Below are 72089 nucleotides of genomic sequence, written 5' to 3' on the forward strand. Positions count from 1 at the left end.
AACAGAGTAGAATAAAGTATTGTATATTTTTTCTGACAGATTATATTCAGAGCAATTTTGTTTTTAACCTTGGGGTGCATAGATAATATTGAGATTCTTTCGATACTGGTAAAATTAAAATTTCTGTATTTTACATGAGAGAGCACACTGAGTTGGTGTATATACTCCAAAACAGAGTAGAATAAGGCATTGTATATTTTTTCTAACAGACTATATTTAGAGCCAGTTTCTTTTAACTGTGGGGCGCCTATATATTATTTAGATTTATTTCGATTTGCGTCAAGTTAGAATTTCAATATTTTACATGAGAAAGAATATTGAGTTGGTGTATATACTACAAAACAGAGTAGAATAGGGCGTTGTATATTTTTTCTGACAGATTATATTCAGAGCAATTTTGTTTTTAACATTGGGGTGCCTAGCTAATATTTAGATTTCTTTCGTTTCGCTTAAATGTAGAATTTCTCTATTTTACATGAGAGAGCATACAGAGTTGGTGTATACACTCCAAAACAGAGTAGAATATGGAATTGTATATTCTTTCAGATAGATTATTTTCAGAGCAATTTTGTTTTTAACATTGGAATGCATAGATAATATTTAGATATTTTCGATTCGGGTAAAATTATAATTTCTGTATTTTAAATCAGAGAGCATAGTGAGTTGGTGTATATACTCCAAAACAAAGTAGAATAAGGCATTGTATATTTTTTCTAACACAGTACATACAGAGCCATTTTCTTTTAACTATAGGGCGCCTAGATAACATTTAGATTTTTTGCGATTCGCGTAAAATTACAATTTCGCTATTTTACATGAGAGAGCATATTGAGTTCGTGTATATAGTATAGAACAGAGTAGAAAAGCGCATTGTATATTTTTTCTGAGAGATTATATTCAGAGTAATTTTGCTTTTAACATTGGTGTGCCTAGATAATATTTTGATTTTTTTTAATTCGCTTAAATATAGAATTTCTGTATTTTAAATGAGAGAGTATATTGAGTTGGTTTATATACTCCAAAACAGAGCAGAATAGGGCATTGTATATTTTTATTGACAGATTATACTCAGAGGAAGTTTCTTTTTAACATAAAGGTTTCTAGACAATATTTAGATTTTTTTGATTCACTTAAATATAGAATTTTTGTATTTTACATGAGAGAGCATATGGAGTCTGTGTATATACTCCAAAACAGAGTAGAATAGGGCATTGTATATTTTTTATTACAGATTATATTCAGAGCAATTTTGTTTTTAATATTGGGGTGCCTAGGTAATATTTAGATCTTTTCGATTCGGGTAAAATTAGAATTTTCTTATTTTACATGAGAGAGCATACTTAGTTGGTGTATATACTCCAAAACAGAGTAAAATAAAACATTGTATATTTTTTCTAACAGACTATATTCAGAGTCATTTTCTTTTAAATTTGGGGTGCCTAGATATTATTAAGATATTTTTGATTCGCGTGAAATTTGAATTTCGGTATTTTACATGAGAGTGCATATTGAGTTGGTGTATATACTCCAAAACAGAGTAGAATAAGGCATTGTATATTTTTTCTAACAGACTATATTCAGAGCCATTTTCTTTTAACATTGGGGCGTCTAGATATTATTTAGAATTTTTTCGATTCACGTAAAATTAGAATTTCTGTATTTTACATGAGAGGCGATATTGGGTTGGTGTATATACTACAAAACAGAGTAGAAAAGGGCATTGTATATTTTCTCGGACAGATTATATTCAGAGCAATTTTGCTTTTAACATTGGGGTGCCTAGATAATATTAAATTTTTTCGCTTCGCTTCATTATAGAATTTCTGTATTTTACATGAGAGAGCATATGGACTTGGTGTATATACTCCAAAACAGAGTAGAATTGGGCATTTTATATTTTTTCTGACATACTATGATCAGAGAAATTTTGCTTATAACAGCCTAGATAATATTTAGATTTTTCTCAATTCGCTTAAATAAAGAATTTCTGTATTTTACATGAGAGAACATACTGAGTTAGTGTATATACTACAAAACAGAGTAGAAAAGGGCATTGTATATTTTTTATGACAGATTATATTTAGAGTAATTTTGTTTTTAATATTGGGGTGACTAGGTAATATTCAGATCTTTTCAATTCGAGTAAAATTAGAATTTTGTTATTTTACATGAGAGAGCATACTTAGTTGGTCTATACGCTCCAAAACAGAGTAGAATAAAACATAGTATATTTTCTCTAACAGACTATATTCAGAGTCATTTTTTTTTATATTTGGGGCGCCTAGATATTATTAAGATATTTTTGATTCGTGGTAAATTTGAATTTCGATATTTTACATGAGAGTGCATATTGAGTTGGTGTATATACTCCAAAACAGAGTAGAATAAGGCATTGTATATTTTTTCTTACAGAGTATATTCAGAGCCATTTTCTTTTAACATTGGGGATTCTAGATATTATTTAGATATTTTTCGATACGTGTAAAATTAGAATTTCTGTATTTTACATGAGAGAGAATATGGTGTTGGTGTATATACTTCAAAACAGAGCAGAAAAAAGCATTGTGTATTTTTTCTGACAGATTATATTCAGAGCAATTTTTCTTTTTAGATTGGGGTGCCTAGATAATATTTAGATTTTTTCCGATTCACGTAAAATTAGAATTTTATTATTTTACATGAGAGACCATACTGCGTTGTTGTATATACTCCAAAACAGAGTAGAACAAGGCATTGTATATTTTTTCTAACAGGCTACATTCAGAGTCATTTTCTTTTAATTTGGGGCGCCTAGATATTATTTAGATTAGTTTTGATTCGCGTAAAATTCGAATTTCGGTATTTAACAGGAGATAGCATATTGAGTTTGTGTATATACTACAAAACAGAGTAAAAAAGGGCATTGTATATTTTTTCTGACAGATTATATTCAGAGCAATTTTGCTTTTAACATTGGGGTGCCTAGATAATATTTAGATTTTTTTCGATTCGCTTAAATACAGAATTTCTGTATTTTACATGAAAGAGCATATGGAGTTGGTTTATATACTCCAAAACAGAGTAGAATAGGGCATTGTATGTTTATTTCTGACAGATTATATTCAGAGAAATTTTTCTTTTAACATTGGGGTGCCTAGATAATATTTATATTTTTTTCGATTCAAGTAAAATTAGAATGTATATATTTTACATGAGTCAGCATACTGAGTTCGTGTATATACTTCAAAACACAGTAGAATAGGGCATTGTATATTTTTTCTAACAGACTATATTTAGAGCGATTTTCTTTTAACTTCTGGGTGCCTACATATTATTTAGATTTTTTTCGATACGTGTAAAATTGAAAATTCTGTATTTTACATGATAGAGCATATTGAGTTTGTGTATATATTCCAAAACGGAGTAGAAAAGGGCACTGTATATTGTTTCTGACAGATTATATTGAAAGCAACTTTGCTTTTAACATTGGGGTGCCTAGATAATATTTAGCTTTTTTTCGATTCACATAAAATTAGAATTTCTGTATTTTACATGAGAGAGCATAGTGCGTTGGTGTATATACTCCAAAACAGAGTAGAATAAGGCACTGTATATATTTTCTAACAGACTATATTCAGAAAAATTTTCTTTTAACTTTGGGGCACCAAGATATTATTTAGATTTATTTCGAATCGTGTAAAATTAGAATTTCTGTATTTTACATGAGAGCGCATACTGAGTTGTGGTATATATTACAAAACAGAGTAGTATAGGGCATTGTATATTTTTTTCTGACAGATTATATTCAGAGCAATTTTGTTTTTAACGTTCGGGTGCCTAGATAATATTTAGATATTTTCGATTTGGGTAAAATTAGAATTTCTGTATTTTACATTAGAGAGCATACAGAGATAGTGTATATACTAAAAAACAGAGTAGAAAAGGGCATTGTATATTTTTTCTGACAGATTATGTTCAGAGCAATTTTGCTTTTAACAGCCTAGATAATATTTAGATATTTTTCGATTCGCTTAAATAAAGAATTTCTGTATTTTACGTGAGAGAGCATATTGAGTTGGTGTATATATTCCAAAACACTTTAGAATACGATATTGTATATTTTGTCTAATAGACTATATTCCGAGCCATTTTGTTTTAACATTGGGGCGCGTAGATATAACTCAGATTTTTTCGATTCGCGTAAAATTTTAATTTCGGTATTTTACAAGAGACAGCAAATTGAGTTGGTGTATATACTCCAAAACAGAGTAGAAAAGGGCATTGTATATTTTTTCTGACAGATTATATTCAGAGAAATTTTTCTTTTAACATTGGGGTGCCTAGATAATAAGTAGATTTTTTCGATTCACGTAAATTTAGAATTACTGTATTTTACATGAGAGAGCATACTGAGTTGGTGTATATACTCCAAAAGAAAGTATAATAGGGCGTTGTATATTTTCTCTAACAGATTATATTCAGAGCAATTTTGTTTTTAATATTGGGGTGCCTAGATATAATTTAGATTTTTTTGATTCTGGTAAAATTAGAATTTCTGTATTTTACATGAGAGATCATATTGGGTTGGTGTATATACTACAAAAAAGAGTAGAAAAGGGCATTGTATATTTTTTCGGACAGAATATATTCAGAGCTATTTTCCTTTTCGCATTGGTGGGCCTAGATAATATTTAGATATTTTTCGATTCGGTTAAATATAGAATATCTGTATTTTACGAGAGAGAGCATATGGAGTTGTAGTATATACTCCTAAACAGAGTAGAATAGAGCATTGTATATTTTTTTCTGACAGATTATATTCAGAGCAATTTTGTTTTTCACATTGTGTTGCCTAGATAATATTATGATTTTTTTCAATTCATGTAAAATTGTAATTTCTGTATTTTATATGAGAGAGCACAGTGAGTTGGTTTATATACTCTAAAACAGTGTAGAATAAGGCATTGTATATTATTTCTTCCAGACTATATTCAGAGCCATTTTGTTTTTCCTTTGGGGCTCCTAGATATTATTTAGATTTTTTTAGATCCCCGTAAAATTAGAATTTCGGTATTTTACGAGAGAGCATATTGAGTTGGAGTACATACTCCAAAACAGAGTAGAAAAAAGCATATTATATTTTTTCTAACAGAATATATTCAGAGCAATTTTGCTTTTAACATTGGGTTGCCTAGATTATATTCAGAATTTTTTCGATTCACGTAAAATTAGAATTTCGGTTTTTTACATGAGAGAGCATAGTGAGTTGGTGTATATACCCCAAAACACAGTTGAATAAGGCATTGTATATTTTCTCTAACAGACTATATTCAGAGCCATTTTCTTTTAACTTTAGGGCACCTAGATATTATTTAGATTTTTTTCTATTCGCTTAAATTTAGAATTTCTGTATTTTATATGAGAGAGCAAATGGAGTTGGTGTATATACTCCAAAACAAAGTAGAGTAGAACATTGTATATTTTTTTCTGGCAGATAATATTCAGAGCAATTTTGTTTCTAACATTGGGGTGCCGCGATAATATTTATATTTTTTTCCACTCGTGTAACTTTAGAATTTCGGTATTTTACATGAGAGAGCATATTGAGTTAGTGTATATACTCCAAAAGAGAGTAGAAAATGGTATTGTATATTTTCTCTGACAGACTATATTTAGAGCAGTTTTGCTTTTAACGTTGGGGTGCCTAGATAATATTTTGATTTTATTCGATTCACGTAAATTTAGAATTTCGCTATTTAACATGAGAGAGCATATTGAGTTTTTGTATATACTCCAAAACAAAGTAGAAAATGGCATTGTATATTTTGTCTGACAGATTGTATTCAGGGCAATTTTGCTTTTAGCATTGGGGTGCCTAGACAATATTTAGATTTTCTCAATTCGGGTAATATTAGAATTTCTGTATTTTACAAGAGAGAGCATACTGAGTTCGTGTATATACTCCAAAACAGAGTACAATAGGGCATTGCATATTTTTTCTGAAAGTTTATATTAAGAGCAATTTTGTTTTTAACATAGGGGTGCCTAGATAATATTTAGATTTTTCGATCCGGGGAAAATTACAATTTCTGTATTTTACATGAGAGAGCATACTGAGTTGGTGTATATACTACAAAACAGAGTAGAATAAGGGATTGTATATTTTTTCTAACAGACTATATTCAGAGTGAATTTCTTTTAACTTTTGTGCACCTAGCTATTATTTAGATGTTTTTTGATTCATGTAAAATTAGAATTTCGGTATTTTACATGAGAGAGCATATTGAGTTTGTTAATATCCTACAAAAATAGTACATAAGGGTATTGTATATTTCTTCTGACAGATTATATTCAGAGCAATTTTGCTTTTAAGATTGGGGTGCCTAGATAACATTTAGATTTTTTTGTTTCGGGTAAAATTAAAATTTCTGTATTTTACATGAGAGAGCATACTGTGTTGGGGTATATACTCCAAAACAGAGTAGAATAAGGTATTGTATATTTTTTCTATCAGACTATATTCATAGCCATTTTCTTTCAGCTTTGGGGCGCCTAGATAGTATTTAGATTTTTCTCTATTCACGTAAAATCAGAATTTTTGTATTTTACATGAGAGAGCATATGGAGTTGGTGTATATACACAAAAACAGAGTAGAATGAGGCATTGTATATTTTTTCTAGCAGACTATATTCAGAGTCATTTTCATTTAACTTTGGGGCACCTAGATATTATTTAGATTATCTTTGATTCACTTAAATATAGAATTTATGTATTTTACATGAGAGAGAATACTGAGTTGGTGTATATACTCCAAAACAGAATAGAATAGGGCATTGTATATTTCCTCTGACAGATTATATTCAGAGCTATTTTATTTTTAACATTGGGGTGCCTAGATAATATTTAAAATTTTTCTATTCGGGTAAAATTTGAATTTCTGTATTTCAAATCAGAGAGCATACTGAGTTGTTTTATATACTCCAAAACAGAGTAGAATAAGGCATTGTATATTTTTTCTAACAGACTATATTCAGAGCCATTTCTTTTTAACTTTGGTGCGCCTAGATATTATTTAGATTTTTTTCGATTCACTTAAAGATTGAATTTCTTTATTTTACAAGAGCGAACATATGGAGTTGGTGTATAAACTCCAAAATAGCGTAGAAGAGGGCATTGTATATTTATACTGACAGATTATATTCAGAGCAATTTTTCTTTTAACATTGGGGTTTCTTGATACTATTTAGATTACTTTTGATTCGCTTAAATATAGAATTTCTGTATTTTACATGAGAGTGCTTATGGAGTTGGTGTATATACACCAAAACAGAGTAGAATAGGGCGTTGTATATTTTTTCTGACAGATTATATTCAGAGTAATATTGTTTTTAACATTGGGGTGCCTAGATAATATTTTGATTTTTTCATTTTGTGTAAAATAAAAATTTCTGCATTTAACATGACAGAGCATATGGAGTTGGTGTATATACACCACAACATAGTAGAGTAAAGCATTGTATATTTTCTCTGACAGATTATATTCAGAGTAATATTATTTTTAACTTTGGGGTGCCTAGATCAAGTTTAGATTTTTTTCGTTTCACGTAAATTTAGAATTTTGTCATTTTACATGAGAGAGTACACTGATTTGGTTTATATACTCCAAAACAGAGTAGAATAGGGCATTGTATATTTTTTTTGACAGATTATATTAAGAGCAATTTTGTTTTGTACATTGGGGTGCCTAGATAATATTTAGATTTTTTGATTCGGGTAAAATTTCAATTTCTGTATTTTACATGAGAGATCATACTGAGTCAATGTATATACTACATAACAGAGTAGAATTAGGCATTGTATATTTTTCCTAACAAAATATATTCAGAGTCATATTCTTTTAACTTTTGGGCGCCTAGCTATTATTTAGATTTTTTCGATTCGTGTAAATTTAGAATTTCAGTATTTTACATGAGAGACCATATTGAGTTGGTTTATATACTACAAAAAAAGTAGAAAATGGCATTGTATATTTTTTCTGACAGATTATATTCAGAGCAATTCTGCTTTTAATATTCGGGTGCCTAGATAATATTTAGATTTTTTTCGATTCACTTAAATTTAGAATTTCTGTATTTTACATGAGAGAGCATATGGAGTTGGTGTATATACTCCAAAACAGAGTAGAATAGGGCATTGTATATTTTTTATGACAAATAATATTCTGAGCAATTTTGTTTTTTACAATGGGGTGCCTAGATAATATTTAGATTATTTTCGATTCACGTGTAATTAGAATTTTGGTATTTTACATGAGAGAGCACACAGAGTATGGGTGTATACTCCAAAACAGAGTATAATAAGGCATTGTATATTTTATCTAACAGACTATATTTAGAGGGATTTTCATTTAACTTTGGGGCGCCTAGATATTATTTAGATTTTTTTTGATTCGCCTATAATTGAGTTTCAGTATTTAAAAGAGAGAGCATATTGAGTTGGTGTATATACTACAAAACAGAGTAGAAAAGGGCATTGTATATTTTTTCTGAGAGATTATATTCAGACCAATTTTGCTTTTAACATTGGGGTGCCTAGATAGTATGTAGATTTTTTTCGATTCGCTTAAATATATTATTTCTGTATTTTATATGAGAGAGCATATGGAGTTGGTTTATATACTCCAAAGCAGAGTAGAATAGGGCATTGTATATTTTTTCTGAAAGATTATATTCAGAGCAATTTTGTTTATTACGTTGGGTTGCCTAGGTAATATTTACGTTTTTTCGATTCGGGTAAAATTAGAATTTCTGTATTTTACATGTGAGAGCATATTGAGTTGGTGTATATACTACAAAACAGAGTAGAAGAAGGCATTGTATATTTTTTCTGACAGATTATATTCAGAGCAATTTTGCTTTTAACATTGGGGTGCCTAGATAATATTTAGATTTTTTTGGATTCTCTTAAATATAGAATTTCTGTATTTTACATGAGAGAGCATACTGAGTTGGAGTATATACTCCAAAACAGAAGAATAAGGCGTTCTATATTTTTCTAACAGACTATATTCATAGCCATTTTCTTTTAACTTTACGGCACCTAGATATTATTTCAATTTTTTTCGATTTGCGTAAAATTAGAATTTTGGTATTTTACATGAGAGAGAATACTGACTGTGTATATACCCCAAAACAGGGTAGAATAAGGCATTGTATATTGTTTTAACAGACTATATTCAGAGCCATTTTTTTGTAAATTTGGTGCGCCAAGATTTTATTAAGATTTTTTTCAATTCGCGTAAAATTAAAATTTCGGTATTTAATATGTGAGAGAATATTGAGTTGTTCTATATACTCCAAAACAAAGTAGAATAGGGCATTGTATATTTTCTCTAACAGACTATATTCAGAGACATTCTATTTTAACTTTAGGGCACCTAGATATTATTTAGATTTTTTTCAATTCGCATAAAATTAGAATTTCGGTATTTTACATGAGAGAGCATATTGAGTTGGTGTATATACTATCAAACAGAGTAGCAAAGGGCATTGTATAATTTCTTGACAGATTATATTCAGAGAAATTTTGCTTTTAACATTAAGGTGCCTAGATAATATGTAGATTTTTTTCGATTCACTTAAATTTAGAATTTCTGTATTTTACATGAGAGAGCATATGGAGTTGGTGTATATACTCCAAAACAGAGTAGAATAGGGCATTGTATATTTTTTCTGACAGATTATATTCAGAGCAATTTTGCTTTTAACATTGGGGTGCCTATATAATTTTTAGATTTTTTTTCGATTCACGTAAATTGGAATTTCTGTATTTTTCATGAGAGAGCATACTGAGTTGGTGTATAAACTACTTAACAGTAGAATAAAGCATTGTATATTTTTTCTAACAGACTATATTCAGAGCCATTATCTTTTAACTGTGGGACACCTAGATGTTATTTACATGTTTTTCGATTCACGTAAAATTTGAATTTCGGTATTTTACATGAGAGAGCATATTGAGTTGGTGTATATACTCCAAAACAGATTAGAATAGGGCATTGTATATTATTTCTGACAGATTATATTCAGAGCAATTTTGCTTTTAACATTGGGGTTCCTAGATAATATTTAGATTTTTTTCGATTCTCGTGAATTTAGAATTTTGTATTTTACATGACAAAGAATATTGAGTTGGTGTATATACTCCAAAAGAGAGTAGAATAGGGCATTGTATATTATTTCTAACAGATTATATTCAGAGCAATTTTGTATTTAACATTGAAGTGCATAGGTAATATTTATATTTTTCAATTCGTGTACAATTAGAATTTTTGTATTTTACATGAGAGAGCATATTGAGTTGGTGTATATACTCCACAAAATGTAGAAACGAGCATTGTGTATTATCTCTGAAAGATTATATTCAGAGGAATTTTGCTATTAATATTGGGGTGCCTAGATAATATTTAGATTTTTTTCGATTCCCTTAAATTTAGAATTTCGTTATATTACATGAGAGAGCATATTGAGTTGGTGTATATACTCCAAAACACAGTAGAAAAGGGCATTGTATAATATTTCTGACAGATTATATTGAGAGCAATTTTGCTTTTAACATTGGGGTTCCTAAATAATATTTAGATTTTTTTCGATTCCCTTAAAATTAGAATTTCGGTATTTTACATGAGAGAGCATATTGAGTTGGTGTATATACCTCAAATCCGAGTAGAATAGGGCATTGTATATTTTTTCTGACAGATTATATTCATAGCAATTTTGCTTTTAACATTGGGGTGACTAGATAATTTTTAGATTATTTTCGATTCGAGTAAATTTAGGGTTTCAGTATTTTACATAAGAGAAGATATTGAGTTGATGTATATACTCCGAAACAGAGTATAAATTGGCATTGTATATTTTTTCTGACAGATTATATTCAGAGCAATTTTTCTATTACCATTGGGGAGCCTAAATAATATTTAGATTTCATTTTATTAGCGTAAATTTAGCATTTCGGTATTTTACATAAGAGAGCATATTGAGTTGGTGTTTATACCCCAAAACAGAGTAGAAAAGGGCATTGTATATTTTCCCTGAGAGATTATATTCAGATCCATTTTCTTTCCATATTGCGGTGCCTAGATTATATTTAAATTTTTTTCGATTCGCGTGTATATAGAATTTCGGTATTTTACATGAGAGAGCATAATGGGTTGGTGTATATACTCCAAAACAGAGTATAAAAGGGCATTGTATATTTTTTCTGAAAGATTATATTCAGACCAATTTTTCTTTTAACAATGGGGTGGCTAGATAATATTTAGATTTTTTCAGTTCATGTAAAATTTGAATTTCAGTATTTAACATGAAAGAGCATATTGAGTTGGTGTATATACTCCAAAACAGAGTAGAAAAGGGCACTGTGTATATTCTCATACAGATTATATTCAGTGCAATTTTGCTTTTATCATTGGGGTGCCTATATAATATTTAGATTTTTTGATATGCGTAAAATTAGAATTTCTGTTTTACATGAGAGAGAATATTGACTTGGTGTATGTACCCCAAAACAGAGTAGAAAAGGGCATTGTATATTTTTTCTGACAGATTATATTCAGATCAATTTTGCTTTTAACATTGGGGTTCCTAGATTATATTTAGATTTTCTTCGATTCCCGTAAATTATGAATTTCTGTATTTTACATGAGAGAGCATATTTAGTTGGTGTATATACTCCAAAAGAAAGTAGAATAGGGCATTGTATATAATGTCTAACAGATTATATTCAGAGCAATTTTGTTTTAAAATTGGGGTGCCTAGATAATATTTATATTTTATTCGATTCCCGTAAAATTAGAATTTCTTTATTTTACATGAGAGAGCATATTGACTTGGTGTATGTACTCCAAAACACAGTAGAAAAGGGTATTGTATATTATTTGTGACAGATTATATTAAGAGCAATTTTGCTTTTAACATTGGGGTTTCTAGATAATAGATTATTTTCGATTCCCATAAGTTTAGAATTTCTATATTTAAATGAGAGAGCATATAGTGTTGTTGTATATACTCCGAAAAAGAGTAGAATAGGGCATTGTATATTTTTTCTGACAGATTATATTCAGAGCAATTTTGTTCCTAACATTTCGGTACCTAGATATTATTTAGATTTTTTTGATTCGGGTGAAATTAGGATTTCTGTGTTTCACATGAGAGACCATACTGAGTTGGTGTATATACTCCAAAGCAGAGTAGAATATGGCATTGTATATTTTTGTAACAGACGGTATTTAGAGCCATTTTCTTTTAATTTTGGGGCGCCTAAATATCATGTAGATTTTTTTCGATTCGTGTATAATTATAATTTCTGTATTTTACATGAGATTGCATACTGAGTTCGTGTATACTCTCCAAAACAGAGTAGAATAGGGCATTGTATATTTTTTCTGACAGATTATATTCAGAGAAATCTTGCTTTTAACTTTGGGGTGCCTAGATAATGAGATTTTTTTCGATTCGCTTAAATATTTAATTTCTGTATTTTACATTAGATAGCATACGGAGTTGGTGTATATACTCCAAAACAGAGTAGAATAGGGCATTGTATATTTTTTCTGACAGATTATATTCAAAACAATTATGTTTTTAACATTGGGGTGCCTAGATAATATTTATATTTTTTTCGATTCGCTTAAATATAGAATATCTGTATTTTACATGAGAGAGCATATGGAGTTGGTGTATCTACTCCAAAACAGAGTAGAATAGGGCATTGTATATTTTTTCTGACATATTATATTCAGAGAAATATTGTTTTTAACAGTGGGGTGCCAAGATAATATTTAGATTTTTTCGATTCGGGTAAAATTAGAATTTCTGTATTTTACATGAGAGAGCATACTGAGCTGGGGTATATACTCCAAGTAAGAGTAGAATAAGGCATTGTATATTTTGTCTAACAGACTATATTCGGAGCCAATTTCTTTTTACTTTGGGGCGCCTAGATATTATTTAGAATTTTTACGAATCGCGTTAAATTAGAATTTCGGTATTTTAAATGAGAGAGAATACTGAGTTCGTGTATATACCCCAAAACAGAGTAAAATAAGGCACTGTATATTTTTTCTAACAGACAGTATTCAGAGCCATTTTCTTTTTACTTTGGGGCACCTAGATATTATTTACATTTTTTTCGATTCGCGTTAAATTAGAATTTCGGTATTTTACATGAGAGAGCATATTGAGTTTGTGTATATACTCCAAAACTTAGTAGAAAAGAGCATTGTATATTTTTTCTGAGAGATTATATTCAGAGAAATTTTGCTTTTAACATTGGTGTGCCTAAATTATATTTAGATTTTTTTTCGATTCGCTTAAATATAAAATTTCTGTATTTTACATGAGAGAGAATATGGAGGTAATTTATATACTCCAAAACAGAGTAGAATTGGGCGTTGTATATCTTTTCTGACAGATTATATTCAGAGCAATTTTGTTTTTAACATTGGAGTGCCTAGATAATATTTAGATTTTTTCTATTCGGGTAAAATTAGAATTTCTCTCTTTTATATGAGAAAGCAAACTGAGTTAGTGTATATACTCCAAAACAAAGTAGAATAAGGCATTATATATTTGTTCTAATACACTATATTTAGAGCCATGTTCTTTTAACTTTGGGGTGCCTAGATATTATTTAGAGTGTTTTTGATTCACGTAAAATTATAATTTCGGTATTTTACATGAGAGAGCATTATGATTTGGTGTATATACGCCAACACAGAGTAGAATAAGGCTTTGTATATTTTTTCTAACCGACTATATTCAGAGCCAATTTCGTTTAACTTTGCGGTGCCTAGATATTATTTAGACTTTTTTCGAATCGCGTAAAATTAGAATTTTGGTATTTTACAAAAGAGAGCATATTGAGTTGCTGTATATACTCCAAAACAGAGTAGAAAAGGGCATTGTATATTTTTTCTGACAGATTATATTCAGAGCAATTTTCTTTTTAACATTGGGGTGCCTAGATAATATTTAGATTTTTTTCGATACGCTTATATATAGAATTTCTCTATTTTACATGAGAGAGCATATGGAGTTGGTGTATATACTCCAAAAAAAAGTAGAAAGGGGCATTGTATAATTTTTCTGATGAATTATATTCATACTAATTTTGTTTTTAACATTGGGATGCCTAGGTAGTATTTAGATTTTTTCTATTCGTGTAAAATTAAAATTTCTTTATTTTACATGAAAGGGCACACTGAGTTTGTGTGTATACTCCTAAACAGAATAGAATAAGGCATTGTATATTTTTTCTAACAGGCTATATTCAGAGCCACTTTTTTTTAACTTTGGGGCGCCTAGATATTATGTAGATTTGTTTCGATTCGCGTAAAATTAGAATTTCTGTATTTTACAGGAGAGAGCATATTGAGCTGCTGTATATACTCCAAAAAAAAGTAGAAAAGGGCATTGTATATTTTTTCTGACAGATTATATTCAGTGCAATTTTGCTTTAACATTGGGGTGCCTAGATAATATTTCGATTGCTTTCTATTCACGTAAAACTAGAATTTCTGTATTTTACATGAGAGAGCACACTGTGTTGGTGTATATACTACAAAACAGAGAAGAATGAGGCATTGTATATTTTTTCTAACAGACTATATTCAGAGCCATTTTCTTTTAAATTTGGGGAGACTAGATATTATTTAGATTTTTGTCAATTCACGTAAAATTATAATTTCGGTATTTTACATGAGAGAGCATAATGAGTTGGTGTATATACTTCAAAAAAGAATAGAAAAAGGCATTGTATTTTTTTTTTTACAGATTATATTCAAAGCGATTTTTCTTTTAATATTGGGGTGCCTAGATAACATTTAGATTTTTTTTGAATTCACTTAAATATAGAATTTCTGTATTTTACGTGAGAGAGCATATTAAGTTGGTGTATATTCTCCAAAACAGAGTAGAATAGGGCATTGTATATTTTTTATGACAGATTATATTCAGAGCAATTTTGTTTTAAACATTGGGGTGCCTAGATAATATTTAGATTTTTTTTGATTTGCTTAAATATAGAATTTCTGTATTTAACATGAGGGAGCATATGGAGTTGGTGTATATTCTCCAAAACAGAGTAGAATAGGCTTTGTATATTTTTTCTGACAGTATATTTTCAGAGCAATTTCGTTTTCAACATTCTGATGCCTAGATAATATTTAGATTTTTTCGATCGGGTAAAATTAAAATTTCTCTATTTTACGTGAAAGAGCAAAATGAGTTACTGTATATACTCCAAAACAGAGTAGAATAAGGCATTGTATATTTTTTTAACAGACTATATTTAGAGCCATTTTCTTTTACCTTTGTGGCGCCTAGATATTATGTAAATTGTTTTCGATTCGCGTAAAATTTGACTTTCGGTATTTTATAGGAGAGAGCATATTGAGTTTGTGTATATACTCCAAAACAGAGTAGAAATGTGCATTGTATATTTTTTCTGACATACTATATTCAGAGCAATTTTGCTTTTAACATTCAGGTGCCTAGATAATATTTAGATTTTTTTCGATTCACGTAAAATTAGAATTTTGGTATTTTATATGAGAGACCATACTGAGTTGGTGTACATAATCCAAAACAGAGTAGAATAAGGCATTGTATGTATTTTCTAACAGACTGTATTCAGAGCAATTTTCTTTTAACTTTGGGGTGCCTAGGTATTATTTAAATTTTTGTCGATTCTTTTAAATATAGAATTTCTGTATTTTACATGAGAGAGCATATTGAGTTGGAGTATATACTCCAAAACAGAGTAGAATAGGGCATTGTATATTTTTTGTGACAGATTATATTCAAAGAAATTTTGTTTTTAACAATGGGGTGCTAAATAATATTTAGATTTTTTTGATTCGTGTAAAATTATAATTTCTGTATTTTACATGACAGAGCATACTGAGTTGGTGTATATACTCCAAAACAGAGTAGAATAAGGCATTGTGTATTTTTTCTAACAGACTCTATTCTGAGCCATTTTCTTTTAACTTTGGTGTGAATAGATATTATTTAGATTTTTTTCGATTCGTGTAAAATTAGAATTTTGGTATTTTACATGAGAGAGCATACTGAGTTGGTGTACATAATCCAAAACAGAGTAGAATAAGGCATTGTATATATTTTCTAACAGACTATATTCAGAGCCATTTTATTTTAACTTTCGGGCTAAGAGATATTATTTAGATTTTTTTTCCATTCGCGTAAAATTAGAATTTTGGTATTTTACATGAGAGAGCATATTGAGTGGGTGTATATAATCCAAAACGTAGTAGAAAAGGGCATTGTATATTATTTCTGAGAGATTATATTCAGTGCAATTTTGCTTTTAACATTGGTGTGCCTAAATTATATTTACATTATTTTCGATTCGCTTAAATATAGAATTTCTGTATTTTACATCAGAGAGCATATTGAGGTGGTGTATATACTACAAAACAGAGTAGAATAGGGCATTGTATATTTTGTCTGACCGAGTATATTCAGAGAAATTTTGTTTTTAACATTGGGGTGCCTAGATAATATTTAGATTTTGTTTGATTTGCTTACATATAGAATTTCTCTATTTTACATGAGACAGCGTATTGAGTTGGTGTATATACTAAAAAACACAGTAGAATAAAACATTGTATATTTTTTCTAATAGACTATATTCAGAGACATTTTCTTTTTACTTTGGGGCACCTAGATATTATTTAGATTTTTTTCGATTCGCGTCAAATTAGAATTTTGGTATTTTACATGAGAGAGCAAATTGAGTTGGTGTATATACACCAAAACAGAGTAGAAAAGGGCATTGTATATTTTTTTATGACAGATTATATAGAGGGAAATTTTGATTTTAACATTGGGGTGCCTAGATAATATTTAGATTTATTTCGATTCACGTATATTTAGAATTTTGGTATTTTACATGAGACAGCATATTGAGTTGGTGTATATACTCCAAAACAAAGTAGAAAAAAGCATTGTATATTTTTTCTAACAGATTATATTCCGAGCAATTTTGCTTTTTACATCGAAGTGACTAGATAATATTTAGATTTTTTTCTGTTCGTGTAAAATAAGAATTTCGGTATTTTACATGAGAGAGCAATTTGAATTGGTGTATATACTCCAAAACATAGTAGAAAAGAACATTGTATATTTTTTCTGATATATTATATTCAGAGCGATGTTGCTATTAACATTCGGGTGCCTAGATAATATTTAGATTTTTTCAATTCGCCTGTATTTAGAATTTCGGTATTTTACATGAGAGAGCATATTGAGTTGGTGTATATAGTACTAAACAGAGTAGAAAAGGGCATTGTATATTTTTTCTGACAGATTATATTCAGAGCAATTTTGCTTTTAACATTGCGGTGCCTAGATAATATTTAGATTGTTCTCAGTTAGCGTATAGTTATAATTTCCGTATTTTACATGAGACAGCATATTGATTTGGTGTAAATACTCCAAAACAAAGTAGAATAAGGCATTGTATAATTTTTCTGACAGATAATATTTAGAGACATTTTCTTTTAAACTTGGGGTGCCTAGATAATATTTAGATTTTTTTCGATTCACGTAAAAATAGAATTTAGGTATTTTCCATGAAAAAGCATATTGAGTTGGTTTATATAGTCCAAAAAAGAGTAGAATAAGGCATTGTATAATATTTCTGACAGATTATATTCAGAGCCATTTTCTTTTAACATTCGGGTACTTAGATAATATTTACTTTTTTTCCGATTCACGTAAAATTAGAATTTTGGTATTTTATATGAGAGAGCATATTGAGTTGGTATATATACTTCAAAACAGAGTAGAAAAAGGCATTGTATATTTTTTCTGACAGATTATATTCAGAGTAATTTTGCTCGTAACATTGGGGTGCCTAGATAATATTTAGATTTTTTTCGATTCACCTAAATTTAGAATTTTGGTATTTTAAAAGAGAGAGCATATTGAGTTACTGTATATACTCCAAAACAGAGTAGAAAAAGGCATTGTATATTTTCTCTGACAGAATATATTCAGAGCAATTGTTCTTTTAACATTGGGGTGCCTAGATAATTAGATTTTTTTCGATTCACATAAATTTAAATTTTTGGTATTTTACATGAGCGAGCATATTGAGTTTGTTTATATACTCCAAAACAGAGTAGAAAGGGGCATTGTGTATTTCTTCTGACAGATTATATTCAGAGCAATGTTGCTATTAACATTGGTGAGCCTAGATTATATTTAGTTTCTTTCGATTTTCTTAAATATACAATTTTGTATTTTACATGAGAGAGCATATTGAGTTGGTGTATATACTACAAAACAGAGTATAAAAGGGCATTGTATATTTTTTCTGACAGATTGTATTCAGATCAATTTTGCTTTTAATATTGGGGTGCCTAGATAATATTTAGACTTTTTTCGATTTGCTTAAATATAATAATTCTATATTTTACATGAGAGAGCATATGGAGTTGGTGTATATGCTCCAAAACAGAGAAGAATCAGGTATTGTATATTTTTTCTGACAGATTATATTCAGAGCAATTTTGTATTTACCATTGGGGTGCCTAGATAATATTTAGATTTTTCGATTCGGGTAAAATTACAATTTCTCTATTTTACATGAGAGAGCATACTGGGTTGGTGTATACACTCCAAAACAAAGTAGAATAGGGCATTGTATATTTTTTCTGATAGATTATATTCAGAGCAATTTTGATTTTAATATTGGGGTGCCTAGATAATATTTAGATTTTTTTCGATTCACGTAAAATTAGAATTTCTGTATTTTACATGAGAGAGCATACTGAGTTGGTGTATATACTCCAAAACAGAGTAAAATAAGGCATTGTATATTTTCTCTAACAGACTATATTCACAGCCATTTTCTTTTAACTTTGGGGCGCCTAGATATTAATTAGATTTTTGTCGATATGCATAAAATTAGAATTTCGGTATTTTACATGAGAGAGCATATTGAGTTGGTGTATATACACCAAAACAGAGTAGAAAAGAAAATTGTATATATTTTTTTGACAGATTATATTCAGAGCAATTTTGTTTTTAACATTGGAGTACCTAGATAATATTTAGATTTTTTCGATTCGGGTAAAATTAGAATTTTTGTATTTTACATGAGAGAGCGTATTTAGTTGGTGTATATACTACAAAACAAAGTACAAAAGGGCATTGTATATTTATTCTGACAGACTATATTAAGTGCAATTTTGCTTATAACATTGGGGTGCGTATATAATATTTAGATTTTTTTCGATTCGCTTAAATATAGAATTTCGGTATTTTACATGAGAGAGTATATGGAGTTGGTGTATATACTCCAAAACAAAGTAGAATAGGGCATTGAATATTTTTTCTGACAGATTATATTCAGAGCAGTTTTGTTTTTAACATTGGGGTGCCTAGATAATATTTAGATTTTTTTCGATTCACGTAAAATTAGAATTTCGGTATTTTACATGACAGAGCATATTGAGTTTGTGTATATACTACAAAACAGAGTAGAAAAAGGCATTGTATATTTTTTCTGACAGATTATATTTAGAGAAATTTTTTTTAACATTGGTGTGCCTAGATAATATTTAGAATTTTTTCAGTTCACGTAAAATTAGAATTTCGGTATTTTACATGAGAGAGCACACTGAGTTGGTGTATATACTCCAAAACAGAGTAGAATAGGGCATTATATATTTTTTCTGACAGATTATATTCTGAGCAATTTTGTTTTTAACATTGAAGAGCCTAGATGATATTTAGATTATTTTTCGATTTGCTGAAATATAGAGTTTCTGTATTTTATATGAGAGAGCATATTGAGTTGGTGTATATACTACAAAATAGAGTACATAAGGGCATTGTATATTTTATCTGACAAATTATATTCAGAGCAGTTTTGCTTTCAACATTGGGGTGCCTAGATAATATTTAGATTTTTTTCGATTCGTTTAAATATAGAATTTCTGTATTTTACATGAGAGAGCATATGGTTTTGCAGTATATACTGGAAGAAAGGGTAGAAAAGGGCGTTGGATATTTTTTCTGAACGATTATATTCAGAGCGATTTTGTTTCTAACATTGGGGTGCCTAGATAATATTTTGATTATTTTCAATTTGCTTAAATATTGAATTTCTGTATTTTACATGAGAGAGCATATGTAGTTGCTGTGTATACTCCAAAACAGATTAGAATAGGGCATTCTATATTTTATCTGATAGATTATATTCAGAGCAATTTTGTTTCTAACATTGTGGTGCCTAGATAACATTTAGATATTTTCGAAGCGGGTATAATTATCATTTCGGTATTTTACATGAGAGAGCATATTGAGTGTGTCTATATACTACAAAAAAGAGTAGAAAAGGGCATTGTATATTTTTTTCTGACAGATTATATTTAGCACAATTTTGCCTTTAACATTCGGGTGTCCAGATATTATTTAGATTTTTTTCGATTTACGTAAAATTAGAATTTCTCTTTTTTAGATGAGAGAGCATACTGAGATGGTGTATATACTCCAAACCAGAGTAGAATAGGGCATTGTATGTTTTATCTGACAAATATTATTCAGAGCAATTTTGTTTATAACATTGGGGTTCCTAGATAATATTTAGATTTTTTCGATTCGTGTAAAATTAGAATTTCTGCATTTTACATGAGAGAGCATATTGAGTTGGTGTATATACTGCAAAACAGGGTTAAAAAACATTGTATATATTTTTTGACAGATTATATTCAGAACAATTTTTCTTTTAACATTCGTGTGCCTAGATAACATTTAGATTTTTCTCGATTAACTTAAAGTTTTAATTTCGGTATTTTACGTGAGAGAGCATACTGAGTTGGTGTATATACTCCAAAACAGAGTAGAATAAGGCATTGTATATTTTTTCTAACAGAATATATTCAGAGCCATTTTCTTTTAACTTTTAAGCACCCAGATATGGTTTAGAATTTTTTCGACTCGCTTAAAATTAGAATTTCGGTATTTTACATGAGAGAACATATTGAGTTGGTGTATATACTACAAAACAGAGTATAAACGCGCATTGTATATGTTTTCTGACAGATTATATTTAGAGCAATTTTGCTCTTAACATTGCGGTGCCTAGTTTATCTTAATATTTTTTTGATTCGCTTAAATATAGAATTTCAGTATTTTAAATGAGAGCGCATATGGAGTTGGTGTATATACTCCAAAACGAGTAGAATAGGGCATTGTATATTTTTTATAGCAGATTATATTCAGAACAATTTTGTTTTTAACATTGGGTTGCCTAGATACTATTTAGATTTTTTCGATTCTGGTAAAATTTTAATTTCTGTAGTTTACATGAGAGAGCATACTGATTTGGTGTATATACTTTAAAACAGAGTAGAATAAGGCATTGTATATTTTTTCTGACAGACTATATTCAGAGCCATTTTCTTTTAACTTTGGGGCACCTCGATATTATTTAGACTTTTTCGATTCATGTAAAATTAAAATATCGATATTTTACATGAGAGAGCATATTGAGTTGGTGTTTATACTCTAAAACAGAGTATAAAAGAACATTGTATATTTTTTCTGACAGATTATATTCGTCACAATTTTCCTTTTAACATTTGGGTGCCTAGATTATATTTAGGTTTTTTCGATACACTTAAATCTAGAATTTTGGTATTTTACATGAGAGAGCATACTCAGTTGGTGTATATACTCCAAAACAGAGTAGAAGAAGGCATTGTATATTTTTTTTAACAGACGATATTGAGAGTCATTTGCTTTTAACTTTGGGGAACCTAGATATAATTTAGATTTTTTTTTATTCACGTAAATTTAGAATTTCGGTATTTTACTTGAGAGAGCATATTGAGTTGGTTTATATTCATCAAAACAGAGTAGAATAAAGCATTGTATATTTTTTCTGACAGATTATACTCAGAGCAATTTTGCTTTTAACATTGGGGTGCCTAGATAATATTTAGATTTTTTTTTAATCACGTATAATTAAAATTTCGGTATTTTACATGAGAGACCATACTGAGTTGGTGTATATACTCCAAAACAGAGTAGAATAAGACATTGTATATTTTTTTAACAGACTATATTAAGAGCCATTTTCTTTTAACTTTGAGGCGCCTAGATATTATTTAGATTTTTTTCGATTGGCATAAAATTTGAATTTTTTTATTTTACATGAGAGAGCATATAAAGTGGGTTTATATACTCCAAAACAGAGTAGAATAGGTCATTGTATATTTGTTTGGACAGATTATATTAAGAGCAATTTTGTTTTTAACATTGGGGTGCCTAGATGATATTTAGATTTGTTCGATTCATGTAAAATTTGAATTTCGGTATTTTACATGAGAGAGAATATTGAGTTTGGGTATATACTCCAAAACATAGTAGAAAAGGGCATTGTATATTCTTTCTGTCAGATTATATTCAGAGCAATTTTCCTTTTAACATTGGGGTCCCTAAATAATATTTAGATTTTTTCGATTAGGTTAAATATAGAATTACTGTATTTTACATGAGAGAGCATATGGTGTTGGTGTATATACTCCAAAACAGAGTAGAATAGGGAATTGTATAGTTTTTTTGACAGATTATATTCAGAACAATTTTGTTTTTAACATTGGGGTGCCTAGATTATATTTAGATTTTTTTCGAATTACGTAAACTTACAATTTTTGTATTTTACATGAGAGAGCACACTGAGTATTTGTATATACACCAAAACACAGTAGAATATGGCACTGTATATTTTTTTCAAAGAGACTATATTCATAGCCATTTTCGTTTACCTTTGGTGCAGCTAGATATTATTTAGATTTATTTTGATTCATGTAAAACTAGAATTTCGGTATTTTACATGAGATAGCATATTCAGTTGGTTTATATACTACAAAACAGAGTAGAAAAGGGCATTGTATATTTTTTCTGACATATTATATTCAGAGCAATGTTGTTTTTAACATTGGAGTGCCTAGATAATATTTAGATTTTTTTTGATTCACGTTATATTAGAATTTCTGTATTTTACATAAGAGAGCGTACTCAGTTTGTGTATATACTCCAAAACAGAGTAGAATAAGGCATTGTATATTTGTTTTAACATACTATATTCAGAGCCATTTTCTTTTAACTTTGGGGCGCCTAGATATTATTTAGATATTTTTCGATATACGTAAAATTAGAATTTTGGTATTTTACATGAGAGAGCATATTGAGTTGGTGTATATACTCCAAAACAGAGTAGAAAAAAGCATTGTGTATTTTTTCTGACAGATTATATTCAGAGCACTTATGCTTTTAACATTGGGGTGCCTAGATAATATTTAGATTTTTTCAATTCCCGTAAATTTAGAATTTCAGTATTTTACATCAGAGAGCATTCTGAGTTGGTTTATGTACTCCAAAACAGAGAAGAATTAGGCATTGTATATTTCATCTAACAGACTATATTCAGAGCCATTTTCTTTAAACTTTGGGGCGTCTAGATATTATTTAGATTTTTTTCGATGCGTGTGAAATTAATATTTTGGTATTTTACATGAGAGAGCATACTGAGTTGGTGTATATACTCCAAAACAGAGTAGAATAGGGCATTGTATATTTTTTCTGACAGATTATATTCAGAGCAATGTTGTTTTTAACATTGGGGTGCCTAGATAATATTTAGATTCTTTTGACTCGGGTAAAATTATAATTTCTGTATTTTACATGAGAGAGCATATGGAGTTGGTGTATATACTTCAAGAAAGAGTAGAATAGGGCATTGTATATTTTTTCTGACAGATTATATTCAGAGCAATTTTGCTTTTAACATTGGGGTGCCTAGATAATATTTAGATTTTTTTTCGATTCCTGTAAATTTAGAATTTTGGTATTTTACATGAGAGAGCATACTGAGTTGGTGTATATACTCCAAAACAAGTAGACAAGGGCATTGTGTATTTTTTGTGACAGACTATATGCAGAGCAATTTTGCTTTCAAAATTAGATTGCCTGTATAATATTTAGATTTTTTTTTTATTAACGTTTAATTTGAATTTCGGTATTTTACCTGTGATAGCATATTGAGTTGGTGTATATACTCGAAAACAGAGTAGAATGGGGCATTGTATATTTTTTCTGACAGATTATATTCAGAGCAATTTTGCTTTTGACATTGGATTGCCTCGATAATATTTAGATTTATTTCGATTCATGCACATTTAGAATTTCGGTATTTTACATGAGAGAGCATATTGAATTGGTGTATATACTCCAAAACAAAGTAGAAAAGGGCATTTTTTATTTTTACTGACAGGTTATATTCAGAGCAATTTTCCTTTTAACATTGGGGTGTCTAGATAATATTTAGATTTTTTTCGATTTGCGTATATTTAGAATTTCGGTATTTTACATGAGAGAGCATATTGAGTTGGTGTATGTACTCTATAATATAGTAAATAAGTGCATGGTTTATCTTTTCTGATGGATTGTATTCAGAGAAATTTTGCTTTTAACATGGGGGTGAGTAGATAATATTTAGATTTTTTTGATACATGTAGAATTAGAATTTAAATATTTTACATGAAACAGCATATTGACTTGGTTTATATAATCCAAAACAGAGTAGAAAAGGGCATTGTATATTTTGTCTGACAAATTATATTAAGAGCAATTTTGCTTTTAACATTAGGTTTCCTAGATAATATTTAGATTTTTTTTGATTTGCATAAAATTAGAATCTCGGTATATTACCTGACAGAGCATTTTGAGTTCGTGTATATACTCCAAATACACGGTAGAAAAGGACATTGTACATTCTTTCTGACAGACTATATTCAGAGCAATTTTACTTTTATCATTGGGGTGCATAGATAATATTTACATGTTTTTCAATTCGCTTAAATATGGAATTTCTGTATTATACATGAGAGAGCATACTGTGTTGGTGTATATACTCGAAAACAGAGTAGAATAAGGCATTGTACATTTTTTTATGACAGACTATATTCAGAGCTATTTTCTTATAACATTGGGGCGCCTAGATATTATTTAGATTTTTTTCGATTCACGTAAAATTAGAATTTTGGTATTTACATGAAAGAGCATATTGAGTTTGTGTATATAGTACAAAACAGAGTAGAAAAAAGCATTGTATATTTTTTCTGACAGATTATATTCAGAGCAATTTTGCTTTTAACATTGGGGTGCCTAGATAATATTTAGATTTTTTTCGATTTGCTTAAATATAGAATATCTGTATTTTACATGAGAGAGAATATGGATTTGGTGTATATACTCCAAAGCAGAGTAGAATAGAGCATTGTATATTTTTACTGACAGATTATATTCAGAGCAATTTTTTTTTAACATTGGGGTGCCTACATATTATTTAGATTTTTCTCGATTTACGTAAAATTAGAATTTTGGTATATTTTTTAAGAGAGCATACTGAGTTGGTGCATATACTCCAAAACAGAGTAGAATAAGGAATTGTATATTTTTTTTAACAGACTATATTCAGAGCCAGGTTCTTTTAACTTTGGGGCGCCTAGATATTATTTAGATTTTTTTCCATTCGCTTAAATATATAATTTCTGTATTTTACATGAGAGAGCATATGGAGTTGGTGTATATACTTCAAAACAGAGTAGAATAGGGCATTGTATATTTTTTCTGACAGACTATATTCATAGCAATTTTGCTTTTAACATTGGGGTGCCTAGATGATATTTAGATTTTTTTCAATTCACGTAAAATTAGAATTTCGGTATATTTTTTAAGAGAGCATACTGAGTTGCTGTATATACTCCAAAACAGAGTAGAATAAAGCATTGTATATTTTTCCTAAGAGAATATATTAATAGCCATTTTCTTCTAACTTTGGGGCATCTAGATACGATTTAGGTTTTTTTCGATTAGCGTAAAATTAGAATTTCGGTATTTTACATGAGAGAGCATATTGAGTTGGTGTATATACTCCAAAACATAGTAGAAAAGGGCATTGTATATTTTTTCTGACACATTGTATTCAGAGCAATTTTGCTTTCAACATTCGGTTGCCTATATAATATTTAGATTTATTTTGATTCACGTAAAATTAGAATTGCGGTATTTTACATGAGAGAGGATACTGAGTTGGTTTATATACTCCAAAACAGAGTAAAATAGGGGATTGCATATGTTTTCTGACAGCTTATATTCAGAGAAATTTTATTTTTAACATAGGGGTGCCTAGATAATATTTAGATTTTTTCGATTCGGGTGAAATTAGAATTTCTGTATTTTACATGAGAGAGCATACTGAGTTGGTGTATATACTGAAAAACAGAGTAGAATGAGGCATTGTATATTTTATTTAACAGACTATATTCAGAGCCATTTTCTTTTAAATTTGGAGCACCTAAATCTTATTTAGACTTTTTTCGATTCGCGTAAAATTAGAATTTCCGTATTTTAACTAAGGGAGCATATTGAGTTGGTGTATAGTCTCGAAAACAGAGTAGAAAAGGGCATTGTATATTTTTTTTTGACAGATTATATTCAGAGCAATTTTGCTTTTACCTTTCGGGTGCCTAGATAATATTTAGAATTTTTTCCAATCACGTAAATTTAGAATTTCAGTATTATCTATGAGAGAGCATAGTGTGTTCGTGTATATACTCCAAAACAGAGTAGAATAAGGCATTGTATATTTTTTCTAACAGAGAATATTCATAGCCATTTTCTTTTAACTTTGAGGGGCCTAGATATTATTTGGATTTTTTTCGAATCGCGTAAAATTAGAATTTTGGTATTTTACATGAGCTAGCATATTGAGGTAGTGTATATACTACAAAACAGAGTAGAAAAAAGCATTGTATATTTTTTATGAGGGATTATATTCAGAGAAATTTTGCTTTTAACACTGGGGTGCCTAGATATTATTTAGATTTTTTTCGATTCCTTTAAATATAGAATTTTTGTATTTTACATGAGAGAGCAAATGAAGTTGGTGTATATACTCCAAAACAAAGTAGAATAGGTCATTGTATATTTTTTTGACATGTTATATTCAGAGCAATTTTTTTTATAACACTGGGGTGCCTAGCTAATATTTAGATATTTTTCGATTCACGTAAATTTAGAATTTCAGTAGTTTACATGAGAGAGCATAATGAGTTGGTGTATATACTCCATAACAGAGTAGATTAAGGCATTGTATATTTTTTCTGACAGATTATATTCAGAGCAATTTTGTTTTTAACATTGGGGTGCCTAGATAATATTTAGATTTTTTCGATTCGAGTAAAATTAGAATTTCTGTATTTTACATGAGAGAGCCTATGGAGTTGGTGTATATACTCCAAAACAGAGTCGAATAGGGCATTGTATATTTTTTCAGACAGACTACATTCAAAGAAATTTTGTTTTTTACATTTGGGTGCCTAGATAATATTTAGATTTTTTTCGATTCACGTAAAATTACAATTTCGGAATTTTACATGGGAGAGCATACTGAGTTGGTGTATATACTCCAAAACAGAGTAGAAAAAGGCATTGTATATTCTTCCTAACAGACTATATTCAGAGTGATTATCTTTTAACTTTCGGGCTCCTAGATATTATTTAGATTATTTTCGATTCGCATAATATTAGAATTTCGGTATTTTACAAGAGAGAGCATATTGAGTTGGTGTATATACTACAAAAGAAGTAGAAAAGGGCATTGTATATTTTTTGTGACAGATTATATGCAGAGCAACTTTGCATTTAACATTGTGGTGCCTAGATAATATTTAGATTTATTTCAATATGCTTAAATGTACAATTTCTGTATTTTACATGAGAGAGCATATGGAGTTGGTCTATATACTCCAAAAAAGTGTAGAATACGGCATTGTATATTTTTTCTGACAGATTATATTTAACACAATTTTGTTTTAAGATTGGGGTGCCGAGATAATATTTAGAATTTTTTCGATTCGGGTAAATTTAGAATTTCGGTATTTTACATGAGAGAGCATACTGAGTGTGTGTATATATTCCAAAACTGAGTAGAATAGGGCATTGTATATTTTTTCTGACAGATTATATTCAGAGCAATTTTGCTTTTAAAATTGGAGTGCCTAGATAATATTTAGATTTTTATCTCCTCGCTTATCTATAGAATTTCTGTATTTTACATTAAATAGCACATTGAGTAGGTGTATATACTCCAAAACAGATTAGAAAAAGGCATTTTGTATTTTTTCTAACAGACTGTATTCAGAATCATTTTCTTTGAGCTTTGGGGCGCATAGATATTATTTAGATTTTTTTCGATTCTCGTAAAATTAGAATTTCGGTATTTTACATGAGAGAGCATATTGAGTTGGTGTATATACTCCATAACAGAGTAGATTAAGGCATTGTATATTTTTTCTGACAGATTATATTCAGAGCAATTTTGTTTTTAACATTGGGGTGCCTTGATAATATTTAGATTTTTTCGATTCGAGTAAAATTAGAATTTCTGTATTTTACATGAGAGAGCCTATGGAGTTGGTGTATATACTCCAAAACACAGTCGAATAGGGCATTGTATATTTTTTCAGACAGACTACATTCAAAGAAATTTTGTTTTTTACATTTGGGTGCCTAGATAATATTTAGATTTTTTTCGATTCACGTAAAATTACAATTTCGGAATTTTACATGGGAGAGCATACTGAGTTGGTGTATATACTCCAAAACAGAGTAGAAAAAGGCATTGTATATTCTTCCTAACAGACTATATTCAGAGTGATTATCTTTTAACTTTCGGGCTCCTAGATATTATTTAGATTATTTTCGATTCGCATAATATTAGAATTTCGGTATTTTACAAGAGAGAGCATATTGAGTTGGTGTATATACTACAAAAGAAGTAGAAAAGGGCATTGTATATTTTTTGTGACAGATTATATGCAGAGCAACTTTGCATTTAACATTGTGGTGCCTAGATAATATTTAGATTTATTTCAATATGCTTAAATGTACAATTTCTGTATTTTACATGAGAGAGCATATGGAGTTGGTCTATATACTCCAAAAAAGTGTAGAATACGGCATTGTATATTTTTTCTGACAGATTATATTTAACACAATTTTGTTTTAAGATTGGGGTGCCGAGATAATATTTAGAATTTTTTCGATTCGGGTAAATTTAGAATTTCGGTATTTTACATGAGAGAGCATATTGATTGGTGTATATACTCCAAAACAGAGTAGAAAAGGGCATTGTATATTTTTTCTGACAGATTATGTTCAGAGCAATTTTGCTTTTAACACTGGGGTGCCTAGATATTATTTAGATTTTTTTCGATTCGGTTAAATATAGAATTTTTGTATTTTACGCGAGAGAGCATATGGAGTTGGTGTACATAATCCAAAACAGAGTAGAAATAGGCATTGTATATTTTTTCTAACAGACTATATTCAGAGTCATTATCTTTTAATTTTCGGGCACCTCGATATTATTTAGATTTTTTTCGATTCGCGTAAAATTAGAATTTCGGTATTTTACAAGAGAGAGAATATTGAGTTGGTGTATATACTACAAAAAAGTGTAGAAAAGGGCATTGTATATTTTTTGTGACAGATTATATGCAGAGCAACTTTGCATTTAACATTGTGGTGCCTAGATAATATTTGGATTTATTTTAATACGCTTAAATATACAATTTCTGTATTTTACATGAGAGAGCATATGGAGTTGGTCTATATACTCAAACTAAGAGTAGAATACGGCATTGTATATTTTTTCTGACAGATAATATTAAGAGAAATTTTGTTTTTAAGATTGGGGTGCCGAGATAATATTTAGATTTTTTTTGATTCACGTAAATTTTGAATTTCGGTATTTTTCAACAGAGAGCATATTGAGTTGGTGTATATACCGCAAAACAGAGTAGAAAAGGGCATTGCATATTTTTTCTGACAGATTATATTCAGAGCAATTTTTCTTTTAAACTTCGTGTCCCTAGATAATATTTAGAATTTTTTCGATTCGGGTAAATTTAGAATTTCGGTATTTTACATGAGAGAGCATACTGAGTGTGTGTATATATTCCAAAACAGAGTAGAATAGGGCATTGTATATTTTTTCTGACAGATTATATTCAGAGCAATTTTGCTTTTAAAATTGGAGTGCCTAGATAATATTTAGATTTTTATCTCCTCGCTTATCTATAGAATTTCTGTATTTTACATTAAATAGCACATTGAGTAGGTGTATATACTCCAAAACAGATTAGAAAAAGGCATTTTGTATTTTTTCTAACAGACTGTATTCAGAATCATTTTCTTTGAGCTTTGGGGCGCATAGATATTATTTAGATTTTTTTCGATTCTCGTAAAATTAGAATTTCGGTATTTTACATGAGAGAGAATATTGAGTTGGTGTATATACTCGAAAACATAGTAGAAAAGGGCATTGCATATTTTTTCTGACAGATTATATTCAGAGAAATTTTGCTTTTAACATTCGGGTGACTAGATAATATTTAGAGTTTTCTCTATTCACTAAAATATAGAGTTTCTGTATTTAACATAAGTGAGCATATGGAGTTGGTGTATATACTCCAAAACAGAGTAGAATAGGGCATTGTATATTTTTTTTGACAGATTATATTCAGAGAAATTTTGATTTAAACATTGGGGTGCCTAGGTAATATTTAGATTTTAACTATTCTGGTAAAATTAGAGTTTCTATATTTTACATGAAAGTGTACTTGAAGTTTGTGTATATACTTCAAAACAGTGTATAATAAAACATTGTATATTTCTTTAACAGACTATATTCAGAGACATTTTCTTTTAACTTTGGGGCGCCTAGTAATTATTTAGATTTTTTTCGATTCACGTATAATTAGAATTTTCATATTTTACATGAGATAGCATATTATGTTGGTGTATATACTACAAAACAGAGTAGAAAATGGCATTGTATATTTTCTCTGACAGACTATATTCAGAGCAATTTTGCTTTTAACATTGGGGTGCCTAGATAATATTTAGATTTTCTTCGATTCGCTTAAATATACAATTTATGTATTTTACATGAGACAGCATGTGGAGTTGGTGTATATATTCCAAAACAAAATAGAATAAGACATTGTATATTTTCTCTAACAGACTATATTTAGAGCCATTTTCTTCATCTTTGGGGTGCCTAGATATTATTTAGATTTCTTCCTATTCGCTTAAACATAGAATTTCTGTATTTTACATAAGAGAGCTTATGGAGTTGGTGTATATACTCCAAAACAGAGTAGAATAAGGCATTTTATATTTTTTCTGACAGATTATATTCAGAGCAATTTTGTTTTTAACATTAGGCTGTCAAGATAATATTTAGATTTTTTCGATTCGGGTAAAATTAGAATACCGATATTTTACATGAGAGAGCATATGAAGTTGGTGTATATACTCCAAAAGAGAGTAGAATAAGTTATTGTATATTTTCTCTGACAGACTATATTTAGAGCCATTTTCTTTTAAATTTGTGGCGCCTAGATATTATTTAGATTTTTTTCGATTCGGGTAAAATTAGAATTTCGGTATTTTACATTAGAGAGCATATTGAGTTGGTGTATATACTAGAAACCGAGTAGAAATGGGTATTATATATTTTTTCTGACAAATTATATTTAGAGCAATTTCGCTTTTAAAATTGGGTTGCCTAGATAATATTTAGATTTATTTCGAATTGCTTATATATAGAATTTCTGTATTTTACATGAGAGAGCATACTGAGTTGGTGTATATACTCCAAAACAGAGTAGAATAGGGCTGTATAATTTTTCTGACAGATTAGATTCAGAGCAATTTTGTTTTTAACATTGGGGTGCCTAGATAAATTTTGGTTTTTGATTCTGGTAAAATTAGAATTTCTGTATTTTACCTGAGAGAGCGTATTTAGTAGGTGTATATATTACAAAACACAGTAGAAAAGGGCATTGTATATTTTTTCTGACAGATTATATTCAGAGCAATTATGCTTTTAACATTGGGGTGCCTATATAATATTGAGATATTTTTCGATTTGCTCAAATATAGAACTTCTCTATTTTACATGAGAGAGCATAATGAGTTGCTGTATATACTAAAAAACAGAGTAGAAAAAGGAATTGTATATTTTTTGTGACAGATTATATTCAGAGCATTTTGGTTTTAAACATTGGGGTGCCTAGAAAATATTTAGATTTTTCAATTCGAGTAAAATTAGAATTTCTTTATTTTACATGAGAGAGCATATGGATTTTGTGTATGTACTCTAAAACAAAGTAGAAAAGGGCATTGTATATTTTTTCTGACAGATTATATTCAGAGCAATTCTGCTTTTAACATTGGGGTGTCTACATAATATTTAGATTTTTTTTGATTGGCTTAAATATAGAATTTCTGTATTTGATAAGAGAGCATATGGAGTTGGTTTATATACTCCAAGACAGAGTAGAATAGGGCAGTGTATATTTTTTCTGAGAGATTATATTTAGAGGAATTTGGTTTTTAACATTGGGATGCATAGATAATATTTAGATTTTTTTGATTCCGGTTAACTTACAATTTCTTTATTTTACATGAAAGAGCATACTGAGTTGGTGTATATACTCCAAAACAGAGTAGAATAAGGCATTGTATATTTTTCTAACAGACTATATTCAGAGCCATTTTCTTTTAACTTTGAGGCCCCTAGATATTATTTAGATTTTTTTCGATTCACATAAAATTAAAATTTCGGTATTTTACATGAGAGAGCATATTGAGTTGCTGTATATACTCCAAAACAAAGTAGAAATGGGAATTGTATATTTATCCTGACAGATTATATTCAGAGCAATTTTGCTTTTAACACTGGCGTGCCTAGATAATATTTAGATTATTTTCGATTCGCGTAAATATAGAATTTCGATATTTTATATGAAAGAGCATACTGAGTTGGTGTATACACTCCAAAACAGAGTAGAATGAGGCATTGTATATTTTCTCTAACACACTCTATTTAGAGACATTTTCTTTTATCTTTGGTGTGCGTAGATTTTATTTAGACTTTTTTCGATTCGCCTAAAATTAGAATATCGGTATTTTACATGAGAGAGCATATTGAGTTGGTTTATATACTCCAGAAGGGTGTAGAAAAGGGCATTGTATATTTTTTCTGACAGATTATATTCAGAGCAATTTTGCTTGTAACATTGGTTGCCTAGATAATATTTAAATTTTTTTCGATTTGCTTAAATATAGAATTTCTTCATTTTACATGAGAGAGCATATGGAATTGGTGTATATACTCCAAAACAGAGTAGAATAGGGCATTGTGTATTTTTTCTGACAGATTATATTCAGAGAAATTTTCTTTTTAACATTGGGGTACCTAGATAATATTTAGATATTTTTGATTAGTTTAAAATTAGAATTTCTGTATTTTACATGAGAGAGCATACTGAGTTGGTGTATATATTCCAAAACAGAGTAGAATAGGGCATTGTATATTTTTTCAGAAATATTATATTCAGAGCAATTTTGTTTTTAACATTAGTGTTCCTAGATAATATTTAGATTTTTTTCGATTCGGGTAAAAATAGAATTTCTGTATTTTACATGAGAGAGCATACTGAGTTTGTTTATGTACAACAAAACAGAGTATAAAAGGGCATCTTTTATTTTTTCTGACAGATTCTATTCAGAGCAAATTTGCTTTAACATTGGGGTGCATAGATAATATTTAGATTATATTCGATTCGCTTAAATATAGAATTTCTGTATTTTACATTAGCTAGCATATGGAGTTGGTTTTGGAGTATATACTCCAAAACAGAGTAGAATAGGGTATTGTATATTTTTTCTGCCAGATTATATTCAGAGCAATTTTGTTTTTAACAAGGGGTGCCTAGATAATATATAGATTCTTTTCAATACGCTTAAATATAGAATTTCTGTATTTTACATGAGAGAGCATATTGAGTTGGTGTATATACTCCAAAACAGAGTAGAATGGGGCATTGTATACTTTTACTGAGTGATTATATTCAGAACAATGCTGCTTTTAACATTGGGTTGCCTAAATAATATTTAGATTTTTTTGATTCAGGTAAAATTAGAATTTGTCTATTTTACATGAGAGAGCATCCTGAGTTGGTGTATATACTCCAAAACAGAGTAGAATAAGGCATTGTATATTTTTTCTAACAGACTATATTCAGAGTCATTTTCTTTGAACTTTGAGGCGCCTAGATATTATTTAGATTTTTTTCGATTCACGTAAAATTAGAATTTTGTATTTTACATGAGAGAGCATATGGAGTTGGTGTATATACTCTAAAACAAAGTAGAATCGGGCATTGTATATTTTTTCTGACAGATTATATTCAGAGCAATTTTACTTTTAACATTGGGGTGCCTAGATAATATTTAGATTTTTTTTGATTCACGTAAATTTAGAATTTCTGTATTTTACATGACAGAGCATACTGTGTTAATGTACATACTCCAAAACAGAGTAGAATAGGGCATTGTATATTTTTTCTGCCAGATTATATTCAGAGCAATTTTGTTTTTATCATTGGGGTGTCTAGATAATATTTACATTATTTCAATTCGGGTAGAATTAGAATTTCTGTATTTTACATGAGAGAGCATATGGAGTTGGTGTATATACTTTAAAACAGAGTAGAATAGGGCATTGTATATTTTTTATGACAGATTATATTCAGAGCAATATTGCTTTTAACATTATGGTGCCTAGATAATATTTAGATTTTTTCGTATCCGGTGGAATTTGAATTTCTGTATTTTACATGACAGAGCATATTGTGTTGGTGTTTATACTACAAAACAGAGTAGAAAAGGGCACTGTATATTTTTTCTGACAGATTGTATTCAGAGCAATTTTGCGTTGAACATTGGGGTGCCTAGATAATATTTAGAATTTTTCAATTTGGGTAAAATTTGAATTTCTGTATTTAACATGAGAGAGCATATTGGGTTGGTGTATATACTACAATACAAAGTAGAAAAGTGCATTGTACATTTCTTCTGACAGATTATATTCAGAGCAATTTTGCTTTTAACATTGGGGTGCCTAGATAATATTTAGATTTTTTTCGATTTACGTAAAATTAGAATTTCTGTATTTTACATGAGAGAGCATACTAAGTTGGTGTATGTACTCCAAAACAGAGTAGAATAAGGCATTTTATATTTTTTTCTAACAGACTATATTCAGAGCCATTTTCTTTTAGCTTTGGGGTGCCTAGATATTATTTAGATCTTTTTAGATTTGTGTAAAATTAGAATTTCGGTATTTTACATGAGAGAGCATATTGAGTTGGTGTATATACTACAAAACAGAGTAGAAATGGGCACTGTATATTTTTTCTGACAGATTATATTCAGAGAAATTTTTCGTTTAACAGTGGGGTACCTAGATAATTTTTAGATTTTTTTTGATTTACTTAAATATAGAATTTCTGTATTTTACATGAGAGAGAATATCGAGTTGGTGTATATACCACAAAAAACAGAAGTAAAGGGCATTGTATATTTTTTCTGACAGATTATATTCAGAGCAATTTTTCTTTAACATTGGGGTGCCTAGATGATATTTAAATTTTTCTCGATTGGCTTAAATATAGAATTTCTCTATTTTACGTGAGAGAGCATATGGAGTTGGTGTATATACTCCAAAACAGAGTAGAACAGGGCATTGTATATTTTTCTGACAGATTATATTCAGAGCAATTTTATTTTTAACACTGAGGTACCTAGATAATATGTAGATTTTTTCGAATCGGGTAAAATTAGAATTTCTGTATTTTACATGAGAGAGCATCCTGAGATGGTGTATATACTCCAAAATAGAGTAGAATAAGGCATTGTATATATTTTCTAACAGACTATATTCAGAGCCATTTTCTTTTAACTTTGGAGCGCCTAGATATTATTTAGATTCTTGTCGATTCGCGTAAAATTAGAATTTCAGTATTTTACATTAGAGAGCATATGGAGTTGGTTTGTATACTCCAAAACAGAGTAGAAGAGGGCATTGTATATTTTTATGACAGATTATATTCAGAGCGATTTTGTTTTTAACATTGGGGTGCCTAAATAATATTTAGATTTTTTTTGATTCAGTTAAATATAGAATTTCTGTATTTTACATGAGAGAGCATATGGATTTGGTGTATATGCTCCAAACAGACTAGAATATTGTATATTTTTTCTGACAGATTATATTCAGATATTTTTTGATTCGCTTAAATATAGAATTTCCGTATTTGATAAGAGAGCATATGGAGTTGGTTTATATACTCCAAAACAGAGTAGAAAAGGACAGTGTATATTTTTTCTGACAGATTATATTCAGAGGAATTTGGTTTTTAACATTGGAATGCCTATATAATATTTAGATTTTTTTGATTCCGGTTAACTTACAATTTCTGTATTTTACATGAGAGAGCATACTGAGTTGGTGTATATACTCCAAAACAGAGTAGAATAAGTCATTGTATATTTTTCTAACAGACTATATTCAGAGCCATTTTCTTTCAACTTTGGGGCGCCTAGATATTATTTAGATTTTTTTCAATTCACGTAATATTAGAATGTAAGTATTTTACATGAGAGAGCATATTGAGTTGGTGTATAAACTCCAATACAGTGTAGAAAAGGGACTAGTATAATTTTTATGACAGATTATATTCAGAGCATTTTTGCTTTTAACATTGGGGTGCCTAGATAATATTTAGATTTTTTTCAATTCATGTAAATTTAGAATTTTGATATTTTACATGAAAGAGTATACTGAGTTGGTGTATATATTCCAAAACAGAGTAGAATAGGGCATTGTTTATTTTTTCTGAAAAATTATATTCAGAAAAATTTTGATTTTAACTTTTGGGTGCCTAGATAATATATAGCTTTTTTTCGATTTTGCTTTAATATGGAATTTCTGTATTTTACATGAGAGAGCATATGGAGTTGCTGTATATACTCCAAAACAGAGTAGAATAGGGCATTGTATATTTTTTCTGACAGATTATATTCATAGCAATTTTGTTTTTAACATTGGGGTGCCTGCATAATATTTTGATTTTTCGATTTGGGTAAAATTAGAATTTCGGTATTTTACATGATAGAGCATAAGGAGTTTGTGTATATACTCCAAAACAGAGTAGAATCGGGCATTGTATATATTTTCTGAGAGATTATATTCAGAGCAATTTTACTTTTAACATTGGGGTGCCTACATAATATTTAGACTTTTTTCGATTTATTTAAATATAGAATTTTTGTATTTTACATGACAGAGCATACTGAGTTGGTGTATATACTCCAAAACAAAGTAGAATAGGGCATTGTTTATTTTCTCTGACAAATTATATTCAGAGCAATTTTGTTTTTAACATTGGGGTGCCTAGATAATATTTAGATTTTTTCGATTCATGTAAAATTAGAATTTCTGTATTTTTCATGAGAGAGCATCCTGAGATGGTGTATATACTCCGAAACAGAGTAGAATAAGGCATTGTATATTTTTTCTAACATACTATATTCACAGCCATTTTCTTTTAACTTTGGGGCACGTAGATATTTTTTAGATTTTTTTTGATTTGCGTGTAATTAGAATTTCTTTATTTTACATGAGAGAGCATATTGAGTTGGTGTATATACTACAAAACCGAGTAGAAATGGGCATTGTATGTTTTTTCTGACAGATTATATTCAGAGCGATATTGTTTGTAACATTGCGGTTTCTAGATAATATTTAGATTTATTTCGATTCGCTTAAATATAGAATTTCTTTATTTTACATGAGAGAGCATATGAAGTTGGTGTATATACTTTAAAACAGAGTAGAATAGGGCATTGTATATTATTTCTGACGGATTATATTCAGAGCAATTTTTTTTTAACACTGGGTTGCCTAGATAATATTTAGATTTTTTCGGTTTGGGTAGAATTAGAATTTCTTTATTTTACATGAGAGAGCATTTTGAGTTGGTGTATATATTACAAAGCAGAGAAGTAAAGGGCATTCTATATTTTATCTGACAGATTATATTAAGAGCAATTTTGCTTTTCACATTGGGTTGCCTAGATAATATCTAGAATTTTTTGGGTTCGCTTAAATATAGAATTTCTGTATTTTACTTGAGAGAGCATATAGACTTTGTGTATATACTTCAAAACAGAGAAGAATAAGGCATTGATTTTCTTTTTTTACAGACTATATTTAGAACCATTTTCTTTTAACTTTGGGGCGCCTAGATATTATTTAGATTTTTTTGTTTTGCCTAAAATTAAAATTTCGGTAATTTATATGAGAGAGCATATTGAGTTGGTATATATACTACAAAACAGAGTAGAAAAGGGCATTGTATATTTTTTCTGACAGATTTCATTCAGAGCAATTTTGATTTTAACATTGGGGTGCCTAGATAATATTTAGATTTTTTTCGATTCGCTTAAATATAGAATTTCTGTATTTTACAGGAGAGAGCATATGGAGTTGTTGTATATACTCGAAAACAGAGAAGAATAGGGCATTTTATCTTTTGTCTGACACAATATATTCAGAGCCATTTTGTTTTTAACATTGAGATGCCTATATAATATTTAGATATTTTCGATTCGGGTAAAATTAGAATTTTATATTTTACATGAGAGAACAGCCTGAGTTGCTTTATATACTCCAAAACAGAGTAGAATAAGGCATTGTATATTTTTTCTAACAGACTATATTCAGAGACATTTACTTTTAACTTTGGGGCGCCTAGATGTTATTTAGATTTTTTTTGATTCGCCTAAAATTAGACTTTCGGTATTTTACATATGACAGCATATTGAGTTGGTGTATATACTCCAAAATAGAGTAGAGAAGGGCATTGTATATTTTCTCTGACAGATTATATTCAGAGCAATTTTGCTTTAACATTGGGGTGCCTAGATAATATTTAGATTTTTTTAGATTCGCTTAAATATCGAATTTCTGTATTTTACATGAGAGTGCATATGAAGTTGGTGTATATACTTTAAAACAGAGTAGAATAGAGCATTGTATATTTTGTCTGACAGATCATATTCAGAGCAATTTTGTTTTTAACATTGGGGTGCCTAGATAATATTTAGATTATTTTTGATTCACGTAAAATTAGAATTTCTGTATTTTACATTAGAGAGCACACTGAGTTTGTGTATGTACTTCAAAAAAGAGTAGAATAAAGCGATGTATTTTTTTTTCTAACAGACTATATTCAGAGCCATTTTCTTTTATCTTAGGGGCGTCTAGAATTTGTTTAGATTTTTTTCGATTCGTGTAAATTTTGAATTTCTGTATTTTACGTGAGTGAGCATATTGAGTTGGTGTATATACTACAAAACAGAGTAGAAAAGGGTATTGTATACTTTTTCTGACAGATTTTATTCAGAGCAATTTTGTTTTTAACATTGGTGTGCCTAAATAATATTTAGATTTTTTTCGATTCACGTAAAATTAGAATATCTGTATTTTACATAAGAGAGCATACTGAGTTGGTGTTTATACTCCAAAACAGAGTAGAATAAGGCATTGTATATTTTTTCTAACATACTATATTCAGAGTCATTTTCTTTTAACTTTGGGGTGCCTAGATATTATTTAGATTTTTTCGATTTGGGTAAAATTAGTATTTCTGTATTTTACATTCGAGAGCAACCTGAGTTGGTGTATATACTCCAAAACAGAGTAGAATAAGGCATTGTGTACTTTTTCTAACAGACAATATTCGGAGCCATTTTATTTTAACCTTGGGGCGCCTAGATATTATTTTGATTTTTTTTGATTCGCCTAAAATTAGAATTTTGGTATTTTACATGAGAGAGCATATTGAGTTGGTGTATATACTTCAAAACAGAGTAGAAAAGGGCATTGTATGTTTTCTCTTACAGATTGTATTCAGAGCAATTTTGCTTTTAACGTTGGGGGGCCTACCTAATATTTAGTTTTTCTCAATTCGAGTAGAATTAGAATTTCTGTATTTTAAATGACAGAGTATATTGAGTTGGTGTATATACTACAAAACCGAGTAGAAAAGAGCATTGTATATTTTTTCTGACAGATTATATTCAGAGCAACTTTGCTTTTAACATAGGTGTGCCTAGATAATATTTAGATTTTTTTCGATTCGCTGAAATATAGAATTTCTGTATTTTACATGAGAGAGCATATGGAGTTGGTGTATATTCTTTAAAACAGATTAGAATAGGGCATCTTATATTTTTACTGACAGGGTATATTCAGAGCAATTTTGTTTTTAACATTGGGGTGCCTAGATAATATTTAGATTTTTGCGATTTGGGTAAAATTAGAATTTCCCTATTTTATATGACAGAGCATCCTGAGTTGGTGTATATACTCCAGAAGAGAGTAAAATAGAACATTGTATATTTCTTCTAACAGAATATATTCAGAGCCATTTTCTTTTAACTTTGGGGCGCCTAGATATTATTTAGATTCTATTCGATTCACGTAAAATTAGAATTTCGATATTTTATGTGAGAGAGCATATTGAGTTCGTGTACATACTACAAAACAGAGTAGAAAAGGGCATTGTGTATTTTCTCTGACAGATTATATTCAGAGCAATTTTGCTTATAACATTGGGGTGCCTAGATAATATTTAGATTTCTTTCGATTCGCTTCAATATAGTATTTCTGTGTTTTACATAATGGAGCATATGGAATTAGTGTATATACTACAAAACAGAGTAGAAATGAGTATTGTGTATTTTTTCTGACAGATTATATTCAGAGCTATTTTCTTTTAACATTGGGGTGCCTAGATAATATTTAGATTTGTTTCAATTCGTTTAAAATTGGAATTTTTGTATTTTACATAAGAGAGCATACTGAGTTGGTGTATATACTCCAAAACAGAGTAGAATAGGGCATTGTATATGTTTTCTGACAGATTATATTCAGAGAAATTTTGTTATAAACATTGGGGTGCCTACATAATATTTTGATTTTTTCGATTCGGGTAATATTAGAATTTCTGTATTTTACATGAGAGAGCATATTGAATTGGTGTATATACTAAAAACAGTGTAGAAAAGGGCATTGTATATTTTTTCTGACAGATTATGTTCAGAGCAATTTTGCTTTTAACATTCGGGTGCCTAGATAATATTTAAATTTTTTTGATTCGCTTAAATATTGAATTTCTGTATATTACATGAGAGAGCATACTGAGTTGCGTTATATAATCCAAAACAGAGTAGAATAGGGCATTATATATTTTTTCTGACAGATTATATTCAGGGAAATCCTGCTTTCAAAATTGAGGTGCCTAGATAATATTTAGATTATTTTTGATTCGCTTAAATATAGAATTTCTGTATTTTACATGAGTGAGCATATGAAGTTGGTGTATATACCACAAAAAAGAGTAGAATAGGGCATTGTATATTTTTTCTGACAGATTATATTCAGAGCAATTTTTTTTATCATTGAAGTGCCTAGATGATATTTATATTTTTTTCGATTCACGTAAAATTAGAATTTCGGTATTTAAGATGAGAGAGCATACTAAGTTCGTGTACATACTCCAAAACAGAGTAGAATAGGGCATTGTATATATTCTCTAACAGATTGTATTCAGAGAAATTTTTTTTTAACATTGGGGTGCCTACATAATATTTAGATTTTTTTGATTCGGGTAAAATTAGAATTTCTGTATTTTACATGAGAGAGAATATTGAGTTGGTGTATATACTACAAAACAGAGTAGAAAAGGGCATTTATATTTTTTCTGACAGATTATATTCAGAGCAATTTTACTCTTAATATTGGGGTGCCTATATAATGTTTAGATTTTTTTCAATTCCCTGAAATATAGAATTTCTGTATTTTACAGGATAGAGCATATGGAGTTGGTGTATATACTCCAAAACAAAGTAAAATATGGCATTGTATATTTTTTCTGACAGATTATATTTAGAGCAATTTTGTTTTTTACATTCAGATGCCTAGACAATATGTTTATTTTTTCGATTAGGGTAGAATTAGAATTTCTGTATTTTACATGAGAGAGCATATGGAGTTTTGTATATACTCCAAAACAAAGTAGAATAAAGCATTGTATATTTTTTCTAACAGATTATATTCAGAGCAATTTTTTTTTTAACATTGCGGTGCCTAGATAATATTTAAATTGCTTTCGGTTCACTTAAATATAGAATTTCTGTATTTTACATGATAGAGCATATGGAGTTGGTGTCTATACTCCAAAACAGAGTAGAATAGTGCATTGTATATTTTCTCGGACAGATTATATTCAGAGAAATTTTGTTTTTAACATTCGTGTGCCTAGATAATATTTAGATTTTTTCGATTTGGGTAAAATTAGAATTTCAGTATTTTACATGAGATAGCATACTGAGTTGGTGTATATACTCCAAAACTAAGTAGAATAAGGCATTCTGTATTTTTTCTAACAGACTATATTAAGAGCCATTTTATTTTAACTTCGAGGCGCCTAGGTGTTATTTAGATTTCTTTCGATTCGAGTAAAATTAGAATTTCTGTATTTTACAGGAGAGAGCATATGGAGTTGGTGGATATACTCCAAAACAGAGTAGAAATGGACACTGTATATTTTTTCTGACAGATTATATTCAGAGAAATTTTGATTTTAACACTGGGATGCCTAGATAATATTTAGATTTTTTTCGATTCACATAAAATTTGAATTTCGGTATTTTAAGTGAGAGAGCATACTGAGTCGGTGTATATTCTTTAAAACAGAGTAGAATAGGACATTTTACATTTTTTCTGACATATTATATTCAGAGCAATTTTGCTTTTTACATTGTGGTGCCTAGATAATATTTAAATTTTTTTCGATTCACTTAAATATAGAATTTCTCTATTTTACTTGAGAGAGCATACTGAATTGGTGTATATACGCCAAAACAGAATAGAATAGGGCATTGTATATTTTTTATGACAGATTATATTCAGAGAAATTTTACTTCTAACATTGGGGTGCCTAGATAATATTTTGATTTTTTTGATTCAGGTAAAATTTGAATTTCTGTATTTTACATGACAGAGCACATTTAGTTCGTGTATATACTAAAAACAGAGTAGAATATTGCATTGTATATTTTTCCTGACAGATTTTATTCAGAGCTATTTCTCTTTTAACATTGGGGTGCCCAGATAATATTTAAATTTTTTTCGATTCGCTTCAATATAGAATTTCTCTATTTTACATGAGAGAGCATACTGAGTTGGTTTATATACTCCAAAACAGAGCAGAATAAGGCATTGTATATTTTTTTTAACAGACTATATTCCGAGCCATTAAGTTTTAACTTCGGGGCGTCTAGATATCATTAAATTTTTTTCGATTTGCGTAAAATTAAAATTTCGGTATTTTACATGAGAGAGCATATGGAGTTGGTGTATATACCCCAAAACAAAGTAGAAAAGGGCATTGTATGTTTTTTCTGACAGATTTTATGCAGAGCAATATTGTTTTTAACATTGAAGTGCCTAGATAATATATAAATTTATTTCGATTCACGTAAAATTAGAATTGCGGTATTTTACTTTAGAGAGCATACTGAGTTGGTGTATATACTCCAAAACAGAGTAGAATAGGGGATTGAATATTTTTTGTGACAGATTATATACAGAGCAATTTTGTTTGTAACATTGGGTTTCCTACATAATATTTTGATTTTTTCGATTCGGGTAAAATTAGAATTTTGGTATTTTATATGACAGACCATACTGAATTGTTGTACATACTCCATAACAGAGTAGAATAGGGCATTGTATATTTTTTCTGAAAGATTATATTCAGAGCAATTTTGTTTTTAACATTGACGTGCCTACATAATATTTAGATTTTTTCGATTCTTATAAAATTAGAATTTCTGTATTTTACATGTCAGAGCATATTTAGTTGGTGTATATACTACAAAACAGAGTAGAAAATGGCATTGTGTATTTTTTTTGACAGATTATATTCAGAGCAATTTTGCTTTTAACATTGGGGTGCCTAGATAATATTTAGATATTTCTCAATTCGCTTAAATATAGAATTTCTGTATTTTACATGAAAGAGCATATTGAGTTGGTGTATATAATACAAAACAGAGTAGAATAGGGCATTGTATATTTTTTCTTTCAGATTATATTCAGAGTAATATTGTTTTTAACATTGAAGTGCCTAGATAATGTATAGATTTTCTTCGATTACATAAAATTAGAATTGCGGTATTTTACATTAGAGAGCATACTGAGTTGGTGTATATACTCCAAAACAGAGTAGAAAAGGTCATTGTATATTTTTTCTGACAAATTTTATTCAGAGCAATTTTTCTTCTAACATTGGGGTGCCTAGATAATATTTAGATTTTTTTCGATTCGCTTAAATATACAAATTTTGTATTTTACATGAGAGTGCATATGAAGTTGGTGTATATACTTTAAAACAAAGTGGAGTAGGGCATTGTATATTTTTTCTGCCAGATTATATTTAGAGCAATTTTGTTTTTAACATTGGGGTGCCTAGATAATATTTAAATTTTTTTCAATTCGCTTAAATATAGAATTTCTGTATTATACATGAGAGAGCATATGGAGTTGGTGTATATACTCCAAAACACAGTAGAATAGGGCATTACATATTTTTTCTGACAAAGTATATTTAGAGCAATTTTTTTTTAACACTGGAGTGCCTAGATAATATTTAGATTATTTTCAATTTGGGTAAAATTAGAATTTAGGTATTTGACATGAGAGAGCATCCTGACTTGGTGTATATACTCCTAAACAGAGTGGAATAAGGCATTGTATATTTTTTATAAAAGACTATATTCAGAGCCATTTTTTTTTAACTTTTGGGATCCTAGATATTATTTAGATATTTTGATTCACCTAAAATTAGAATTTCCGTATTTTACATGAGAGACCATGTTGAGTTGGTGTATATACGCCAAAATAGAGTAGAAAAGAGCCTTGTATATTTTTTCTCACAGATTATATTCAGAGCAATTTTGCTTTTAACATTGGGGTGCCTAGATAATATTTATATTTTTTCGATTCGGGTAGAATTAGAATTTCTGTATTTTACATGACAGAGCATATTGAGTTGGTGTTTATACTACAAAACAGAATAGAAGAGGGCATTGTATATTTCTTCTGACATATTATATTCAGAGCAATTTTGCTTTTAACATTGGGATGTCTAGATAATATTTACATTTTTTCGGTTCGGGTAAAATTAGAATTTCTGTATTTTACATGAGAGAGCATATTTAGTTGGTGTATACACTACAAAACAGAGTAGAAAAGGGCATTGTATATTTTTTCTGACCGATTATATTCAGAGCAATTTTGCTTTTAGCATTGGAATGCATAGATAATATTTAGATTTTTTTTGATTTGCTTAAATATACAATTTGTGTATTTTACTTGAGAGAGCATACTGAGTTGGTGTATATACCTCAAAATCGAGTAGAATAGGGCATTGTATAATTATTGTGACAGACTATATTAAGAGCAATTTTGCTTTTAACATTGGGGTGCCTAGATAATATTTAGATATTTTTCGACTCGAGTCAAATTAGAATTTCGGTATTTTACATGAGAGAGCATATTGAGTTGTTGTATATATGCCAAAACAGAGTAGAAAAAGGCATTGTATATTTTTTATGACAGAATATACTCAGAGCAATTTTGCTTTTGACATTGGGGTGCCTAAATAATGTTTAGTTTTTTTCGATTCGCATAAATTTATAATTTCGGTATTTCACATGAGAGAGCATATTGAGTTGGTTTATATACTCCAAAATAGAGTAGAAAAGGGCATTGTAGATTTTTTCTGAGGGATTATATTCAGAGCAATTTTGCTTTTAACATTGGTTTGTCTAGATAATATTTAGATCTTTTTCGATTCGCATATAATTAGAATTATTTTATTTTACATGGGAGAGCATATTGAGTTGTTGTATATACTCCAAAACAGAGTTGAAAAGGGCATTGTGTATTTTTTCTGACAGATTATATTCAGAGCAATTTTTCTTTTAACCTCGGGGTGCCTAGATAATATTGAGATTTTTTTCAATTCGCATAAATTTAGAATTTTTGTATTTTAAATGAGAGAGCATATTGAGATGCTGTATATACTCCAAAACTGAGTATAAAAAGCATTGTATATATTTTCTGATAGATTATATTCATAGCAATTTTGCTACTACCATTGTGGTGCCTTGATAATATTTATATTTCATTTGATTAGCGTTAATTTTAAATTTCGGTATTTTACATGAGAGAGTATATTGGGTTTGTGTACATATTCCAAAACATAGTAGAAAATGGCATTGTATATTTTTTCTGGAAGATTATATTCAGAGAAATTTTGCTTTTAACAATGGGTGCCTAGGTAATATTTAGATATTTTTCGATTCACGTAAAATTAGAATTTCTGTATTTTACATGAGAGAGCATATGCAGTTGGTGTATATACTCCAAAACAGAGTAGGAAACTGCATTGTATATTTTTTCTGACAGACTATATTCAGAGCAATTTTGTTTTTAACATTTGGGTGCCTAGATATTATTTAGATTTTTTAAATTCGGGTAAAATTAGAATTTCTGTATTTTAAACAAGAGAGCATACTGAGTTCGTGTATATCCTCCAAAACATAGTAGAGTAAGGCATTGTATATTTCTTCTAACAGACTATATTTAGAGCCATTTTCTTTTAACTTTGGGGCGAATTGATATTATTTAGATTTTTTTCGATTCTCGTATAATTAGAATTTGAGTATTTTACATGAGAGACCACATTGAGTTGGTGTAGATACTCCAATACAGATTAGAAAAGGGCACTGTATATTTTTTATGACAGATTATATTCAGAGAAATTTTCATTTTAACATTGTGGTGCCTAGATAACATTTAGATTTTTTTCGATTCGCTTAAATATAGAATTTCGGTATTTCACATGAGAGAGCATACTGATTTGGTGTATATACTCCAAAACAGAGTAGAAAAGGGCATTGTATATTTTCTCTGACAGACCATATTAAGAGCAAATTTTCTTTTAACTTTGGGGTGCCTAGATAATATTTCGATTTTTTTTGATTCACGTAAAATTAGAATTTCAGTATTTTACATGAGAGAGCATACTGAGTTGGTGTATTTACTCCAGAACAGAGTAGAATAAGGCATTGTATATTTTTTCTAACAGACTATATTTAGAGCCATTTTCTTTTAACTTTGGGGCGCCTAGATATTATTTAGATTTTTTTGGATTAGCATAAAATTAGAATTTCGGTATTTTACATGAGAGAGCATATTGAGTTGTTTTATATACTCCAAAACAGAGTAGAAAAGGGCATTGTATATTTTTTCAGACACATTTTATTCACAGCAATTTTTTTTTAACATTGGGGTGCCTAGATAATATTTAGATTTGTTTTGATTCGCTTAAATATATAATTTCTGTATTTTCCATGAGAGAGCCTATGGAGTTGGTGTATATGCTCCAAAAAAGAGTAGAATCGGGCATTTTATATTTTTTCTGACAGATGATATTCAGAGCAATTTTGTTTTTAACATTGCGGTGCCTAGATACTTTAGATTTTTTCAATTCGGGTGAAATTGAATTTTTGTATTTTACATGAGAGAGCATACTGAGTTGGTGTATATACTCCAAAACAGAGTAGAATAAGGCATTGTATATTTTTTCTAACAGACTATATTGATAGCCATTTTCTTTTGACTTTGGGGCGCCTAGATGTTATTTACATTTTTTTCGCTTCGCGTAAATTTAGAATATCGGTATTTTACATGAGGGAGCATACTGAGTTGGTGTATATACTGTAAAGCAGAGTAGAATAAGGTATTGTATATTTTTTCTAACAGACTATATTCAGAGCCATTTTCTTTTATCTTTGGGGCACGTAGATATTATTTAGATTTTTTTCGATTCACGTAAAATTAGAATTTCGGTATTTTACATGAGAGAACATATTGAGTTGGTGTATATAAACCACAACAGAGTAGAAAAGGGCATTGTATATTTTTTCTGACAGATTATATTCGGAGCAATTTTGCTTTCAATATTGGATTGCCTAGATAATATTTAGATTTTTCTCTATTCGCTTAAATATAGAATTTCTGTTTTTAACCTGAGAGAGCATATGGAGTTGGTGTATATACTCCAAAACTGAGTAGAATAGGGCATTGTATATTTTTTCTGACAGATTATATTCAGAGCAATTTTACTTTTACCTTTGGGGTGCCTAGATAATATTTAGATTTTTTTAGATCCACGTAAATTTGAATTTCTCTATTTTACATGAGAGTGCATAGTGAGTAAGTTTATATACACCAAAAGAAGTAGAATAGTATATACTACAAAAGAGAGTAGAAAAGGGCATTTTATTTTTTTTCTGTCAGATTATATTCACAGCAATATTGCTTTTAACATTGGGTTGCCTATATAATATTTATATTTTTTTGATTCGGGTAAAATTAGAATTTCGGTATTTTACATGAGAGGGCATATTGGGTTGGTGTATATACTCCAAAACAGAGTAGAATAGGGCATTGTATATTTTGTCAGATTATATTCAGAGCAATTTTGTTTTTAACATTGGGGTGCCTAGATAATATTTAGATGTTTTCGATTCGGGTAAAATTAGAATTTTGGTATTTTACATGAGAGAGCATACTGAGTTGGTGTATATAGTCCAAAACAGATTAGAATAAGGCATTGTATATTTTTTCTAACAGATTATATTCAGAGCAATTTTGTTTTTAACATTAAGTTGCCTAAATAATATGTAGATTTTGTTCAATTCGCTTAAATATAGAATGTCTGTATTTTACATGAGAGAACATATGGAGTTGGTGTATGTACTCCAAAACTGAGTAGAATAAAGCATTGTATATTTTTTCTGACAGATTATATTCAGAGAAATTCTGTTTTTAACATTGGGGTGCCTAGGTAATTTTTAGATTTTCTTCGATTCTCTTAAATATCTAATTTCTTTATTTTACCTGAGAGAGCATATGGATTTGGTGTATATACTCCAAAACAGAGTAGAAATGTTCATTGTATATTTTTTCTGACAGATTTTATTCGGAGCAATTTTGCTTTTAACATTGTGGTGCCTGGATAATATTTAGAATTTTTTCGATTCGCTTTAATATAGAATTACTGTTTTTTACATTAGAGAGCATATGGAGTTCGTGTATATTCTTCAGAACAGAATAGAAAAGGGCATTGTATATTTTTTCTGATAGATTATATTCAGAGCAATTTTGCTTGTAATATTAAGATGCCTAGATAATATTTAAATTTTTTTCAATTCGCTTAAATATAGAATTTCGGTATTTTACATGAGAGAGCATGCTGAGTTGGTTTATATACTCCAAAACAGAGTAGAATAAGTCATTGTATATTTTTTTAACAGACTATATTCAGAGATTTTTTCTTTTAACTTTAGGGCTCCTAGATATTATTAAGATTTTTTTCGATAGACGTAAATTAGAATGTCGGTAGTTTACATGAGAGAGCATCTTGAGTTGGTATATATACTTTAAAAGAGTGTAGAAAAGTGCATTGTATATTTATTCTGACAGATTGTATTCAGAGCAGTTTTGTTTTTAACATTAAGGTGCCTAGATTATATTTACATTTCTTTCGATTCGCTTAAATATAGATTTTCTGTATTTTAAATGATAGAGCATATGGAATTAATGTATGTACTCCAAAACAGAGTAGAATAGGGCATTGTATATTTTTTCTGACTGATAATATTCAGAGCAATTTTTTTTAACATGGCGGTGCCTAGATAATATTCAGATTTTTTCGATTCAGGTAAAATTAGAATTTCTGTATTTTACATGACAGAGCATACTGAGTAGGTGTATATTCTCCAAAACAGAGTAGAATAAGGCATTGTATATTTTTTGTAACAGCCTATATTCACAGCCATTTTCCTTTACCTTTGAGGTGCCTAGATAATATTTAGATTTTTTTCGATTCACTTAAATATAGAATTTCTGCATTTTACATGAGAGAGCATATGGAGCTGGTGTATAAACTCCAAAACAGAGTAGAACAGGGCATTGTATATTTTTTTCTGACAGATTATATTAAGAGCAATTTTGTTTTTAACATTGGGGTGCCTAGATAATATTTAGATTTTTTCGATTCGGGTAAAAATAGAATTTTTGTATGTTACAAGAGAGAGCATACTGAGTTGGTGTATATACTCCAAAACGGATTAGAATAAAGCATTGTATATTTTCTATGACAGACTATATTCATAGCCATATTCTTTTAACTTTGGCGTGCCTAGATATTATTTAGATTTTTTTCGATTCGAGTAAAATTTGATTTTTGGTATTTTATATGAGAGAGCATATTGAGTTGGTGTATATACTTCAAAACAGAGTAGAATAGGACATTCTATATTTTTTCCGACAGATTATATTCAACGCAATTTTGTTTTTCACATAGGGGTGCCTAGATTATATTTAGATTTTTTCGTTTTTGGTAAAATTAGAATTTCTGTATTTTACCTGAGAGAGCATATTGAGTTGATGTATGTACTACAAAACAGAGTAGAAAATAGCATTGTATAATTTTTCTGACAGATTATATTCAGAGCAATTTTGCTTGTAACATTGGGGTGCCTATATAATTAGATTTTTTTCGATTCGCTTATATATAGAATTTTTGTATTTTACGTGAGAGAGCATACTTAACTGGTGTACATACTCCAAAACAGAGTAGAATAAGGCATTGTATATTTTTTCTAACAGACTATATTCAGACTTATTTTCTTTTAACTTTGGGGAGCCTTGATATTATTCAGATTTTTTTTGATTCGCGTAAAATTAGAATTTCGGTATTTTACATGAGAGAGCATACTGAGTTGGTGTATATACTCCAAAACAAAGTAGAAAAGGGCATTGTATATTTTATCTGACAGATTATATTCAGAGCAATTTTGTTTTTAACGTTGGGGTGCCTAGATAATATTTACATTTTTTTCGGTTCTCTTAAATATATAATTTCTATATTTTACATGAGAGAGCGTATGGATTTGGTGTATATACTCCAAAACAGAGTAGAAAAGAGCATTGTATATTTTTTTCTGACAGATTATATTCAGAGAAATTTTGCCTTTAAAATTGGGGTGCCTAGATAATATTTAAATTTTTTTCGATTCGCTTTAATTGAGAATTTCTGTATTTTACATTTGAGACCGTATGTAGTTTGTGTATATACTCCAAAACAGAGTAGAATAGGGCATTGTATATTTTTTCTGAGAGAATATATTCAGAGCAATTTTGGTTTTAACATTGGGGTGCCTAGATAATATTTAGATATTTTTCGATTCGGGAAAAATTAGAATTTCAGTATTTTACATGAGGGAGCACTCTGAGTTGGTGTATATACTCCAAAAAAGAGCAGAATAAAGCATTGTATATTTTCTCTAAAAGACTATATTCAGAGCCATTTTTTTCTAACTTTGGAGCGCCTAGATATTATTTAGATTTTTTTTGATTCGCTTAAAATCATAATTTCAGTATTTTACATAATAGAGCATATTAACTTGGTGTATATACTACAAAACAGAGTCGAAAAAGGCATTTACATTTTTTCTGACAGAGTATATTCAGAGCAATTTTGCTTTTAACATTGGGGTGCCTAGATAATTTATAAATTGTTTTCGATTCGCTTAAATATAGAATTTCTGTATATTCCATGAGAGAGCATATGGAGTTGGTGTATATACTCCAAAACAGAGTAGAATAGGGCATTCTATATTTTTTCTGACAGATTATATTCAACGCAATTTTGTTTTTCACATTGGGGTGCCTAGATTATATTTAGATTTTTTCGATTCGGGTAAAATTAGAATTTCTGTATTTTACATGAGAGAGCATATTGAGTTGATGTATATACTCCAAAACAGAGTAGAATAGGGTATTGTATATTTTTTCTGACAGATTACATTCAAAGCAATTTTGTTTTTACCATTGGGGTGCCAGATAATATTTAGATTTTTTCGATTTGGATAAAATTATAATTTCTGCATTTTACATATGAGCATACTGAGTTGGTGTATATACTCCAAAACAGAGTAGAACAAGGCATTGTATATTTTTTCTAAAAGACTATATTCAGAGCCATTTTCTTGTCACTCTTTTGTGCCTAGACATTATTTAGATTTTTTTCGATTCGCGTCAAATTAGAATTTCGGTATTTTAACTGAGAGAGCATACTGAGTTGGTGTATATACTCCAAAACAGAGTAGAAAAGGGCATTGTATATTTTTTCTGACAGATTATATTCAGAGTAATTTTGCTTTTAACATTGGGGTGCCTAGATAATATTTAGATTCTTTCGATTCGAGTAAGTTAGAATTTCGATATTTTACATGAGAGAGCATACTGAGTTGGTGTATGTACTCCAAAATAGAGTAGAACAAAGCATTCTATATTTTTTCTAACTGACTATATTCAGAGCCATTTTCTTTTAACTTTGGCGTGCCTAGATATTATTTAGATTTATTTCGATTCGCGTAAAATTAGAATTTCTGTATTTTACATGAGAGACCATATTGAGTTGGTGTATATACTCCAAAACAGAGTAGAATAGGTCATTGTATATTTTTTCTGACAGATTATATTCAGAGCAGCTTTGTTTTTAACTTTGGGGTGCCTTGATAATATTTAGATTTTTCCGATTTTGGTAAAATTAGAGCTTTTGTATTTTGAATGAAAGAGCATATTGAGTTGGTGTATATACTACAAACGAAGTAGAAAAGGGCATTGTATATTTTCTCTGACAGATTATATCCAGAACAATATTGTTTTCAACATCGGGGTGCCTAGACAATATTCACATTTTTTTCGATTCGCTTAAATATGGAATTTCTGTATTTTACATGTTTGAGCATATGGAGTTAATGTATATACTCCAAAACAGAGTAGAATAAGGCAATGTATGTCTTGCTAACAGGCTATATTCAGAGCCGTTTTCTTTTAACTTTGGGTCGCCTAGATATTATGTAGATTTTTTTCGATTCACGTATAGTTAGAATTTCCGTATTTTACATGAAAGAGCATATTGAGTTGGTGTATATACCACAAAACAGAGTAGAAAAAGGCATTGTATATTTTTTGAGAGATTATATTTAGGGCAATTTTGCTTTTAACCTTGGGGTGCCTAGATAATATTCAGATTTTTTTCTATTCGATTAAATATAGAATTTTTGTATTTTACATGAGAGAGCATATTGAGTTGGTGTATATACTCCAAAACAAAGTAGAATAGGGCATTGTATATTTTTTCTGACAGTTTATATTCAGAGCAATTTTGTTGTTAACATTGCGGTGCCTAGATAATATTTAGAGTTTTTTCGATTCGCTTTAATATAGAATTCTGTTTTTTACGTTATTGAGCATATGGAGTTAATGTATATACTCCAAAACAGAGTAGAATAAGGCATTGTATATTTTTCTAGTAGACTATATTCAGAGCCATTTTCTTTTAACTTTGGGTCGCCTAGATATTATTTAGATGTTTTTCGATTTGCGTAAATTTGAATTTCGTTATTTTACATGAGACAGCATATTGAGTTGGTGTATATACTGCAAAACAGTAGTAAAGGGCATTGTATATTTTTTCTGACAGATTATATTCAGAGAAATTTTGCTTTTAACATTGGGTGTCCTAGATAGTATTTAGATATTTTTCGATTCGCTTAAATATACAATTTCTGTATTTTACTAGAGAGAGCATATGGAGTTGGTGTATATACACCAAAACTGAGTAGAATAAAAAATTGTATATTTATTATAACACACTATATTCACAGACATTTTCTTTTAACTTTGGGGCGCCTAGATATTATTTAAATTTTTTTTGATTCACGTAAAATTACAATTACGGTATTTTACATCAGAGAGAATACTGAGTTGGTGTATAGACTCCAAAACAAATTAGAATAAGGCATTTTATATTTTGTCTAACAGAATATATTCAGAGGCATTTTCGTTTAACTTTGGGGCGCCCAGATATTATTTAGGTTTTTTTTCGATTCGCGTGAAATTTTAATTTCCGTATTTTCCACGAGAGAGCATATTGAGTTGATGTATATACACCAAAACAGAGTAGAATAAGGCATTGTATATTTTTTCTAACGGACTATATTCAGACCCATTTTCTTTTAACTTAGGGGCGCCTTGATATTATTCAGATTTTTTTCGATTCGCCTAAAATTAGAATTTTGGTATTTTCTGACACAAGAACAGAAAATGAAACACCGCATATTCTCACTCATAGGTGGGTGATGAAAAATGAGAACACATGGACACAGAAAGGGGAGTACTAAACACTGGGGTCTATTGGGGGGAAAAGGGGAGGGCCAGTGGGAGGGGGAGGTGGGGAGGGATAGCCTGGGGAGAAATGCCAAATGTGGGTGAAGGGGAGAAGAAAAGCAAAGCACACTGCCATGTGTGTACCTACGCAACTGTCTTGCATGCTCTGCTCATGTACCCCAAAACCTATAATCCAATAAAAAATTAAAAAAAAAAAAAAAAGAATTTTGGTATTTTACATGAGAGAGCATATTGAGTTGGTGTATATACTACAAAACAGAGTAGAATAAGGCATTGTATATTTTTTCTAACAGACTATATTCAGAGCCATTGTCTTTTAATTTTGGTTCGCCCAAATATTATTTAGATTTTTTTCGATTGGCTTAAAATTTGAATTTCGGTGTTTTAAATGAGAGAGCATATTGAGTTGGTGTATATACCCCAAAATTGAGTAGAAAAGGGCATTGTATATTTTTTCTGCCAGTTTATATTCAGAGCAATTTTGCTTTTAACATTGGGGTGCATAGATAATATTTAGATTTTTTCTATTCGGGTAGAAATAGTATTTTTGTATTTTACATTACAGAGCATATTGCGTTGGTGTATATACTACAAAACAGAGTAGAAAAGGGCATTATATATTTTTGTCTGACAGATTATATTCAGAGCTATTTTGTTTTTAACATTGGTGTGCTTAGAAAATATTTAGATTTTTTTCGATTCGCTTAAATATAGAATTTCTGTGTTTTACATGAGAGAGCATATGGAGTTGGTGTATATACCCCATAACAGAGTAGAATAGGGCATTTTATACTTTTTCTGACAGATTATATTTAGAGCAATTTTGCTTTTAACATTGAAGTGCCTAGATAATATTTAGATTTTTTAACTCGGGTAAAATTAGGATTTATGTATTTTACATCAGAGAGCATACTGAGTTGGTGTATATACTCCAAAACAGAGTAGAATAAGGCATTGCATATTTTTTCTAACAGACTATATTCAGAGCCATTTTCTTTTAACTTTGGGGCACCTAGATATTATTTAGATTCTTTTCGATTCACGTAAGATTAGAATTTCGGTATTTTACATGAGAGAGCACACTGAGTTGGTGTATATACTCCGAAACAGATTAGAATATGGCATTGTATATTTTCTCTGAAAGATTATATTCAGAGCAAATTTGCTTTTAACATTGGGGTGCCTAGATAATATTTAGATTTTTTTCGATTTGCTTAAATATAGAATTTCTGTATTTTACATTAGAGAGCATATGGAGTTGGTGTATATACTCCGAAGAAAAGGAGAAGAGGACATTGTATATTCTTTCTGACAGATTATATTAAGAGCAATTTTTTTTTAACATTTTGGTACCTAGATAATATGTAGATTTTTTCGATTTGGGTAAAATTAGAATTTCTGTATTTTAAATTAGAGAGCATACTGATTTTGTGTATATACTGCAAAACAGAGTAGAATAAAGCATAGTATATTTCGTCTAACAGAGTATATTCAGAGCCATTTTCTTTTAACTTTGGGGTGCCTAGATATTATTTAAATTTTTTTCGATTCATGTAAAATTAGAATTTTGGTATTTTCCATGAGAGAGCATATGGAGTTGGTGTACATACTCCAAAACAGAGTAGAATAAGGCATTGTATATTTTTTCTGACAGATTATATTCAGAACAATTTTGTGTTTAACATTGGGGTGCCTAGATAATATTTAGGTTTTTTTGATTTGCATAAAATTAGAATTTCGGTATTTTACATTAGAGAGCATACTGACTTGGTGTATATAATCCAAAAGAGAGTAGAATAAGGCATTGTATATTTTCTCTAAGAGACTATATTCAGAGCCATTTTCGTTTCACTTTGGGGCGCATAGATATTATTTTTATATTTGTTGATTCGTGTAAATTTAGGATTTCGGTATTTTACATGAGAGCATATTGAGTTGGTTTATATACTACAAAACATAGTGGAAAAGGGCATTGTATATTTTTTCTGACAGATTATATTCAGAGGAATTTTGCTTTACCATTGGGGTGCCTATATAATATTTAGGTTTTTTTCGATTCGCTGAAATATAGAATTTCTGTATTTTACATGAGAGAGCATATGGAGTTGGTGTATATACTCCAGAACAGAGTACAATAGGGCATTGTATATTTTTTCTGACAGATTATATTCAGAGCCATTCTCCTTTAACATTGGGGTGCCTAGATAATATTTAGATTTCTGTCGATTACCGTATAATTCGAATTTCGTTATTTTACTTGAGAGAACATATTGAGTTTGTGTATATACTTCAAAACAGAGTAGAAGAGGGTATTGTATATTATTTCTGACAGATTATATTCAGAGAAATTTTGCTTTTAACATTGTGGTACCTCAATAATATTTATATTTCTTTCGAGTCGCGTAAATTTAGAATTTCGGTATTTTACATGAGAGAGCAAATTGAGTTGGTGTATATACTACAAAACAGAGTAGAAAAGGGCATTGTGTATTTTTTCTGACAGACCACGTTCAGAGCAATTTTGCTTTTAACACTGTGGTACCTAGATTATATTTAGATTTTTTTCGATTCACTTAAATACAGAATTTCTCTATTTTACATGAGAGAGCATATGGAGTTGGTGTATATACGTTAAAACAGAGTAGAATAGGGCATTGTATATATTTTCTGAGAGATTACTATCAGAGCAATTTTTCTTTTAACATTGGGTTTCCTAGATAATATTTCAATTTTTTTCGATTCACTTAAGTATAGAATTTCTGTATTTTACATGAGAGAGAATGTGGAGTTGGTTTATATACTCCAAAACAGAGTAGAATAGGGCATTGTATATTTTCTCTGAGAGATTATATTCAGAGCAATTTTTTTTTCACACTGAGGTGCCTAGATAATATTTAGATTTTTTTCGATTCGCATAAATAAAGAATTTCTGTATTTTACATGAGAGAGCATATGGAGTTGGTGTATATACTCTAAAACAGAGTAGAATAGGGCATTGTATATATTTTCTGAGAGATTACTATCAGAGCAATTTTACTTTTAACATTAGGGTGCATAGATAATATTTAGATTTTATTCGATTCACATAAAATTAGAATTTTTGTATTTTACATTACAGAGCATACTGAGTTGGTGTATATACTCCAAAACAGAGTAAAATAGGGCATTGTTTATTTTTTCTGACAAATTATATTCAGAGCAATTTTGTTTTTAACATTGGGGTGCCTAGGCAATATTTAGATATTTTCGATTAGGGTAGAATTAGAAATTCTGTAATGTTTTGTAGTATATACACCAACTCCATATGCTCTCTCATGTAAAATACAGAAATTCTATATTTCAGCAAATCGAAAAAAATCTAAATAATATCTAGGCGCCCCAAAGTTAAAAGAAAATGGTTCTAAATATAGTCTATAAGAAAAAATATTTAAATAAGAGAGCATATTGATTTGGTGTATATACTCCAAAACAGTGTATAATAAAACATTTTATATTTCTTTAACAGACTATATTCAGAGACATTTTCTTTTAACTTTGGGGCGCCTAGTAATTATTTAGATTTTTCTCGATTCGCGTATAATTAGAATTTCCGTATTTTACATGAGATAGCATATTAAGTTTTTGTATATACTACAAAATAGAGTAGAAAAGGGCATTGTATATTTTCTCTGACAGACTATATTCAGAGCAATTTTGCTTTTAACATTGGGGTGCCTAGATAATATTTAGATTTTCTTCGATTCGCTTAAATATACAATTTATGTATTTTACATGAGACAGCATGTGGAGTTGGTGTATATATTCCAAAACAAAGTAGAATTAGACATTGTATATTTTCTCTAACAGACTATATTTAGAGCCATTTTCTTTATCTTTGGGCGCCTAGATATTATTTAGATTTCTTCCGATTCGCTTAAATATAGAATTTCTGTATTTTACATGTGAGAGCAGGTAGAGTTGGTGTATATACTCAAAAACAGATTATAATAGGGCATTGTATATTTTTTCTGACAGATTATATTCAGAGCAATTTTGTTTTTAACATTGGGGTGCCTAGATAATATTTAGATTTTTTCGATTCGGGTAAAATTTGAATATCTTTATTTTACAAGAGAGAGCATAGTGAGTTCCTGTATATACTCCAAAACATAGTAGAATAAGGCATTGCATTTTTGTTCTAACAGACTATATTCAGAGCTATTTTCTTTTAACTTTGGGGAGCCTAGATATTTTTTAGATTTTTTTTGATTCACGTAAAATTTGAATGTGGGTATTTTACATGAGAGAGCATATTGAGTTGGTGTATATACTCCAGTACAGAGTAAAAAAGGGCACTGCATAATTTTTATGACAGATTATATTCAGATCAATTTTGCTTTTAACATTGGGGTGCCTAGATAATATTTAGACTTTTTTCAATTCACGTAAAATTAGAATTTCGGTATTTTACATGAGAGAGTGTACTGAGTTGGTGTATATATTGCAATACAGAGTCGAATAGGGCATTGTATATTTTTTTGACAAATTATATTCAGAGCAATTTTGTTTTTAACATTGGGGTGCCTAGATTATATTTATATTTTTTTGATTCGGGTAAAATTAGGATTTCTATATTTTACATGAGAGAGCATATTGAGTTGGTGTATATACTCGAAAACAGAGTAGAATAGGGCATTGTATATTTTTTCTGACAGATTATATACAGAGCAATTTGGTTTTAAACATTGGGGTGCCTAGGTAATATTTAGATTTTAACTATTTCGGTAAAATTAGAATTTCTGTATTTTACATGAGAGAGTACACGAAGTTGGTGTATATACTCATAAACAGAGTAGAATAAAACATTGTATATTTTTTCTAACAGATTATATTCAGAGGCATTTCCTTTTAACTTTGGGGACCCTAGATATTTTTTAGATTTTTTTCGATTCACGTAAAATTAGAATTTTTTATTTTACATGAGAGAGCATCCTGAGTTGGTGTATATACTCCAAAACACAGTAGAATAAGGCATTGTGTATTTTTCTACCAGTGTATATTAAGAGCCATTTTTTTTTAACTTTGGGGCGCCTAGATATTATATAGATTATTTTCGATTCGCATGTAATTAGAATTTCCGTAGTTTACATGAGACAGCATATTGAGTTGGTGTATATACTCCAAATCAGAGTAGAAAAGGGCATTGTATATTTTTTCTGACAGATTATATTCAGAGCAATTATGCTTTTAACATTGGGGTGCCTAGATAATATTGAGATATTGTTCGATTTGCTCAAATATAGAATTTCTCTATTTTACATGAGAGAGCATATGGAGTTGGAGTATATACCCTAAAACAGAGTAGAATATGGCATTGAATATTTTTTCTGACAGATTACATTAAGAGCAATTTTGTTTTTAACTTTGGGGTGCCTAGATAATTTTTAGATTTTTTCGATTCGTTTAAAATTAGAATTTCTATATTTTACATGAGAGAGCATACTGAGTTGGTGTATATATTCCAAGACACAGTAGAATAAGGCATTGTATATTTTTTCTACCAGTCTATATTAAGAGCCATTTTCTTTTAACTTTGGGTCGCCTAGATATTATGTAGATTATTTTCGATTCACATATAATTAGAATTTCCGTATTTTACAGTAGAGAGCATATTGATTTGGTGTATATACTCCAAAAGAGGGTCGAATAGGACATTGTATATTTTTTCTGACAGATTATATTCAGAGCAATTTTGTTTTTAACATTGGGTTGCCTAGGTAATATTTAGATTTTTTTCGATTCACGTAAAATTAGAATTTCGGTATTTTACATGAGAGAACATATTGAGTTGGTGTATATACACCAAAACAGAGTAGAAAAGGGCATTGTATATTGTCTCTGACAGATTATATTCAGAGCAATTTTGCTTTTAACATTGGGGTGCCTAGATAATATTGAGATTTTTTTCGATTCGCTCAAATATAGAATTTCTGTATTTTACATGAGAGAGCATATGGAGTTGGTGTATATACTCTATAAAAGAGTAGAATAGGGCATTGTATATTTTTTCTGACAGATTACATTCAGAGCAATTTTGTTTTTAACTTTGGGGTGCCTAGATAATTTTTAGATTTTTTCGATTCGTGTAAAATTAGAATTTCTATATTTTACATGAGAGAGCATACTGAGTTGGTGTATATACTCTAAAACAGAGTAAAATAAGTCATTGTATATTTTCTCTGACAGACTATATTTAGAGCCATTTTCTTTTAAGATTGTGGTACCTAGATATTATTTAGATTTTTTTCGATTCGCGTAAAATTAGAATTTTGGTATTTTACATTAGAGAGCATATTGAGTTGGTGTATATAGTCCAAAACAGAGTAGAAAAGGGCATTGTATATTTTTTCTGACAGATTATATTCAGAGCAATTTTGCTTTTAACATTCGGGTGCCTAGATAATATTTAGATTTTTATCGATTCACATAAAATTAGAATTTCGGTATTTTACATGAGAGAGCATACTGAGTTGTTGTATACACTCCAAACCAGAGTATAATAAGGCATTGTATATTTTTTCTAATAGACTATATTCAGGGCCATTTTCTTTTAAATTTGGGCGCCTAGATATTATTTATATTTTTTATGATTCACGTAAAATTAGAATTTCAGTATTTCACATGAGAGAACATGTTGAGTTGGTGTATATACTCCAAAACAGAATAGAATAGGGCATTGTATATTTATTCTGACAGATTATATTCAGAGAAATTTTGTTTTTAACATTGGGGTGCCTAGATAATATTTGAATTATTTCGATTCATGTAAAATGAGAATTTCGGTATTTTACATGAGAGAGAATACTGAGTTGGTGTATATACTCCGAGACCGAGTATAATAGGGCTGTATATTTTTTCTGACAGATTAGATTCAGAGCAATTTTGTTTTCAACATTGGGGTGCCTAGATATATTTTGCTTTTTCGATTCTGGTAAAATTATAATTTCTGTATTTTACATGAGAGAGCATATTTTGTTGGTGTATCTATTACAAAACAGAGTAGAAAAGAACATTGTATATTTTTTCTGACAGATTATATTCAGAGCAATTATGCTTTTAACATTGGGGTGCCTAGATAATATTGAGATATTTTTCGATTTGCTCAAATAGAGAATTTATTTTAAATGAGAGAGCAAACTGTGTTTGTGTATATACTCCAAAACAGAGTAGAATAAAGCATTGTATACTTTGTCTAACAGTATATTCAGAGCCATTTTCTTTTAACTTTAGCATGCCTAAATATTATTTAGATTTTTTTCAATTCGTGTAAAATTAGAATTTCGGTATTTTCCATGAGAGAGCATATGGAGTTGGTGTATATACTCCAAAACAGAGTAGAATAAGGCATTGTATATTTTTTCTGACAGATTATATTCAGAGCAATTTTTTATTTAACATTGGGGTGCCTATATAATATTTAGGTTTTTTCGATTCCGGTGGAATTCGAATTTCTGTATTTTACATGACATAGCATATTGAGTTGGTGTTTATACTACAAATCAGAGTAGAAAAAATCCTTGTATATTTTTTCTGATAGATTATATTCAGAGCAATGTTGCGTTTAACATTGGGGTGCATAGATAATATTTAGATTTTTTTGATTCGGGTAAAATTAGAATTTCTGTATTTTACATGAGAGAGCATATTGAGTTGGTTTATATACTACAATACAGAGTAGAAAAGTGCATTGTATATTTCTTCTGACAGATTATATTCAGAGCAATTTTGCTTTTAACATTGGGGTGCGTAGATAATATTTAGATGTTTTTCGTTTCGCTTAAATATAGAATTTCTGTATTTTACATGAGAGAGCATACTGAGTTGTTGTATATACTCCAAGCAGAGTAGAATAGGGCATTGTATAATTTTTCTGACTGATTATATTCAGAGCAATTTTGTTTTTAACATTGGGGTGCCTAGATAATATTTACTTTTTTTCGATACACGTAAAATTAGAATTTCTGTATTTTACATGGGAGAGAATACTGAGTTGGTGTATATTCTCCAAAACAGAGTAGAATAAGGGATTTTATATTTTTTCTAACAGACTATATTCAGAGCCATTTTATTTTAACTTTGGGGCGCCTAAATATTAATTAAGTTTTTTTCGATTCACGTAAAATTAGAATTTCAGTATTTTACATGAGAGAGCATATTGAGTTGGTGTATATACTACAAAACAGAGTAGAAAAGGCACTGTATATTTTTTCTGACAGATTATATTCAGAGCAATTTTGCTTTTAGCATTGGGGTGCCTAGATAATATTTAGATTTTTTTCGATTTGCTTAAATATAGAATTTCTGTATTTTACATGAGAGCGCATATGGAGTTGTTGTATATACTTCAAAAAAGAGTAGAATAGGGCATTGTATATTTTTTATGACAGATTATATTCAGACCAATTTTTATTGTAACACTGGGGTGCCTAGATAATATTTAGATTTTTTCGATTCGGGCAAAATTAGAATTACTGTATTTTACATGAGAGAGCAGCCTGAGTTGGTGTATATACTTCAAAACACAGTAGAATAAGGCATTTTATATTTTTTCTAACAGAATATATTCACAGCCATTTTCTTTTGACTTTGGGATGCCTAGATATTAGTTAGATTTTTTTCGATTCGCGTAAAATTAGAATTTCAGTATTTTACATTAGAGAGCATATTGAGTTGCTGTATGTACTCTAAAACAGAGTAGAAATGGGCATTGTACATTTTTTCTGACAGATTATATTCAGAGCAATTTTGCTTTTAACATTGGGATGTCTAGATAATATTTAGATTTTTTTTGATTCGCTTAAATATAGTATTTCTGTATTTGATAAGAGAGCATATGGAGTTGGTTTATATACTCCAAAACAGAGTAGAATAGGGCATTGTGTATTTTTTCTGACAGATTGTATTCAGAGGAATTTCGTTTTTAACATTGGGATGCCTAGATAATATTTAGATTTTTTTGATTCCGGTTAACTTACAATTTCTGTATTTTACATGAAAGAGCATACTGAGTTGGTGTATATACTCCAAAACAGAGTAGAATAAGGCATTGTATATTTTTCTAATAGACTATATTCAGAGCCATTTTCTTTTAACTTTTGGGCGCCTAGATATTATTTAGATTTTTTTCGATTCGAGAAAAATTAGAATTTCGGTATTTTACATGAGAGAGCATATTGAGTTGGTGTATATACTACATAACAGAGTAGAAAAGGGCATTGTTTATTTTTTTGACAGATTATATTCAGTACAATTTTTCTTTCAACATTTGGATGCATAGATAATATTTTGATTTTTTTCGATTCGCTTAAATATAGAATTTCTGTATTTTACATGAGAGAGCTTATGGACGTGGTGTATATACTGCAAAACAGCATAGAATACGGCATTGTATATTTTTTCCGACAGATTAAATTCAGAGCAATTTTGTTTTTAACATTGGGGTGCCTAGTTAATATTTAGATTATTTCGATGTGGGTAAAATTAGAATTTCTGTATTTTACATGACACAGAATATGGAGTTGGTGTATATACTACAAAACAGAGTACAATAAGGTATTCTATATTTTTTCTAACAGACTATATTGAGAACCATTTTCTTTTAACTTTGGAGCGCCTAGATATTATTTAGATTTTTTTCAATTCGCGTCAAATTAGAATTTCCGTATTATACATGATATAGCATATTGAGTTGGTTTATATATTCCAAAACAGAGTAGAAAAGGGCATTGTATATTATTTCTGACAGATTATATTCAGACCAATTTTTCTTTTAACATTGGGGTGCCTAGATAATATTTAGATTTTTTCTATTCGAAGTAAAATTAGAATTTCTGTATTTTACATGAGAGAGCATATTGAGTTGGTGTATATACTCCAAAACAGAGTAGAATAAAAAATTGTATATTTTTTCTGACAGATTATATCCAAAGCAATTTCTCTTTTAACATTGGGTGCCTAGATAATATTTACATTTTTTTCGATTCGCTTAAATATAGAATTTCTGTATTTTACATGAGAGAGTGTATGGAATTGGTGTATATATTCCAAAACAGATTAGAATAGGCCATTGTATATTTTTTCTGAGAGATTATACTCAATGCAATTTTGGTTTTAACATTGCGGTGCCTAGATAATATTTAGATTTTTTCGATTCGGGTAAAATTAAAATTTCTGTATTTTACATGAGAAAGCATATGGACTTGGTTTATATACTACAAAACAGAGTAGAAAGGGGCACTGTATATTTTTTCTGACAGATTATATTCAGAGGAATTTTTTTGTTAACATTGTGGTGCCTAGATAACATTTAGATTTTTTCTATTCGGGTAAAGTTAGAATTTCTGTATCTTACATGAGAGAGCATAATGAATTGGTGTATATACTACAAAACAGAGTAGAAAAGGGCATTGTATATTTTTTCTGACAGATTATTTTTAGGGCAATTTTTCTTTTTACATTGGGGTGCCTAGATAATATTTAGATATTTTTCGATTCGCTTAAATATAGAATTTCTGTATTTTACATGAGAGAGCATATGGAGTTGGTGTATATACTTCAACCCAGAGTAGAATAAGGCATTTTACATTTTTTCTGACAGATTATATTCAGATAAATATTGTTTTTAACATTTGGGTGCCTAGATAATATTTAGATTTATTTCGATTCGCTTAAATATAGAATTTCTATATTTTTCATGAGAGAACATATGGAGTTGGTGTATATACTCCAAAACAGAATAGAATAGGGCATGGTATATTTTTTCTGACTGATTATATTAAGAGCAATTTTGTTTTTAACATTGGGGTGCCTAGGTAATTCTTGGATTTTTTCGATTCGGGTAAAATTAGAATTTCTGTATTTTACCTGAGAGAGCATACTGATTTGGTGTATATACTCCAAAACAGAGTAGAATAAGGCATTGTATATTTTTTCTAACAGACTATATTCAGAGCCAATTTCTTTTAACTTTGAGGCGCCTAGATATTATTTAGATTTTTTTCGATCCGCCTAAAATTAGAATTTTTCAATTTTACATGAGAGAGCATATTGAGTTGGTGTATATACTACAAAACAGAGTAGAAAAGGGCATACTATGTCTTTTTTGGCAAATTATATTCAGAGCAATTATGCTTTCAACATTGGGGTACCTAGATAATATTTAGATTTTCTTCTATTCAAGTAAATTTAGAATTTCGGTTTACATGAGAGAGCAAACTGAGTTGGTGTATATACTCCAAAACCGAGTACAATACGTCATTATATATTTTTTTCACAGATTATATTCAGAGCAATTTTGTTTTTAACATTGGTGTTCCTCGATAATATTTAGACTTTTTCGATTTTGTTAAAATTAGAATTACTGTATTGTACATGAGAGAGCATATTGAGTTGGTGTATATACTACAAAAAAGAGTAGAAAAGGGCATTGTATATTTATTCTGACAGATTATATTCAGAGCAATTTTGCTTTTAACATTCGCGTGCCTAGATAATGTTTAGATTTTTTTCAAATCACGTAAAATTAGAATTTCGGTATTTTACATGAGAGAGCATATGGAGTTGGTGTATATACACCAAAACAGAGTAGAATACGGCATTGCATATTTTTTCTGACAGATTATATTCAAAGCAATTTTATTTTTAACATTGTAGTGCCTACATAATATTTAGATTTATTTCTATTCGCATAAATATAGAATTTCTGTATTTTGCATGACAGAGCATATGGATTTGGTGTATATACTCCAAAATAGAGTAGAATATGGCATTGTATATTGTTTCTGATAGATTATATTCAGGGCAATTTTGTTTTTAACATTGGGTTGCCTATATAATATTTAGATTTTTTAGATTCGTTTAAAATTAGAATTTTTTTATTTTACATGAGAGAGCACACTGAGTTGGTGTATATACTCCAAAACACAGTAGAATAAGGCATTGCATATTTTTAAAAACAGACTATATTCAGAGCCATTTTATTTTAACTTTGGGGCACCTCGATATTATTTAGATTTTATTTCGATTCGCATAAAATTAGAATTTGGTATTTTACATGAGAGAGCATATTGAGTTGGTGTATATACTACAAAACAGAGTAGACTAGGGCATCTTATATTTTTTCTGACAGACTCTATTCAGACCAAATTTGCTTTTAACATTGGGGTGCCTAGATAATATTTAGATTTTATTCAATTCGCTTAAATATAGAATTTCTGTATTTTACATGAGAGAGCATATGGAGTTGGTGTATATAGTCCAACACAGAGTAGAAAATGGCATTTTGTATTTTCTCTGACAGATTATATTCAGAGCAATTTTGCTTTTAACATTGAGGTGCCTAGATAATATTTAAATATTTTTCGATTCGCTTAAATTTAGAATTTCTGTATATCACATGAGAGAGCATATGGAGTTTGTGTATATACTCCAAAACAGAGTAGAATATGGTGTTGTATATTTTTTCTGACAGATTATATTCAGAGAAATTTTGTTTTCATCAAGGGGTGCCTAAATAATATTTAGATTTTTTTCAATACTCTTAAATATAGAATTTCTGTATTTTACATCAGAGAGCATATTGAGTTGGTGTATATACTCCTAAACAGAGTAGAATGTGGCATTGTATATTTTTTCTGACAGATTGTATTCAGAGCAATGTTGCTTTTAACATTGGGTTGCCTAGATAATATTTAGATTTTTTCGATTCGAGTAGAATTAGAATTTCAGTATTTTACATGAGAGAGCATATGGAGTTGGTGTATATAGTACAAAACAGAGTAGAAAAGGGCATTGTATATTTTTTCTGACAGATTATATTCAGAGCAATGTTGCTTTTAACATTGTGGTCCCTAGATAATATTTAGATTTTTTTCAATTCCCTTAAATATGGAGTTTCTGTATTTTACATGAGAGAGCATATGGAGTTGGTGTATATACTCCAAAACAGAGTAGAATAGGGCATTGTATATTTTTTCTGACAGATTATATTCAGAGCAATTTTGTTCTTAACATTGCGGTGCCTAGATAATATTTAGATTTTTTTTCGATTCACTTAAATAGAGAATCTCTGTATTTTACATGGGAGAGCATATTAAGTTGGTGTATATACTACAAAACAGAGTAGAAAAGGGCATTGTATATTTTCTCTCAAACATTATATGCAGAGCAATTTTCTTTTAACATTCAGGTTCCTAGATAATATTTAGATTTTTTTCGATTCACGTTAAATTAGAATTTCGGTGTTTTATATGAGAGAGCACACTGAGTTGCTGTATATACTCCAAAACAGAGTAGAATAGGGCATTGTATATTTTCTCTAACATACTATATTTAGAGCCATTTTCTTTTAAGTGTGGGGCACCTAGATATTATTTAGATTTTTTTCAATTCACGTAAAATTACAATTTCGGTATTTTACATGATAGAGAATACTGATTTGGTGTATATACTCCAATATAGAGAATAGGGCATTGCATTTTTTTCTGACAGATTATATTCAGAGTAATTTTGCTTTTAACATTGGGCTGCCTAGGTAATATTTAGATTTTTTTCGATTCGCTTAAATATAAAATTTCTGTATTTTACATGAGAGAGCATATGTAGTTGGTGTATATACTCCACAAAAGAGTAAAATAAGGCATTGTATATTTTTTCTAAGATAGTATATTCAGAGACATTTTCTTTTAACTTTGGGGCGCCTAGATATTATTTAGATTTCTTTCGATTTGCGTAAAATTAGAATTTCGGTATTTTACATGAGAGAGCATTCTGGGTTGGTGTATATGCTCCAAAACAGAGTAGAATAAGGCATTGTATATTTCTTCTAACAGACTATTTTCAGAGCCATTTTTTGTAACTTTTAAGCGCCTTGATATTATTTAGATTCTTTTCGATTCGCATAAAATTAGAATTTTGTTATTTTACATGAGAGAGTATATTGAGTTGGTGTACATACTCGAAAACAGAGTAGAATAGGGCATTGTATAATTTTTCTGACAGATTATATTGAGAGCAATTTTACTTATAACATTGGGGTGCCTAGATAATATTTAGATTATTTTCGATTCGCTTAAATATAGAATTTCTGTATTTTACTTGAGAGAGCATATGGAGTTGGTGTATATACTCCAAAACAGAGTAGAATTAGGCATTCTATATTTTTTTTAACAGACTGTGTTCACAGCGATTTTCTTCAAACTTTTAAGCGCCTAGATATTATTTAGATTTTTTTTTGATTCGCGTACATTTAGAATTTCGGTATTTTAAATGAGAGAGTATACAGAGTTGGTGTATATACTTTAAAACAGCGTAGAATAAGGCATTTTATGTTTTTTCTGACAGATTATATTCAGATCAATATTGTTTTTAACATTTGGGTGCCTAGATAATATTTAGATTTGTTTCGATTCGCTTAAATATAGAATTTTTGTATTTTTCATGAGAGAACATATGGAGTTGGTGTATATACGCCAAAACACAGTAGAATAGGGCATGGTATATTTTTTCTGACTGATTATATTAAGAGCAATTTTGTTTTTAACATTGGGGTGCCTAGGTAATACTTGAATTTTTTTGATTCGGGTAAAATTAAAATTTCTGTATTTTACATGAGAGAGCATACTGATTTGGTGTATATACTCCAAAACACAGTAGAATAAGGCATTGTATATTTTTTATAACAGACTATATTCAGAGCCAATTTCTTTTAACTTTGAGGTGCCTAGATATTATTTAGATTTTTTTCGATCCGCCTAAAATTAGAATTTCGTAATTTTACATGAGAGAGCATATTGAGTTGGTGTATATACTCCAACCCAGAGTAGAAAAGGGCATTGTATTTTTTTTCTGAAAAATTATATTCAGAGAAATTTTACTTTTAGCATTTGGGTTACTAGATAATATTTAGATTTTTATCGATTCAAGTAAAATTAGAATTTCAGTATTTTACATGAGAGAGCATATTGAGTTGGTGTATATCCTTCAAAACAGAGTAGAATTAAGCATTGTATATTTTTTGTAACAGACTATATTCAGAGCCATTTTCTTTTAACTTTGGGGCGCCTAGATATTATTTAGATTTATTTCGATTCATGTAAAATTAGAATTTCTATATTTTACATGAGAGAGCATACTCAGTTGGTGTATATACTCCAAAACAGAGTAGAAAAGGGCATTGTATATTTTTTTTGAAAGATTGTATTCAGAGCAATTTTGCTTTTAACATTGGGGTGAGTCGATAATATTGAGATTTTTTTTTGATTCGTGTAGAATTAGAATTTAAGTATTTTACCTGAGACAGCATATTGAGTTGGTGTATATACGCCAAAACAGAGTAGAAAAGGGCATTGTATATTTTTTCTGACAGATTATATTCAGAACAATTTTTCTTTTAACATTGGTGTTTCTAGGTAATATTTAGATTTTTTTGGATTCGGATTAATTTAAAATTTCGGTATTTTACATGAGAGAGCATATTGAGTTGTTTTATATACTCCAAAACAAATTAGAAGAAAGCATTGTATATTTTTTCTGAAATGTTATATTCAGAGTAATTTTGCTTTTAACATTGGGGTACCTAGATTATATTTAGATTTTTATCGGTTCATGTTAATTTATAATTTCGGTATTTTACATGAGAGAGCATATTGAGTTGGTGTATATACTCCAAAACAGATTAGAAGAGAGCATTGTATACATTTTCTGAGAGACTATATTCAGAGCAAGTTTGCTTTTACCGTTGGGGTTCCTAGATAATATTTAGATTCTTTTCTATTCGTGAAAAATTTAAATTTCGGTATTTTACATGAGAGAGCATAATGATTTTGTGTATATACTTTAAAACAGAGTAGAAAAGGGCATCGTATATTTTTATTGACAGTTGATATTCGGAGCAATTTTGCTTTTAACATTGGAGTACATATATTATGTTGAGATTTTTTTCTATTCACGTAAAATTTGAATTTCTAGATTTTTCATGAGAGAGCATATTGCGTTGGTGCATATACGCCAAAGCAGAGTAGAAAAGGGCATTGTATATTTTTTCTGACAGACTATATTCAGAGCAATTTTCCTTTTAACACTGGAGTGCGTAGATAATATTTAGATTTTTTCGATTCGTGTAAATTTAGAATTTCTGTATTTTACATGAGAGAGCATATTGTGTTGGTGTATATACCCCAAACATGGTAGAAAAGAGCATTGTATGTTTTAACTGAGAGATTATATTCAGAGCAATTTTGCTTTTAACATTGAGGTGCCTAGAAAATAGTTAGATTTTATTCGATTCGCTAAATTTCGAATTTCGGTATTTTACATTGGAGAGCATATTGAGTATGTGTATATACTCCAAAACAGAGTAGAAGAGGGCATTGTATATTTTTTCTGACAGACGATATTCAAAGAAATTTCGCTTTTAACATTGGGGTGCCTAGATAATATTTAGATTTTATTCGATTCACGTAAAATTAGAATTTCGGTATTTTACATGAGAGAGCATACTGAGTTGGTGTATATACTCCAAAACAGAGTAGAAACGGTCATTGTATATTTTTTATGACAGATTATATTCATAGCAATTTTGCTTTTAACTTTGGCGTGCCTAGATAATATTTAGATTTTTTTCGATTCGCGTAAATTTAGAATTTCGGTATTTTACATCAGAGAGCCTATTGAGTTGGTGGATATACTCCAAGAAAGAGTAAAAAAGGGCATTGTATATTTTCTCTTACACACTATATTATATGCAATTTTGTTTTAAACGGTGGTGTACATAGAAAATATTTATATTTTTTGTAACCGCGTAAATTGAGAATTTAAATATTTTACATGAGAGAGCTTATTGATATGGTGTATATACTCCAAAACAGTGTAGAAAAGGGCATTGTATATTTTTTGGAACGGATTTTCTTTAGAGCAATTTTGCTTTTAACATTGTGTTACATAGATAATATTTATATATTTTTTATCTGCGTAAATTTCGAATTTTAATATTTTACATGAGAGAGCATATTGTTTTGGTGTATACACTCCAAAAGAGTGTAGAAAAGGGCATTGTATATTTTTTCATACAGATTATCATTAGAGCAATTTTCCTTTCAGTATTTGGGTAATTAGATAATATTTATGTTTTTCTATTCACGTATATTTAGAATTTTGTTATTTTACATGACAAAGAATATTGAGATTGTGTATATACTCCAAAGAATGTGGAAGAGGGCATTGTATATTTTTTCTAACAGATTATTTTTCGAGCAATTTTGCTTATATCATTCGGGGACATAGAGGATATTTATATTTATTTCTAACAGCGTAAATTTAGATTTTCAGTATTTTACATGAGAGAGAATATTGAGATGGTATATATACAACATAAGAGAGTAGAAAAGAGCGTTGTATTTTTTTTCTAACAGAGTATCTTCCACGCAATTTTGTTTTTTACATTGGGGTGCATAGAGAATATTTATATTTGTGTCTAAATACGTAAATTTAGAATTTTTGTATTTTACATGTGAGAGAATATTGAGATTGTGTATATACTAAAAAAGATAGTAAAAAAAGCATTGTGTATTTTTTCTAACTGAGTGTC

This window comes from Callithrix jacchus, chromosome 20 (genome assembly GCF_049354715.1).
Source record: "Callithrix jacchus isolate 240 chromosome 20, calJac240_pri, whole genome shotgun sequence".
NCBI lineage: Eukaryota > Metazoa > Chordata > Mammalia > Primates > Cebidae > Callithrix > Callithrix jacchus.